Here is a 71,798-nt window from a genome sequence, read left to right on the forward strand (position 1 = left end):
TGCCAGCTCTTCATGGCTCCTTTCCTTTGTCCATGTGTCAGGGAGGTGAGCTTCCCCAGGGACTTTATATGGCTGCTGAAAGAGCTCAAAGTTTAAGACTCTCATCTGCTGTACAAAAAAAAAGAAAAAAGAAAGGACAGGAATGTGGTTGCCACAGATGACGTAAGAACAGCAAGCTAAAGTGGCTTTGATTATTTATTTATTTATCTATTTATTTATTTTAACTCTTCCCACTGCAAGGGACAGCAGTGTAGGAGTACCTGTGATAATGGTGGTTGACCAGAGGTTTGTGCAGCAGTGACCTGAGAAAATGTACAGACGTGAATCATATGTGTGTGGATATGTACTTATATAGATCTTATTTTTAGCTACCTGTGGCTCAGTTTCAGAGAGGCTCAGCTCTGGTTCCCATTACAGATTTACTCAAGTGCAAAAATTGTTGTAATGATAACAATAGAGGTCAACTGCTATTTTTAGTTATGAGTTTCCACCTATGTTTACTTTTAAGACACTGATAATTATTATTTTATTATTATTATTTTTATTTATTGGGATATCTTCAAATGAACAAGAAAGTGGGCATCTATCTGTCTGTATTTTGATGTGGAGGAGGCTGTGGATGCCCCATCCCTTCAGGCATTCAGGGCCAGGCTGGATGTGGCTCTGGGCAGCCTGTTCTGCTGATTGGCAACCCTGCACATAGCTCAGGGATGGGAACTAGATGATCTTTGAGGTCCTTTTCAGTCCAGGCCATTCTGTGATTCTTTGATCCCGGAACCAAATCTTGACTTCTGGGTGAAGCCAGAAGTGTCAGTAGCACAGTTCCTGCTTAGCTTGTTGCCTCTGACTGACAGCTTGGGTGCAGGGGGAATGGTGAAGTTGGGCCTGTATGTGTGCATAGAGCTGAGTGTACAGTGAGGGTGGTCTGTGCTTACCCTGTGTGTCAGGGTGAGTGTGCAATGAGAGGGGCTGAGTGTGCGTGTCAGTGACCCAGCAGTGTTTGTTCTGGAGCTGAGGATGAGGCAGTGCTGAGGTGTGTGTTCTCACATCCTTGCTAGCAGCAAACAATGTCACGCCTCCACCTGGGCTGTGACATGACACACGCTGTACAAGCAGCAGCACCAACAAGCTGTAGAGCCGTAGGAGAAGGCAAAGCTGCTCTTTTTGTTCATCTGTTAGGAAATCCTGCCAACTCCAGCAAAGCATGCTGGGATCCACACTGGCTTTTGGACTGGGACTCAGAGTGAGAGAGAAGCAGTAATTTGTTTGCCATTGCCCTCGAGCCAGGAAATCCAAACCCCAAGCATTTCCCAGACCGCAGCACATTTGAATCGAAGGAGAGTGTCAGCAGCTCGCTCACACAGACCGACAGCCACGCACACCCGCACTCAGGCACACACACGCGTGCACACACGGGGAGAACATTAGGGGAAGAGAATTGTTCCAGCACCACTGCGGTTAAGATGCTGAGACAATCTCGAGTTTTCAGGCCATAGCTGTCAGGATGCTTTGGTATATTCATCACCCCCTACTCCATGGTGATAAAAATTTACACAGCCAACGAAACGAAGATTAATTTCATGTGAAAAGCTGACAGAATGGCCCATGTCATTGCTTTATTTGTGCCAGCACTCAGTAACTCGGTGCAAGTTCCATTGAGGTGGCAGACATCCCGTCCCCTTGAGCCATCTCTTCTCCTCTCTAATGATGCCACTGTTGTGACAAAACCAAGCAATACAGCCGGTATGTGCGAATTTGGAATTAATTTTCTTCAGAAAGGTCAAGTATGTTAATGAGCTTTTGGCTGTCTGTGTTTTCTTTCTTGTGTTTTCCCCCATTAATAGGGGGAAGAGGTGGAAAAATAAAAGGGGGAGAAAAGGATTGCAGAAATAAACATGAAGAAAGGAGGAAAAGAGGGATGTTGTGAGCATCGCAAGAGGTAGGATTTCAATGCAGTTCTCCTTTTCCAGAACTGAGGCAGACTAATTGTATCAGTGCAAGTCTGTGCAGTTTGCTGGAAGCTGTTGAGCAAGGCCAGGGATGTCACAGACAGTAGAGTTGGTGTAACCTGGCACAGGGGAGGTGAATTGCACCTCCCTGGCACTCAGGAACTGATGGCAACTCTGTCTGCTGGCAGCTGCCTTTGTTTTCCATCCCCGGATGGACAAGCTTTGCTTGCCATTGGTCTGTGTGTGCACTGGGGTGCAGAGAGCACATGAAGGTGGAGGAGAGATGGGATTCAGGATTGAAGCTCTTGTGCCTGTTAGCAACAGGAAGCTGGGAAGAAAGCTCTGCTGTCCTTGGAGGATCACCAGGGCCCAGTAATTCATCTGTCTTAGAAACATGTCAAAGAGGCTTTTCAAAGAGAAAACTGTCCTCGCCTCATGCATGGGCTGTTTGAAATAACCAACCACTTCTCATCCCTGTGTTCCCCCAGCTCCTGCCTTTATTTCTGCAGGGTAGTCTTCACCACTTGCAGGATGACTGGCTTTCTCAGGGCACTGGGTTAAGATCAGCTTGAGAAAAAGCAGCAAAAACAGAATATAGTATGGCAGGGCCTGAGGAGGATGGGAACATCCTGGGGTCTCTTCCTGGCTTTGTCAATACGATCTCAATAGGACATCTAGGACAGGATGCATCTCAACTTGTTTTAGTCTTAAGCAGAGTATTTGGGTTGAATGTATATCCCACCTAATTCAAGATGAGAGAGGGTTTTTTTTATCCACTAAATGTAAAGTGAAATTAAATTGTTAGCTGGGATCGAATTCCTACCTTTTTGAGGCTTAACATTACCATGCGTGACTTTCCCCTCATTCTCTTCTCCCTGCTCCCATCCCAGCTCTCATTTCCATATTGTCTAATACAACAGGGAGAGGAAACTCACTGTTGCTCACAGAACTTATACAGATTGATGACCTTCACTCCAGCTTGCCCCAGCTGGCTCCATACTTACCCACTGCTGTGGCAATGCAGCTTTGGCAGTGATCTGGTTGTTTCTCCCTAGCTTTCCTGGTGTAAACCCAACATATGAATTCCTGGGCATTGCCCAAAAGATCTTTGTTGCCATTGGAGGGTGAGTGTTTTACCATCCTGACTATAATGCAAGAAAAATGGATATGGAATGTACCAGTGCCACTGTCACTTGTGATGTATGTAAGGGTGACCTTAATTGTTTGTTCTAAACCTTACACATCTGGCTCTGTTGTATGAACCATTCTGCATGCATGATCTTCACATGCTCCCCACATGAGTCACTCTGCAGCATGGTTGCCTCAGACTCATGTCTATGGCATGGATTGCAAAAGTACTCAAGTGACCAATCTTAATGATTTTCAGCTGACTGCTGGTATTGTCCTAAAGATGGAATTCCTACCCATAAACTACTGTACTGCCCACGCTCTCCTCCCTCTTTCCCAGGCTCTGCAGTGTGCATGGAGGCACGTTCCTCTCTGCTGATGCTGCTACAAGGTGGATTGCTCTGCAGACAGGTGGGTGGGTAGGTGGATCCACCAGAGAGCTCCTGGGCTCTCTTACATGTGTTTGCACACATTGTCTCAGAGCATTCACAGACACCATCAATGCTTGTATGTATTTTTCCAGTCTAGAGGTTGTTTTGTTGCTAAGCAGATAAATTATTCCTCCTTAGAGGTGACTGCATACCTATGATGAAATAAAATGATTTGCTAAATTCTTTTTATACATTTCATTACATGGGACTAAGGGGGAAAAATATATATATAAAATATTTCAGGGACAAATTATATTTTGAGTGCTCTGTTTCAGAAACAGAAAGAATATGTGAAATGTATACAGAGAGATTGTTGCATTTGTGGAGTAGGGCATCCCTGCTCTCTCTGTTTTGTTGTTGTCTGGAATGTCAGAAGAGGACAAGATTTATAGAACTTGAGTTCTTAGGGGAACTTCTCACCCAGTGGCTCCCTGGGGCTTTAGCGGAACTGTGGGATACTCAGTGTTTCCCAACTCTTGTGTCAAAGACTGTCTCCTCTCTTCCCACATGCAAGATGTGTCCATGCACCATTTCTGTTTTCTCCCCTCCCACGCTTTGGTTTCCACAGGAAGGAATCCTGGGCATGTGAGTCAGGGAGCTGCAGTGTGTGCTCTGGTCCTGTCACCAGGCTGAGTGATTCAAGGCTGAGGCTGTACAACACACCTACCCCATGATTTACATGTAGCCCTTGGGACACTGAAAGCCACATTTTCTCAACATGCCAAGTTCTTGAGAAAATCCACCCACTTGCTTTGGTGCATGAATATAAACTTAACTCTTCACAGAAATTAAATCTGTAAGGTGCACCCAGGAGGGAAATCTGCTGTCCCCCTTCCTAGTGTTCCCCCATACTTGCAGGTGACCAGAGCACAAAGTACCTTTCATCTGTGCACTGCGCTGCTTTCTTGCACCATGTTCTCTCAGCCTCTGTTCCTTTCTTTCCTTCTGTTATTTTTTTTCCTCTGTGTGAGAGCACTGGCGCCTATGATGGAAGGTCATCAGCGAGGTTAGTCAACTGGCTCCAAGCATTAAGACTTCCTGCCCTGCTATGCTGAGCTGCCAAGTCCCCCTCCCCACTGCTTACCACAAAACCCAGTGTCTGCTTGTCTCCCTCCCCACCCTTCTCATCCCTACCAATTCCTAATTCAGCAGCCTGTACAGCAGACAGAGTGGGAGGGGGAGGCACCCAAGCTACATTCAGATGTGTTTGTTTGAGCACTAGAAGCAGTTTGGCTGTAGGGTGAAGTTGTCAATGTTGTTGAGCAGTGTGCTGACAGATGTTGCCAGAAGGTGAGCTGCCCCCGAATGTGGGGTAAATACCCCCCAAGAGTCTGCAGCAGGTTTCCATGGGGTTCTGTCCCTGTAGCTGGGCTATTATTCCCATTGGAAAATGTCATTAAGTTTGTACTATCAACAAGCTGATCCTGGCAGGCTTAACTGGGAGTTTGTCTCAAGTAGCTACAGAGAGCATGATTTTTGGCAGTTGGCTGCACAAGGAACTGTAATGTCCTTAGAGAAATGCTCGGAGGTTACAGGTTGAAAAGAATTAGAAACCTCTGCCCTAGCCATGAACCGGGGGGAAAGCAAGAAACCTCCATCCCAAATGGAGCAAGATGTCCCCAGAAGGACAACAGGCGATGGGCAAACAGCTGCAGGGCAAGGGGAGCAAAGAAGCACCCAGGGAACTGCCCACAGTATGGGCACCTGGGCTGTGTGGAGGGAGCAAAAGCTAAGAGGAGCTTAAAATGAAAAAGATAGAACAGGATCCTGTGAGATAAATATGGTGGGAAGTAGGGGTGATGGGATGAGTTGTTGCTATTATGTGAAATCCAAGGGTGGGGGGATACTGCTCCAAAAAAGCACCACAGAGATCAACCACATCCCAGTGAAAACATAGCTTTCTTTCAGGATAATATGGAAGCCCTCCATACCAATCATTCAATAGGATGGGGAAGAACCCCACCCTGATGTGAGGTTTAAACCACAACTCCCAGGAGGGGGGCTGCCAGCGCTGTGCACACTGCTTAGGGTCCCCCAGAATGTGCTCCCGTGTATCCATTCATGTGGGGATGCTTGTGAGGATCCCACTCTCAAATCAAAACAGAAGCAGCTGCTTTATGATTTCAGTCCCCTTAACTCTGCTTGCTCACAGCTCCCCTTCTTAAAGATCACATTGGAGACCCTTCTACTCTTGTGCAGGGCTGGGGGGCATCAGCCCGAAGCCTGCTGTCTTATTCTGTGACCTTCAAGGTGAACAGACCTTGAGGAATTCTACCTGAACACCATATTGGAGTTCTTCCCATAGCTGCCAGTCTATGCTAAATTGTGGCCACAGAGACTTCATTTTATTACTGCGTTTGTGTAGGTGTAGAGGTATTAGAGGCATAAAGGTATAAACATGGATATTTATTCATCTAGATTTGCTTTGATTTTCTTTAAGATGAATTCATTACCAGTGAGAAAGCTAAAGCCTCACTATTAAAAGCCCAAGTGCATTTTGGTTTATTTTGTTTTCAAATTTATTTTTAAGGATACACAAATCTCAAATTAACTGCTTTGTAATTATGCTCTGGGAGTTGGGCCCTGAGGGTGCTGCAGTAGGACGGGGTGCCAGCAGTGGGACCTGCAGGGTCAGAGCAGCAGGGGCACCTGTTGCCTTAGCTCAGCGCTACATTATCTGCCCCTTCAGTGGTTGGGGCTCTCACTTTGCAGGCAAGTAATGCTCTGGTTAAGGGTTGAAGTGAGGCAAACAGGGCAGAAAGAGGCTGAAGATGTGAGCTACAGCGATGTCCTTGTTTTTACACTGCTGGAAAATCAGATGGACTGTATGTGCTCTTGCACTGTAGTACGAGCAACAGAGAGAGCAGGGGATTTATCTAGCTGCAGTCTAATATTCTGTTGGCTGCAGCAAAGGCTGCAGCACTTCCCGACTATCGGCTGGCGCTTTCACTCACACACATCTGTGATTGATGGGCAGAGAGTATAAACACCTCATTAGTGCTATAATTCACTGGTTAGGGCTCAGTCGGTGCTGTGGGAGGGAGGAAAAAAGAGTTGAGAAAGTTTAATAACTAAAGTAAAAAAATAAAAAGAGAGAGAAGAACGGATGTAAAGCCGCACAAATCATTCCAAGGAGTTATCTGACCTGCTTTGAAAACTTTAATTGCTGATAATGGACAACCTGTTGGGTGGTATTTTATTAACACTAATAGATTTTTACGGGATATTTCTCACATTGCTCTCCCAGAGCCTGAGGAATACATTAAATATTAAAAGTTAATGCTCTTGGTTGCTGTTTCAAGGATGCCCTGCTGATAACGAGCTTTCCCGCAAGTTAGAAACCAGAAGAAAGCATGAGCTGCTTTTGCCATTTACGGCCCCTGCAATAATAATGAGGGGAATACTTGAATCTTGCATGCACCTTGCAGCCAAGGTTCTCAAAAATTCATCTGAAGTGCTACGCAGTGAAAGTACTCAGCCCGGAGATGATAAGTGTATCTAATCTTCAACTGTAGATGTGCAAGAACTGTGTTCCTGAGTCCCACGCTGAAATTGAGTGCTTCTGAAGCCCCGTATGCTGCTTTACATTCCAGTTATTCAAAGCAGATGCCTCGACCAACAACTCATACCTGTTTCTTGAGAGAGTTTATGTATGAAATTGATGTGCTATCATATTTTCTTCCATATGTAGCAGTTTTAGGAAAGCATTGCTTTCACACTTTTTTTTGTAACGCAGATGACCCAGCTACCTGGAACAGAAACAACAGAGTCTCAGGAGAATGTGGGCAGCAAGGGGTTTTCTTGAAGATGCTCTCAGTCCTACACACAGCAGATAACCCTCCAAGCATGGCAAAAAAAAGCTAGTTCTGTACTGTAAAGCAATAGATTCGTGCAGCTGAAGAAGGAAAAGAAATGATTGCCAACATGCTTTCCCTCCAGCAAGCTGGAAAGTAAATTTGAAACTGAGTGTGAACAGTAAGCGGCTCGTGTGGTGAGTCAGAGTGAGGTCTTGCATTAGAATTGAAAAGTCATAATATATATACTTCTGCTCATGGGTGAAACCTGGACTTCCTTTTTAGTGCCTTCTTAGGACGTGCCAGCCCTGTCAGCAGTCATAGCCTGGCCTTAGAAATGAAACTTAATTTTGTTACGCCCTGCCTTGGGTCCCTGCCCATGGCGGCCTGTCTCTTTTGTGTCGTGCCATCTTCACTTGTGGGAGAAATGGGCTTGGTTTTGGATCTGATTCTAACCACTGTTTATGCAGCCACCTCCTTGTGCCAAACCAAGCTGGACTCTGTGGCCATGTCCGTACTCTCTGGAACAGCACTAGTGCAATCTTGATGAGTAACACTGCTTCCCAAGCCAGCTTGGCTGGTGAGCAGCTTCCCAGGCTTTTTTTTTGTGAAGGCAGCCAGTTAAGATGTTACCCAGAGCCTGCTGGACTATTCCAACTACCAGATCTTCGAGTAGGCAGTCTACAGGAAGGTGATTTCTGTGCTTTCTCTGTTCATAGACATCCTATAAATACATTGGTCTGGATTATTGTTTTTCAAGTCTTCTAAAGGCATTACTGTTCAAGTAGTAAAAGCTATCAAAGCTATTAAGCTATTGCTTAACTTTGTTGACCTCTCCCACCCCTTTGTACTCCAACAGGGCATTTTTCCCTCTGTGTCCCATGCCCTATTCCTCTAGACAATTGCCAGATAAAGCAAAGGGTTCTCTTCCTTTGGACTGCTGCAGACAGAAGAGCAGAGACTCCAGCTCAGTCTCCTAAGTTTGGCTTTAATGACCAGATCTCTTCTTGGCAACCTGAGCATATGCAGTTAATGCCATAGATTTCTAAGGAAATAAGGATCGACCCCAGATACCAGGATCAGAAATGCACGTTGTAGGTTTCAGGTTTGGCCAGGGAACATTTGACTCATCCCTTCTGTACCAGAGAGCACTCTCCTTCAAGGAGCAGACACAAGCTACATCAGTTGATGTTGGTGCCATGATTTTTTGCTACAGAGCAGTCCACAAAGAATATTACAGCCTAAATATGATTATATAGGTGCTTACTAAGTAAGAGCATTTGCTCTTAATATAAACAGTATCATTGTGGCTTCAAGATAGGTGCAAATAAAATTTTTCTGGAACGTCTGTTTATGGAAGTCCTTACTTTTCAAGTTGGAGAGGGTGATGAAGCCATGGTGCAGACCATGGGCAGGGCCTGTAATGTGCTCCTCATGCACAGGGACCTTAGGTTGCTTGAAATTAAGTCTGTCCAAGTAGCTTAGATATTTTCTGAATTGTCTTTCTGAAAGAAGCCTTTGAATGTGAGTCCTAACTGTGCTTGAGAAGAAGTTTCTTAGAGGATAACAGGGAATAAGGATTAGAGGAACTGGTAGAATATTTCTTTCCAAGAGATGCAGGTCCTTTGGCTCAGACGCTCCAGGACGTGCTTTATTGCTAGACTGCTGTTTAGCAATAAAACAGCCTTAGTTACTTAACAGAAATTGACTGCTTGGTCACTTCTCTCCCTGCCAGACCATCCGTTCTCCCCGTCTTCCCTCCCATGCAATAATGGCAGCTTTTCCTGATTGACCCCACAGGCTTACGAAAAACCTTTTTACTTAAACGTATATTGACCTCAGTCTTGCTGCCCAGTGAGTTATGTCACAGCTGGCAGTCTGAAAATCATAAATCAGGCTTCAAACCTCTGGAGCTGTCTCCTAATGATACAGATCTGAGCCATTATAGATGAAGGCTGTACTAGGTGCCCTTATGTTTCTGACAACTGGCAGGGGAATGCCCTTTTCATGTTTTTTTTCTAACATTATCCCATAGACCCCGTGATTGTTTCTTTCCTTTTTAAAATATATTTATTTCCCATCTTTGTCATTCTTTGCAATAAGTATAAAATTTCATTACTTGCCCTAACCTACACTTAAAAGTGGAAGAAAAAGAAGATGTCAGACTTGCCATCTTGAGTGCTCTTAGCTCTTGGGTAGTGTAAATTTTATCAGTTTTTCCTTCCTCTTTTTCTATTGATTTTGTGTAGATGTTTTTGTTTGTCTTTTTTCCCCCTGATGTGATTCTTATGATCTAGACAAATGCACCAGACAAATGAGAAATTTAATGACATTGGAAGCATTTCTCCCTTACTCTGTAATGCAGCATAATTCCAATAGATTCCTTTAACATTCATCATCTTTTCCCTTGTGACTTGGGATGTAGTTGCTCATTGTCACTTTTGTGGATGAGGGATGGAGAATCCACTATGAAATGTGAAGCACCACTGTAAACCAAATCAAGTCTAATGTCTCTATGAGTATTGACCCAGCAGGAAGGAGATAACTCCAAGGCCTTATCTGTAAAAAGAAGATTTGTGTTGTGCTTGTCTTAATCAGTAAAAATGCCACAAGTTTTCAAGATTCACTGTTCTTTTTAGGAAGAAGAGAGGCATAATTTGATCTTACAAGTCTCATTCAATCCCTATGAATTCTGGAGTTCAGGAACGTCTTTAGTTCAGGATATGTTACTATTTTCTCCCACCTAGATCAGCTCCATATCTTGCTTTACATAAGCAAATGCAGAAAGATATATTTGGTGATAGCTGCTGACAGTATTTGGGACACTGTGGCTAGACCTGGCAGAGCTGCCATCAGTGCAGGGTTGGTGGCTCCCAATGTAATCACTGAAGACTAAAAACCGTCTGCACCTCAGGGGTGTTCAGTGCTATGGACAGGGATCATGCCCTAAGATAACAGGGTGATGAAAACTACTAACGTATAGACAGAAGGATAAAAGATGTCATGAGAGTATGTGGAAATAAATCCCTCTCTTTCTGCTTTTGATCTTCTAAGTTCCTTATGTATACGTCATCAGCAAGCTTATATCCTGAATTTATAACAGCCTTATGAAGATTTTCTAAAACAGCTTCATGCATGTATTTTAAAGATACCAGGCTGGCATCATCTTTACTGGCATTAAAATATGCACTGCAATATTTGCAATACAATGTTCATAGAATTGGCATCTGCCGAGAATGAAGCTGGCTGGAAATTACCTCATCTGCTTTTGTTACTGTAGAGTAAATGCAAATGTCTTAAAAGTTGGACTGGTTGGAGAAAAATGAGTCGATTATGAATTTTATTCCCCTTTTACTAATGTAAAATGCAGGCACTGGTGCTGACATTGGTGATTTTAATACAAGATTTTCAAGTAGATTGTGTCCCTTCAAAGAAAATATGAGCTCATAAATACTGCGAGATTAGATGTAGTGAGGCCTGGATGTGGCAATGGCTCAGACTTTATGGCATTCCTCAAGGCATACGGTATAAGATGTTCTGTGACCTGGCTTTTATGAAGATCAAAAGGCTTAAAACCGTTGAGAATAAGATTTTCAAATTATCCATGGGTAGACACAAAGTTGTCAAATGGGAGGAGGCTCTTTGAAGTGTGGAGATAAGGACCTTTCTAGCCTTCAGTCATATATGAAAGCCATTCCCAGCCCAGCAAAGGAACGTGTCGTTGGGTTGGATTGGGTTTGCCCAGGTTATTCACAGGAATGGACAGGCTGAGTTAGTGTAGGTAAGTAGCTGTCAGTATCTCTCAGCCAAGTTATAAACAACCCAAACCAAACAAAGAGGATCGAAAGGACTGGGAAAACATGAGAATAAATATTTTGGAAGAGGTGGAAATTACATGTTTATGTGTTATTACCTCCCTGTACTGCAGCCCCACCAGCCTGACTGTAGCAGAGTATTTATGCCCAGGGAGCTGGAATAGCAAGTATATTGCTATCTATCTATACTATCTCAGCTTTCTGTCTGAACACAGAGAAGCAGGTGGGAATGCTTTAAAAGAGCTTCTGTGTGGAAAAAAAGTTAAGAGAGACAGAGGATGGTCTCTCACTTCTGCTCAGCCAAGAAGCTGAGCCAGAGTGAGGCCAGGAAGCAATTCACTGCTCTTGTATGCCAGGAATAACTTGCCACTGGTAGGAAATAACTGCGGAAGTAGTATTTTGTGGAGTAGCTCCTGCTAAGGCAGGGCAGCTGCACAGCACTGCTTTTCAAGCTGCCCCGGAGCTCACCATCTTGCACAAACACTTATGCATTTGTTCCTTCCCTTCTCAGATTCCTCTGTCTGGTTGGTATTGGCAGCTGGATTATCAAGATGTCTTGAGAAAGTACTTCTGCAAGTATTTTTCATATAATCAAAGCTGTTAGCACTAAAATATCTTCCCCAGAAAGGATTCTCCTGAGCTGGTAAGAATAATTTCTGGTCACTTTTATAGAAGTTTAGTTGGCATTTAGACAAGATAAATATCCATTATGTTTTGTGTTCTTTGTGCTGATGAACTAAGGATACACAATGTTTTTAGTCCATAAAGAGTGAACGTTTACTTTCAGTCTAATGACTTTTTAAGAGAAAACAGCTAAAGAAGACAGAATGGGAACAAAGCTTTCATGGCAGCTATTTGATATACATATTTCCTCTCTAATAAGCTACATCTCTTGGCTGACAGTAAAATAGAAGCTGTACTCAGACAGTATCTTGAAAACTGAAGGTGAAAGCAATGGTAGGAATCTCACCGCCTCATATTATCCATGTGCAACTACTGAATTTCCTCACAGCCATGTAGTTTTTTGTAAATCTTGTCCTAATTATCACAGCTTGCAGAGATGCTCTCTAGGAACTTTGTACATAGAATTAGTAACATTTTGCCAGTGTGGTTTTCCGTTGGAAAATGACATACTGACAAAAAGAAAATGGTTGAGGAAATCACATTGATTTGACTCTTTGTTTATGTGTTTTGCTTTTCTGTTTTGTCTTCAGAGGAACAGTAAAATATGAGCCTGACTGGGTTGAAGCCATTGTTTTTATTTAGTTGTTATTTTTCTTTCCAACTGACGTTCTGCTTTTCGCTTCTTTTTTCTGGTAGTATTCTGGTAGTATAAGACATTTGCAGTATATTTCAGCAGACCCAAAACAAAGTTATGGAGGGCATAATGAGATTGTTTGAGTTTTTTTCCAAAGCAAAACAGAAGTGATAAATGAAAGCACAAAATTCTTTATCAAATGGAACTTCATTCTTTTTCTCAAGCTAGCAGCAGTTGTACACACAGCCTAACCATGCTTCCTTTACAAATATCCTCAAAATACTGCAGGAGGAGTTCCATGTTAGTTTCAGCAAAGCATTTCTTTTAATTTTCTTCCACTGACTATCCAGGTTTCTTTCTTCATCCTTCATAAAGCACCAGTTTGCCAAATAGAGAACATAGAGAACTATGCTGTCAACTACCCACTTACCAGTGGGAATGTAGGATCCTGCACTAGCGGGCCCACAGGTTTGATTCAGTGAGGAAATTACCATGTCCTTGTATCCTTTTAATTGTAGGTTTGAAAACTGTAGTGTGGAGATGCACATAAATTATTACTTTGTCGTTGAATCTGGAGTCAGTCCAGTGTGAACCCGGAATGCCTGGAGCTGCTCCAGCCGAGTGGCAGGAACAAGGCTGAGAGCCCCAGTAAACACCGCATGATTTCTGGTATTTGCAGGGCATCTGTTTCGCCTGCCCTTGCAGTACCTTTGTCTGGTCTGGAGAAGATCCTGGGTGACTGGTGATTTTATTATGGCCTGGCACATTTGAGGGTAAGCCACTCGGCTTGTCAGCATGCTTCCAGAAGAAAAGCTTCAGTGAAAAAACCTTGCTCCGGGCTTGAAAATCTGAACTGCAGCCAATTCCAGCCGAGGGATGTGACAATTGCCTTTTGCTGTGAAGTTGCCATCTGAACAATGACACTGTTGTGTTTTGAAAAGACAACAAGCAATGAAAAGAATGCGTGTGTGTAATGTATGTGTCTGGGTAGGTACCAGTTGGAAAGCAGTGCAGGCCCTCCAGCTTTCCTTCATTGGTGCACCTCAAAATCTACATTTAGAGCTGTTTCAAGTGGACATGCTCATCCCAAGTTTTCTGCTCATGGAGAATTTGTTTTTTACAAGCTCTGCTTTGCTAGATCATCTGGTCGTGCTTCTGCTTCTATGAAATCTACACCTTGATAAATGGTCCTGGGAACTCAAGAAGTAAAATCTCAGGAGAGGAGAAGGGATGGGGATTTCCAAGAGATAATGGTTTAAGGAGATCAGAACCAGTGAGATTCTGCTGCTAATATTCTCTCCAAAAGTCTCAGGGTTGTGCTTGGAAAACAAGAATCCAGCTGCTTCATGCGTATACTGCACACCAATCCTAAAGTCAAATGGCCCATGGCACAGAAGTGGGTGTAATTCTTTGTCCAAATTACAGTGTCTCATCTTTTGTCCTGTGTTTGTTGGGACCAACGCTTCCTCTCTTAGAATTTATTTTTTCCCCTCCTGTAAGGCTGAAGCCATTGCACCTAGACCTCACCATCTCTTTTTGTGCAATGCTTGGGTAGACAAGAGAGTGAAGGGTGAGGAAGAGAGTTAGTAAGATGTTGTGTTCCATCTGCAGACACAACAGTTTTCCCCCATCTAAAAAAAGAGGTGGTGGCAGAATCAAGACAGCAACTCAGCTCTTCTCTACTCAAGACAGAAATGCCCCCTTTAGCCATTATTTTCTGTAGTAGATGAAATACCTAGCCTGAATTTTAGATATCAATAGTGTTCATAAAAGGAATCCTGCTATCTTTGGTTTTGTATCTGCAAAGTCTATATTGGGAGTTGAGAGCTTCTGTTTTCTTCTTACCTAGGGACTTCAGTGCACCTCAGACATGAGATTAGTACCTGTGAGTTGTTTGTCTGCACTTTTGATAGGGGTCCAGTACAGGCACTGCTGAGAAATCTCAGGAAAGTATCTGAAATGGTGAAATCCCATGAAAACAAAACTGAGGGCAGGTAACTTGCAGTTACAGATCTAGGATAACCCTGGCTATTGGGCATTTCAGCTGAGATACAAAAGGATTACATGGATAGTTTCATTTGTGTTTTAACAAGGAACAGAAATCCTATAAAGGGGACAGAAAAGATTAATGAGTGAAAAGAGCTGAGTTACTTCAGAGCCAGATTGTCAAAACTAAGGGGTAGCTTATGCCTCCTAACAGAAGGAGATTTTGGATGAAGCACCAGTCAGCACCTTGATTAAGGTGACAGCTTGGTGTAGTCCACTGGTGACCAGAAGACAGAAATAGAGCAAAAAAAGTTTATGTTTTCCTGAAATAATAAACATATGTGGATATATACTGTGTAATCCTAGACACCAGCTTCTCTCCACTCTTCTGTCCATTTGTTGTGTAGATGTGGAGAAGATCTTTTACTAAACTTTTCTGTGATGGGCAACAGATATTTTCATCTGTCCAACAGTGCAGTGTTGAAAGAAGTAATGCAAATGTTATTTGCTATTTACTACTTAAAGGTGCAGTGGAAAAGGTAGTGCTGCAAGATGGAGCATCCCTGTCAGTGCTACACTTCATTCGAAGAGGCTGTCCATACCCATTTCCTATGGGCTAGGAGTATGCTATTGCAATTCCTCATGAGATCTTTCTAACACAAGCTACAAAACTTGTAACATCTTTCATTCCCTTTGTCCAGACTAAGAGCAGATGTTGGGAGAGGTTCCAGGCCTGTGTTTTGCGCTTAGAAGAGGCCACATGTATATATCCCCTTTCTTTCTGCAGCTGTGATATACAGTCTACTCACCTTATTATCAGAGAGATCCAGAGTACAGAGTGTAGGGTATTCAGCATAATGCAGGGTCTTGGGAAATGAACTACTATAAGAAAATCTGGAGGGAATAGGGAAGTGAGAGGTTTCAAGGCTACAGCAGTTGGTGTCATATGCAAGGATAGGAGAGCCTTGATTCAGGGTAGAGATGAGACAGCAAGCAAGGCATTTGCTTCAGACAGAGAGTCCTTCATAGATCTATCATACTGCTATAGCTAAAAAACATGTCAATAAGGTTTAAAAGGTGCTTTAGAGGAGCTGGGAAGCAAAGACAAATAAGGTGGGTGGCTGAGGGAGGAATGGAAAGTCCAGTGGTTACTGAGTGGGGCTTGAGTGTGATGAAAATCCTGGCTGTGCTCCAGTTCAAGTTTTCCTATCACATTAATTATATTACTGCAGGCTCCAGGGCTTTCTATGATACAGACTTTGTATATCAAAAAAGTTACACAGATATCAGGGGGTAATAAGATAAGCTCATTGTGTCGTTTCCAAGCCTTCCACTAGGATGCCTTAAAAGATGAAGCCTGAGACTCCTTGGTACTGCTCCCTTTGTGCATGTGGGCAGAAAGTGAATACTGTGAGGGGAAGAAGGAATAATCTGGTCTGGGGAATGTCGTGTTTCTCTCAAGATTTAAATCAATCCACTGTCTTTCCTTTAAAATCTTTGAGGGGCATTTTTGTGTCCCAAAAAGGCCTTATTTCAAAAACGTTTTCTGCTTTGAAAATACGGTTACATACTGTGTATTCTGGGAAAGGGACTGGAGTGAAGACTGTCTTCCTCCCCTGTAACAGAGAAGTGTTCCAGCTGCATGCACTGGGTGACAAGTGCCACCAAGCAGGAAATAAATGTGGTCTAGCAAATACAATTAGCAGCAGACCTAGTGCCATTCTGAACTGAAGTGAAACAAAAACAAAACTTGTCTTTCCAAGTCCTGTTGATAGAAAGGGAAAGGTAAGAGACAGGAGGTGCCCAGCGCAGCCCTGTAGCATGAAAAGAGATCTGGATGTTCTGTTTTTCAGTCCTTTCTGTGACACAGCTGCTTTATGACACCTGGATAAAAGGCCTAAATCTTGTTTCCCCTTTGCAAAACAAGGCCTGAGAACTTCACAGCTACAGGAACAGCACAGTCTAATTCACCTCCGTGGTAGATGCAGTGGGATATCTCTGTATAAGGCCCACGTAACAGGGAAAGATCTGACTGTAACAGCTGTCCTACTTTGGAGAAGGGTTTCATGCAGTTTAAAAGCCAAGGCTGCCTGCTACAAGACCTGATTCTTACTAAAACAATTGAAGTAGGAAGGACGTTGGGTTTAAGCCTCCTTTATCACCAGTGTGTGGAGGCGTAAGTCGAAGAGGAGAGAAGACCAGTGGAGCTATTCATTGCCACCATGTCAATATCCACCTCCTTTGTGCTGATACCAAAGTTTCCTGCTAGCCAAGGATGCCCATAAAGAAGGAAATAATCCTTGGAGGCCAATTCTAGCTCCTTTGGGAACAAAGTGAATAAAACGGCTAAGAATGGAGTTTGCTCTGGAGCATCCCCTTCTAGTAGCTCAGTGGCTGTAAGGATATGGTACATCCTCTCCTTCTGCTTCCTCCAGTATGGCCAAAGCAGAGTTAAGCCTCTTTCTCTTTTCTTCCCCCCACTAAAAATGCATGATGGGATTCTCTTTTCTGCTTCTCCCTCCTCTCTCCAGAGCTGTGTGTTTGAAATGATATCTATTTCTCTTTGTGACAGCACACCGTGACTGCTGCCTTGACATTCTCCCAAGCTGACATCCCGACCGGTATGACACTGATGCCTTTGGGCAGAAATCAGAGCCGGTTTGCTACATGCCTCTGTGTAGCCAGGATGCCTGTAGTGCCTCTGAGAGCCCCCAGTGCCCTGGTGGGGAAATGGAGCGAGCACGTGAGCCCCAGATGAACTCCAGGGAAAGAGCAGGAATTATCTGTGGTGATCCTGCTGCCCATTTCCAGTTGTAAGTGTTCACATTAACATTGTTTTTTCCTGACGTTTTTTTTCTTCTTTCTTTTCTTGCTCTTCTTCACTTGCCTGTGAGAGGGTTGGTTTCCTGTTTCTCCCACGGTGGCAGAGTCCTTGGGGAGCTGGGCTTTTGTTAGCTGGAAAAGGAGTGCACAAGCATCTGATCAGCCCTTATTAGTGTTGAGAAGGATCTAATAGCTCCTGGCTTCTGGGACCATTACCTGTCATTTAGTTTTATTAAGTCAGTGATGAGAAAGTTTAAAATTAAAGGCTTTGTAAATTGGATTCCAGTTTGAAAAGGAGGCAACTACCAGGAAGTTAGCACTGGAGCTTGCAGATGGGCCACTGGGAACACCACCAGAGGAGCATTTCTCTTTAGATGCTTTGACAAAGATCTCATGCCAAGGAATGGAGGAGGTTGGCTTTTGGCAAAGCCTCAGGATGTCCAGAAATCTTCAGCTATGTGAACAACATATCCTCTCCTTTGCCAGGCTACTAGCATTTTGACCTCCAGCTACTGTTCAAGAGGAAAGGTGGTCCTCTGTCTGAGTCATTACCCAGGGCTGTGAGTTCTGATGCAGCTAGAGTGATATTAGGCAAGTCATTTCATGGCTCTTTTCTCTGTTTATAAAAAGCAGGAAATATTGTTAATGCTGATACTTTTTTCCTTACTTGGTATCTGTTCTAGATAGTCAGCTTTTTAGGACAGGTACTCTTGCTTACAACAAGAACAGGTTTGAGTCTTCAAAGCAAAAATAAAAGCCTTAAGTCCATAATAGAAAGTAGGCAAATTGGATGAGTCACCTAATTAAGAGAAACATTTCAGTCTTCTTTTGAGATTTATCTTGGAAATAGCCATCCAAATGCACTTGTGAATGGAATACCCCAACTGAAGTAACACCATCCAGCTAACTAACAATGGTGTGACAAGGGAAGCTTAGGGGCCAATCACAATGAAGGGTTGCTGTCATTTTCTGGTTTCTCTGTTGAATAAAGGTCTTACGGTGACATTACTTTGATGAGAAGCAACATGAATTAGTGGTTGCAAGTACAGTCTGGAAATCAGCATTCTTGGTTATTGTGTCTCAATTTGTCTCTGACTTTCTGACATCAGAGAAGTCACCTGAGGTCAGAATTTTAAGATGATTCCCACCCATCTTTCCATTGTTAACTATACAAATTGTACTTACGTGGCCTTACTTGAAGATTGAAGGTTCATGCTTTGTGGCTGAAAGGCAAACTACAGTACCCACTAAAGCACAGGGCTTATCCTGAAAATAATAGATTGCGAAAGTGTTTTTTCTCCTGAAGGCATAATACACAAGTATGAAATAGAGATTTCCTTTAAAGTAATTAGTTTGTTGGAAAAGTTTACCTCAGGTTTTCCCTGCATAGCTTGGCATTGCTCATCTCCCTGTTTTCTCTGCCATTTTTGTGCAGGTTGAAATGGCTGGAAGAGAAGCCCTCTGACCATCTGCTTTATATTCAGACTTCAGATTTGAGTCTTCACCTAAAGGTAGGACTGAGAGCAAAGTCTCATGTGTCGCAAACTCACAGTGAAAGATAGGTCTTTTACCACCTTCCCCACAGAGCTTCCAAACCACAGATGGGAGATGGGACAACATATCCAGAGGAAACTGAGACACAGAGGGGTAGATAAAGATGAGCAGTATTAGTGCAGAGAATCAGCACTGCAAGCAACCTGGGGCCACAAATTCTTGCAAAGTGAGAAGCACAGGTAACTCCAGGCCATTCCTCCTGTCTCTCCGTAGGCACAGCTGCTTCTTGACTTCAGCTAATCACCACATTCCCTTGAAGGAGTGATACCTCTCCCAAGCTTCTGTGCTAGCATCATGAGAGAACTGATCTATGGGCTACTCAGTGGTTACTTACATCATTCTTGTGCTTCCAACCATGTGAGTTGACCGCAGACTTTCAAAAGGTAATCTGGGGAGATTTTATCAAATGTAAAAATGTTCCTAGACATTACTGGAGCCATGATGTAATGAACCAAGGTTTTGTTCTTTAAATTCCTCTTTGCTGAAAACCACAGGCCCCAAAAAATAATTCCAGAGAAGCTGTGGAGTTTTAAGAGGGAGGCTGAGGTCCTGTGCTGGGGTGAGCTGTTCTGTGCTTCAGTGCTAGGGAGAAAGGGTTCCCAGCTGAGTGCTGTGTTACTGGCTGTGAAGTCTGGACTGGATCTCTGATTTGGACAATAACTCTTCACAGGGAGTACTCTGCTGTTCCTCTGCTGGGCTGGGAGATGCTGCCATAGGAAAAAGGAGTGTGACCAGGCTTGCAGTGCTCCTGGCTGCTCCTGGCATGTTGCTTGTTGAGGGCTTTGTATTGGTTGTAGCTGTAGCTGTTTCCATTGTTGTGAGGACAATTCCAATACACAGTGTTACCTCAAAACACCAAAAGATGACACTCCTTTTTAGTGTCATCAGTGTTGGAGGTGAGAACCTGGTTTGCAGTATCTCATAGCTTTGACACACCTTTACACTCCCTTTTAGAGACTGAATGATCCCTGTGCCACGTGTCTGTGAAAGTCTTCCTGACACATTTTTGTCCACCCAGGCTGCAATAAAGCAGTGTCTAAGCTTTGAATCTTTGGATTTTAGTACCTACTGAAATCCCCTGAACAAATGGCTGTGGGACATGGCTTTGATGAATGATGCTTAAGGGGCAACATTTCATTTTGTCTAAGGAGAGGTAAGTGGGACGGGGAGCTTCTGAGTGCTCAGTGAGGTAGGAGAGGTCCTGAGTGTTGCCTAATCAAGGGGAAGTTTCTTCTTCTCTGTAAACTGCTGCAAAGTCAATGTCAAGTCAGTGTGACATCTGCATTATGTCACCTTATGGTGGGGATACCTCTTCATACATGGTATTTTTTCAGACTGAAACCAATTCAATGCTTTACCTAAAAAGCTTGTAAAATGATTCTAAGGGTTATAACTCAGTCCTAACAGGCTTCAGTTTTATTCTGGGACAAGAGGACTTGGTTAGTAGGAATGCTGGGTAATAAGTTTGTCAGATAGCAGCTGAAGTGATTGGTGGAAAACAAGGCTGCTCAAAAGGAACAAGAAAAGAAGGAAAGCCAGGAGAAGGCAGTACCATTGAAACTAAGGATTTTGAAAGTATTCACTGTTGTTAAAACATCCAGCATGACAAGGAACTAGTTAGAGTGCATGATGTTAAGCTGCAACCACAAGGAGTCTTATAAAAGATAGAAGGTGGGATTTCTTTTACAGAGTTTAAGTGTTTGCATTGCAGATATTTGTATGCTTTATTTACCCAATTTCCAGTTTAGTGAATCACTTCAGGGTAGTATGAAAGGAAACTTCTGATACACAGTTGAAGCACATTTAACTAGGAAGTTCAAGGTAGAAAAACAGAACAGGAAATGCCCACAGAACAGAGCTGGGAAAGTGAAAGTATTTTCATATCTATTCTATTTCAGGATAGACCTGTGGTCATTCAAAATAAGAAAAATAAGTTAAATTGCTCTAGAACAAGCCAGTCCTTATGGCACGTGGCTGTGAGATAGATCAAAGCTCAACTCTTCTCTACATTGTTTGTACCATAGACTAGAATGAGAGTCTTCCATACTGCAATATAATTGTTCGGATTTGCATACCTGATAAAATAACTGTGAGTAGCATGTAATTAACCTTGGGTACCCTACATTACACGTGGTAATCCTGAAAATAAAGGTATAGAATGGAGAGACAAAAGAAAGTCCATCAAAGAACTGAGAATATTCTCTTTTTTAAACTCCTTACTTTCTTTTTGTGAGAAATTTCAGTTAAACTTAATTGACCTTTGCCAATGAAACTGTACTGGAAAATTTCCTGAGCAGCTCTCATAAGGAGGTTTTGGAATCAAGAGGACCAGAAGAACCCTTCAGGTAATAAGTTTAAAACAAATAGAAGGAAATAATTTGTGACATTAGTGGCTAAATAAATTGCAGAAGTCATTGCAAAGTAAATATGATGGCCAAAGGAACTTGTATGTTAAGAGAACATTTGGATGTGTAAATAGAGGGTAGCACTGCCAGCCGCTTGATGTAGGGGGGGTCTTTAAGCAGACTTAAGCAGCTAGGTATGGGAAAGGGAAGTCCTGTGAGCACTTATCTTTTGTTTTCTCCTGTGAGTGTGTCACCTGCCTTCTAGTGGCGATCAGGTACTGAGCTAGGTTGATTTTTGGTCTGACCCAGCATGACATTTCTTATTCTTGTTTTAAGTAATTCTTGCATCTTCTTTCACTTGTGACTTTGCTGGAAGGTCTCACCAGTTTTCCAATCAATCTAGTCTGCATGTCTGCTTTTGTGTCCAGCCTATCTATATATATTGACATGTAGGATGTGACTACAATGGGACAGGTGTGAGTAGTCAGACACCATTTCTACACACAAGATTAGAAAGATGTTACCCTTATAGCTTGTGGTTTTGTTTTATTTTCACAGTTAGTGCTTCTCAGACTAAAAGAATAGTTTCCTTCCAAAAATTAGGCATAAAAGTCCAGAAATGTCTTTTCCAAATAGCCCACAGTGTTGAGAATTAACAACAAGCCCTCTTCCAGCTCATTCTGTCATTTCAGCATGTTCATGCCATGTGTCAGGACAAACCATTGAGACATCTGCATGGGTTCATGCGAGTCCGTGGGCTTTGAATCATTTTGTGTGGGAAATCCCACAGTACTGTGCTCATTTCACTGACAAACAGCTCATGTCTCCTCATGACAAAATAGACCCTTTGCAAAGCATAATAGAGGAAGATGCTCTGATTGTGATCCAAAACTGTTCTCACAGTAATATCATCTGACTCATTTAGCCCTCCAGATGGGACAGGCCCTTGCATCTTGCACAAGGAAACATCTAAATGCTTTCTCCCCAAACCCCCCCCTCTCTTTGTAGTTCTCTGCAAAACCCACTCCCAATCTCCCTCGTCTTACATGTTTAATTCCAGTGATCTTGTTTCTGTGTGGTTTAACATCATTGCACAGGAAGGAGTCTCCCCAGACACCTTCCACTAAGAATCGTGACTTGCATCACTACATACCTGCAGTATCAGACTGAGAGCATTTAAATGCTTTCTGAGCTGAAACAAGGCCTGGGAGGAGACAGAACTTGTCAGTGAGGGGGGTACATGAAGTGAGTGCCCCATGAGAAACATTTAAAAGGTAAGGCATAAATTTGGAGCGAGCGTTCACTCCATTTTAACATGGTTATAGGGCTGCTGTCTGACCTCCTCACCTAATTTGCAAATAATCTTGTCAGGACAAATTGGTCCATGCTGAGCCTGTTCTGTTGAGACTAGATGGTTATCAGGACCTGCACTAGCTGATGTTAAGGTAGTTCTGGTATCTCTGCAGTACAGTGGAGTCACGGTGGCAGTGACTGCCATGCAGGGCTATGCTTTTCAATTAAACATAATGGTTGCACAAAAAACCTCATCTACAGAAACCCAGAATTAATGGTCTTCCTACCTGGATTCTTTCAGGCCGTTTCTGTTTCAGGTCAGAGTGCTGAAAATAAAGATTTTAGCTACGTTTGAAATTGCATTTCTGAACACTGTAAAGTGCTTAATTCATCTTAATAGAGATGTTCACTCTGAACCCAAAAAGCTCCTTGCTGAGATTTAGCCTGTGGTTTGATCTTGCAGATTGCTTGGTGGTAACATTGGTTTAAGATGTTGCTGTCTCCTGGCCCCTCATTTGCTCTGCTTTGCTGGCACAAGGACTCATGTGGTTGGGAACCAGATGGGAGGAGTGAGCCAACCTGACCAGAAACAGAAAAAAAGAAAAAAAAAAAAAAATCTGGTATGTTTGTTTAAAGCAGGAAAAGTTGCTCAGTCTGGTTCAGTGCCTGGTCATGCAGACAGTTTTATTGGCACCAGTGAGTGGAAAGAGCTCTTTGGCATGGAGTGGAAATGAACAACAGAGGGTGAAAGGTGAGTGGTAATGACTGATTCTTGTAGTGCCACCATGTACTGTATATAAAATCAGACCATGATCTGGCACTGATTGCAACATGTGAAAAATGTTCAAATGCCTTTAAAATTGTTAGTCTTAAATCTCACTGTTAGGTGCTTTGGCAGGCACTTCCAATTTGTGTCCTTATCTCAGTTTCCAGCCATCTTCTGAGAGTTTTCCAGTTTCTTGTGTTCTGCAGGTTCAAAACCCCACAAGACAATGGTAACGAAAACAGGGGTATTAACAATGCAATTGGAGTTGAATGACAGTGTTAGAACCAGCTGTCACTGCAAGAAATGTATTCTTGAGGTCTCATTTCAATATGAGCAAAAGCAGAATTCCATGGTGACTTTCCCAGATCTGGAAGAACTTGTCATTTAAATCCATACATAAGCATCATCTGCTATATGCCACATCAAGCTATCTAGATCCATAGGTAACCTGAAGAAAAGGGTGAGGTGCCTGAAAATAATAATAATAATAATAATAATAATAATAATAATAATAATAATAATAATAATAATAAAATTTCAAGTTTCCCATCAAGAAGATGGGAAACTAAGTTCCTTGAATGCTCCCACTGTTTGTCTGGTACATAAATAAAAACCCTGCAGATGAAATGAAAAGCAAAACAAACAGAAGGGAAAAAAAACCACAACAACAAAAACAGTGGAATAGACAAATGATTTTGTGAAAGAAACTTCTGCTTTGTTTAATAAATCCTGAGGGCTCTGCTGAAATTTCTCTTTGCAGATTTGAGTTGAACTTGATAGGAAAAAATTTGTACCTCCAAAGCCTGTGGAAATAATGCCTTTCCTGCCTCCATCCATCCATCTCTCCATTCACAGAACAGAATTCAAAGAGTTTCCCAGCAGCATCTGACATATGTGCTGAAAGTGAAACTTAAAATGTCTCCAGATATATGTAACTGTATATCCAAATATCGCTGTGCTCTAAACAGCTCGAGATCTCAAATCTGCCCACTGATTAACACATCTGATTAATGAAAGTGGAGTTTGCCCCTGCATTCAGCAGGAAGCTTTTTCCCTTTCTGACCTGTTTGCTGTGACAAGCTGGGAGCCCTTCTCCCTCTCCATCACTTTGCTGCACTGCCCTATGAGAGGGCAAAAAGAGAGGGAGAGAGGAATTGCTGTTTTCATTTTTTGCAGTGATGTGCAGACAGAAGCAGCTCAAGGGAATCCTGCACAGCAGAGGTTAATGTGACCCACATATAATTGTGTGAAAAGATGCCACTCTGTGCCTTTGTCAAAGAGGCTTCTTGTTACAGCCCAAGCTATCTAGTCCATAGCCCCTTCAGCAAAGTGCAGTTTTCTTACATTAAATCACCACTGCCCTCTTGCCAGCCACTTAGAGTTTGCACATTATACAGAGGAGATGTACAATATATATTTATATATTTTTAAAATGTGACAGATTGTCTTGTAACATATGTGGTATTGCCTTGAAATGAACTACATGCATGTGATGGCCAAGCCAGCAGACCCAGTGTGTGTGTGTGTGTGTGTGTGTGTGTGTGTGCGTGCGCATGCCTGGCTGCATGTGGTTTGTATTTTTTTCCTTCTGTTGGAAATGTGAGATGCTGGGACACTCGAGCTTTTCATGTTGCTTCTCTCTGAAATATTCATGATGAGTTGACGACCTTGATTCTTTGATACCTGCCATTTATTTATGTGCCACTGACGATAACTGCTGCTAAGTACATATGTCAGTGACATGGTTGAGTGAGTTAAATGATAAGGAGAGGGAGGGCGTCTGAGGGATGTGTGCACTGGAATAAGATTACTTTAAGGGCATTTTAGGAGCCTGCCGTGCCATCTTATTCACCTATTTTGTTTTTCTGACTAAAACATATATGCTTTGCTCATTCTCCAGCTTTTTCTCTGACTTGGAAGTCTGCTCATTCGTGGCTGCATGGTCGCTGGCTCATTAATCAAGTGAACTGCTAATGAATTATTTGATTACTCTACATTAAAAATAAATAAGTAATATAAAGTGAGAAAGAGAGAGATGTGGGTCCGGGGAGACTCAAGGAATTTCTCTCAAGGGAGAAACAGATCCTCAATGAAACACATTCTGTGTAGCTGGTCAGGAGCATTTTGGTAGTTTGAAAAGGCAAGGATGGCTGAGTGTAGGGAAAAGTAAAATGAATTGTAGGTGAGCATGTAAGAAGCAATACCACATTTAACCATGTAAAAGTAAAATGTAAGCAGGCAAACTTCATTGCTTTTGAGCGTCTTCCACTTATGAAAAGGATTACAACCTGGAAGGCACTGAGCATAAAGTTTTGAGGGTAAATGGAAAAGGAGTTTGATGGGTAGATATATTGACAAGCTTCCTCTTGCCCAAACCATGAAGTGAGAGAAGCTAGAGGAGGGAGATGGTGGGTCAGAACCTATCTCACAGATTCTCTTCTCACTGTATTTCATACAGAAATATGTATTTTTTCTGGGGCTTTCATTTCTTTTTTGCTTTCCAAGTAACAAGAAGCACACGTGTATATTGCAGTTTACATTCTCCTGAAGATAATTTACTTCTTTGTAAGAAAAAAACTGGAAGAAAGAGGACACTAGGGAACAATTGAAATTAAAAAGGCATCAGAGGCTTCTGTACATGCTTCTTGAACTGCAGCCATTCTGGAGAGGCAGGAGATAAGGTGGCTTAGGGAATGCAGCTAAGTCTAGAGAGGCATTTATTTAAGATTGATATCAAACCTTGGAATTGTGAGTGGGAGGGTAAGGAACAGGATGTTGCCAGGAGGGAGGGAGGCTGACGAGGGTGATTTACTCAAGGAGGTCAGCAGCAGGAAGTGACTGGAAATATGCAATGGTCTAAAAAACAGGCCAAGAAACCCGGGTGAGGACACCCTTTTGAGCTCTGAGATTCTGGCTCCTCAAAATGGGGCCAATGAAGTGACTGGGTGGTCTAGTTTAGGGTCATCCTTGGTGGTCCTGCATACATGTGTCCTGATCAGTTTCCTTGTCTTCATGTCTCTGTGCAAAACATCTCATCCTGCTCCTGGGTCTGTTTCACAGGCTTGTACCATTAAAAAAAAAAAATACAACGAAAACCACTGCACTTGGAAGAGATATTTCAGGCCCTTTTTAGGGCAGGAAGTCATTTTGTGTCTATACAGATACTTTGCAAGTGGCAACTACTGAAAGCACAAAATAGTCGTGTTTAGAATAGGCTCCCTTCTATCATGATAGGAAAATTACCTGTGAAAGGAGAAATGAAAAGACTGGCAAGAGAAGAGGAGTCACTGCCAGGAGTGATCCTTCCAGGCCAATAACCAGAATTTGATAGTTGGGATGAATGTAAAGCTTTAACTAATTGTTAGTCTGAAATCTGCAGTTCCATGTCTGTGTAATGGCCCATTCAGCTCTAGCAGAACCACTGCAGAAATCTGTGCTTTTCTATACTCATGACTATGAATGAATTATTGAATGTGAGGCACAGCCTCCTTCTATCTAGGCTCTCCCTGAGACTCACTACTATGTCTTTTGCTGTCCTCTCATCAGACCTAGTCAAATCTGGATTCCTCTTATGTCAGGAGCAGTTGTCCTGCCTGGGAATCCTCAATTCAAACATACAGGAGCATAGAAGAGATTTCTTCCTCTCTGGGAAATGAAGCATGAAAGCAGCCAGTGAGCAGGGTTTGGAGTGAACGGAAGGATGTCCTTTGACTTTGGAGGACCTTAAATGACTTATCAAAGGTCACAAACAGAAGTTGGTACAGGACTAAATTTGTGTGCTTTTTATAGGGGCGAATATCTTGCCAATTTTCCAGTATCCGTGATGTTCAGTTTCCAGTTATTGCAAAATCAGTACTTTTACTGGTTTTCTGGTGCATTCAAACACTGCTGCTGTACTTTTTTCGTTTTGTTTTGTTTTGTTTTGTTTTATTCTGTCTGTGCCTGTTGATAGTAGCTTCAATTAGATCTACACAAAGGGTAGCATCTGAGCATGAAGCGCTGTCCTTTTCTCTCCTGTTCTCCAGATCTTGGTCCTGTTGTCCCTGCACAGGCTGGTATGTGGTGATGTTCACTCTCCTGCTTACACTCAGTGAATGATTTATCATGTGTTATCAGTAGGACTCTGTACAGTGTCCAGGGACAATGTTTTCTTCCATCTGGTTCCAAGCTGGTGGAACACCCTTCCATATGGTTTTCACATGTGGTTCTCCTAGAACCTCCCTATTTTCCCCCTGTGGACTCATCATTGTGCAGTTTATATAACAAGTACATTTTGTTTCATTTTATATATATATCACGTACATGAATTAAGACTTCAACAAGTATTATTTTTAAAATGACAGAGGAAACCTTCATAACTGGGTGAATCTATTTCATGGAAGAAACATCCAGTCCCATACCATACTGGAAATTAACTACTGCAGTATTCCACACCACTCTTCAGGAAGGAATTACGCTATGGCTTGCTATGGAATCATTATCCTATAATGTGTGGGGAAGTCTTCTGCTTTGTATTATGTAGGTGCTTGTTGCAGCATATTTTCATGTAAATCATGAAACACAAACAGTGGTTCACAATAACCTGAGATTGGGTGGTCCAAGAGATAAATTGCTTTGTATTGCCAGTCATCTGAGTGATCCAACCTGTTAAAGGGGTCCTGCTAGAGTCAGTTGCTACTGGGTTTGCTGGTCTTTGCAGATAACGTTTCTCTGTGGTCCTTTGTTGATTATATGTTGTTAGACTCGGTAACGTGCTTTTATCTTATCTGGCTTTTTCCCTTCTTTGCTCCCCGTGTTGTTTGCTATTCCAGAATAAATATGCAGACAACCTGCCCCTGGCGGCCAGTGCACTGTGTTCCTCCCAGGGAGCAGCAAATATTTGCACCACATTGGGCTGAGAGCCATGAGACGTGAGCAGCCACACGAGAAGGTGTTGGGTGGGAAGCCACAGGGTGCGAAACCAGCACATGGCAGCTGGAGCAGTTGGTTTGGAGCACTTCAAAGGGGAGTGCTTGGTCTTCAGAGCAACACTGGGGCAACGAGGACAAGAGGATATTAGGGGTGTATGTGTGGTACACCAAGCCAAGTGCTGCTTTCTGGCATTATCCTTATTCTGGGGCATCTGCTTTTCAAAATAGTGCGTACACTTCTGTGTTTCTGTGGGTTGAAAATATGAGTGGGCATGTTGGTGTACAGAGGGGTGTGTACTGCTTGTGTGATATGTACTGAGTTGAGTGGGGCACTCTGTCTTTCTATCTACCGTTGTACTCTGAATCTATTGAAGATACAGGCTTTACCCCTTCACAGCAGGCCAAGCCCTGATGGAACCAGAAAAATGCTTAAGATGAACAGTGGCTTCAGGCCTTTCTATATCATTTCATTTCTCATTGGAAGTAGTCTTTCCTCCAGTTTGCAAGAGGGTCCTCCTTTCCCCAGTGCCTGTTCTATGGTCACGTGTTTCAGATGAGCACCTGGAAATCCAGCTTAGGGCTACTTCTCTTTGCAGAATCATTTGGATTATCAGCCCTGCTCTACATCCCATCCCTAAGTAGAGTATCTTAAATGAATGTAAGGATAATGACTGTCTGGAGAAAAATAAGTCACTGCTAGAGACAGTGCAGCCCTCACACCCTGGAAGCACATGGTAAGCAGGAATTTCATGAATTCTTGCTTCCTCCTTCCTTGGTAGAACAGGTGAGAAAGCTCAGTTGTGCAGTCCCAAAGAATCTCCAGTAAGAATTATGGTTGGTTTTATGGGTGGCTCATGGCCAACCTGTTGTCCACCAGGGCACCCAGGTATTCACTATGAGATGAATGAGGGTGAGGAGGTGGGAGGGCATATTTGTGCAACCGTAGTATTGGTTTGTAGTGCTATCACCCCTCCCTGCCTGTGAGATCAGGAAGAGAAGCATAGGGGCAGTAGGAATGAGCCACAATTTGTGCTGTATCCCTACTGCCTTGCTTGACTCCCGGTATGTCCTCCTGTCTATCTCACCTCACAGGGCTGCATTAATTTGGAGCCACTGTTGGGTTGGCTGAGAGAGTTGCTTTTTGTTGGTTTGGAGGTTCTGTTCTTTGCTCACTGTTACCTTTTTCCAGTTTGAAGTTTTCCGCCTTCTGGCCTCTGGGCCAGTGACCCTGGTGCCAGCTGTCGGGCCTGCATTGCACACGATGTTATCACCAGGAGGCTACTTCTTTTCCAGCTGGGACTTTGGGTCTGGATTGGATCTACAATGCCAGAAGCTCTGATAGATGGCCTTATTGACAATCAGGTTGACCCTTGTTCGGCAGCCTGACATGCTCCATATTTCACAGGTCGGCATTTGATGTGTATCAAAGAGGTGGTCAGGTCATCAGAACAACCAATTAAAACTATAAAGAGGGAGGAGTGGAAGATGAGGTTTTAACTCTTTCCAACCCACACTGTCTTTGCAGCATGAAGGTATAGTTTTCTCTCAAAAACGAGGGCAGGGAGGGAGGCAAAAACAAACGTCCACTTACATAAAAAGTAACTATGGGAACTCTTTAAAAACTAAGTTTTCAGGGATCATGAAGCAATTAGCTGTCTGTGTAGTTGTCAGTTATTTAGCATCTGGGGTAAGACTGGATCAACCTGTGAACCTTCCCTTCAATTCACTGTTATTTTATTTATTTATTTATTTCCTGAACACAGTATTGTAAAGGTGACCATGAAATTTAACATAGGTTTGGGAATATTTAGTAACCTGCCTCAAATTTGAACACTTATCAGAAAACAGGGATTATGTACTGTTGCTGTTTTTACCTGAGAGGGAGAAAGTCTCCCATTACAGACGCTGGTAGATGACAGTTGGCTGAAGATCATAAATTTAGGAGTTATTTAGCATCAGGTTCTGAAGAATGGTACCAGAAGGACATACTCTACTCATGAGGAGCCTAACGAGGGAGAAGTGATAAAGCCAGTGATAAAGGTAATAAAAGCCCCATAATCTGTCAGTGGCTGGTGTTCATGCCAGTTCAGGGTCAGTTGCTTCTGTGTTAGTTTTGAGGCTGTATTTTAAGATAAAGCAATATTCCCAAGATGCCAGCAAACATACAATAGATCCCAAACTTATTGACCTCCTGAGTTTTAATCCACGTTTACCTTCAAGGTTCCATGTATCAGTTCTAATGGAAATGCTAACAAAACGGAGCTTGCGTCAGTTATTGTAAAAAGGTTATGGTGTTGAACAACTTCACCATATCCTGATTCAATTTCTGGTTCAGATGTAGAATTTCAGGATGGCATCATCAGCACTGTACTTGAGTTTTTGGTTTATAAAAGAAGGAGCAGCTTTCTCATTCACCCAAGAAAGCTGAAATCTATGAAACACTATATATTATGTGCTAAAACTGTGGTTTATATATGATTAATATAATAATTGGCCCTCCTGTCCCCTGCAAAAGAAATTATGCTGTGCATGTTTTTCTGCACACAGTCCTCAAAGATCTTCTATCACCTGCTCATACTTATTCAGTTCCTGCTTTAATATCAGAATCTAATGTGAAGGCATTGAATCCATTTTCTGACTGTTGGGTAAATGATGGTTAAGTGCCATGAGATTTATTTAATTGGCTTGCTATTAAAAAAAAAAGAAAAAGAAAAAGAATAAAGGTAGGTCTGCTGAGTGAAAGCTTTTATGCTTTTAAATGAGGTATTGTTGTGATTGGAGTTTAAACAGCAATGATTTCCTCAAAAATGCATTGGCAATAATCTCTGGCTTGTTTGATTGTCCACATAACTCTACCACCCTCACTGCCAAGAAACTCATCTGAACCATCTATGATAATAATAGCTATTTTTTTCCATTAAGTGTGCAGCAGATCTAATATTCAGGGGCAGGAACATCTTCATTAGGCCATACGGAAAGTGAACATGTTGTTCACAAATCAGCCTCAAGAATAATGGACTGGAGTGACTGTAGAGGTGAGGGATGGAGGCTGTGGGTGTGGGAAAGGGGCTCAGAGCTTCATGAACCACATACACAGAGGGTTTTAATGGGATACAGGCAATTGATTCCCTTAAGTGTCTTTGAATAGTCTGGTATAGAAGTAGAAAAACTCCAGATGACTCATTTTAATATCGGATAGTCTGGTCACAGTGTCTCAGTGGCCATTTTGCTCTTCTGTATTTTTTAATATAAATAAATAAGCCAAAGTTACAAAGCTAATTCACCTGGCTTAATAAAAAATGACAGCACAATGTTAACAGGTTTCTGAAGTGAGCTGGTGAACTGCAGGTGAGAAACCTGCTGCCTGTGCCCAAGTGTCTCGGTGCTGAACATCCTAAACATCTGCAAAATGCAAAGAAGTCAAATTAATATTTTTTTAAATTATTTTTATTTTTTCCCCATGGGAAATGCATTTCTCAAATGAATTTTACTTTCCTGCCAGCCCCTGTCCCAGAAATCTGCCCTGTGCAAGGAGCACAGCTCAGAGCTGGCCCTTGCCAGAGCACTTGCTGTGGAGAGGACTGGGAGCCTGGCCTTCACTAAGCACAGGTGTTCTGGCAGTCCTTCTTTCTTGACATCCTTCCTCTCTTAATTTCACATTAACTACAACATTTTCACTCTAAAAGCCACAGGTGTTCTTGTAAGATTAAGGATGACACTTGCCCTAAGACTCAAGCAGCAATATCAGTTTCCTTGTTTCTGTTTGCCACCTCCTGCCTGTGAAATCACTGGCAGGGCCAGCAAGGAGATCCAGTTTGTCTTTCTGTCGGCACACTACACCAGCAAGAGAGAGGCTGCAATGCTCCTTTCTCTTTGTCGTTGCCCTCATCAGTCCAAAGTTCCATTTAGCAGTGTTAGCTGACTGCTCCTCTCAGTTGGACACTGATTACTCCCTGTTGGAGAGCTGTCAGTGTGGGGAAAGCCATACATCGCAGTGGGAAGTGATCTCACCCAGCAGGGGGGCACCTCTCCCAGCCAAAACAACACGACTCTGACAGGCTTGATGTATTTATTATCTTCTTGATGCGGGAATGCTGCCACAGCAGGCAGCAGGACTGGGGGGAGGATGCTACTTGGAAGAGAGGGCTTGGAAGAGAAAGCGGGAAGTATGAAGTGCCAAGGAGCAATCTGGGGGCAGCTGATGGCAGGGTGAGGAGAGCATGAAGGAAGGGAAAAGGCTATCCTAAAATTAAAAGCTAAAAAAATTCCTAGAAGCTGTGCTTAATTCATCTCTGAACTCTGCAGAGCCAAAGAGGGGAGAGAAGCAGCAAAAGCATACAGCAAGTGAAAGAAAGAGGCAGGTTACAGCCAGCCTGGAGGCAGGGTGATATCCCAGTAAGCTATGCCATCTGAGTGTGCCTTTGGAGAGCTGTCATCTTGGTGAGAAACCTAAATTATGGCTTTTTGTGCTCCTTGTTCTCCTGGGCTTGTCTCTCTTTGGGTTTTGTGCTTTGCCCTGGTCGGGTTTCACATAAGGGTCTCTTCTCATGCTGTTTCACCAGCTCTGTTTGGGTCTGCTCTGTCTTGCAGTGTTAAGGTCAAAAGCCCAAAGGATGCTTTGACTCTCAGGAGAAACAGCTGGGATATTTCAGGAGCAGAAGTATGTTGTGTCCTAAGGACCTATGCTAGCTCATAAGCATCATCACATTTAAAAACAGCCCGGCTGCCTGGTTGGAACTCCTGGGTAGTAGTTAGGCTTTGTGTTTTTGAAAGACACCTAGATTGGATTTGAAGTCCACTTGTTTCACTTTGGTCTTCTGGCCATTCCCATTCAGAAATCTGGAACCTTCTTTAGGTAGAAGTTCCAATAACATATTCCCATCTTCTACGAGTAGCTTTCTTGGGAACTAAATCCCAAAACTCTAGTATGGCTTTGTGTGATAGCAGTTGTGGTGAAGTCAAACACCATCGATCATCAAAGATCTTTTATTTGGTCACATTTTACTGATGGTTTTCCATTAAAAAGGGGGGGAAAAGTTCATTTTTATAATGAAACAATAGCTTAAAAAAGATTATTTTCTTCCTTATAACAGGATTTTTTTCCGTTCTAAATTCACTCAAAATATATCAGCACTAAATTACTTAGAAATCCACAAAAATGGAAAAAGTGTTTAGAAGAGATGGAAAAAAATAACTGAAACACCGAGTAGATGGAAAGTTTCATGCAGAGAATGAAAGCAATTTAGTGGAATTCAACAAAATCTCCAAAATAGAAATAAAAATTGCTGATGTCCAGATAGCAAATATTTTTGGACAAACAGCCAAATTTCACTCTTAAAAGTCTAACAGTTGCTGTCTGGTTCTTGAGAACCTCTTGTTCCTTGTGGATGTATCTGATACGGAGCTGTCTGGTCGCCAGTTACCAGACTCTATTTTGTGAAGCTGTTTCTGCCACGTGGCCCTTTCTCATCTACCCCTCCTGACATGAGACATCAGAAGCAGGAACAGAAGCTATTCAATCACAGTGACAGAGACCTTTTTTTGGATGGTGAAATGTTCCATTGATTTTGTATGTCTAATCTTGTGTTTGTCCCTGTGCTTGTATACAGTGGCTTTGATGAAATAGAGCACGAAAGGTTGTTCTGTGAGATTCCTGCCCCATTCTGCAGGGCTTTAAGAAAAGGATCCAAAACCTTCTGGCTAGTGAGCAAAGAAGGAGTATGCAGCATGTTGGGACACAGTAGGTGTTGCCCTAAATTCTAGTCTTGCATGTTATCATAAGGAAAGCTATACAGGCCATCAGAAACATGGTGGTATATTCATCAGGTAGATGATTAAGACATCTAAGTGCAATCTCTACAATGGCATTTATTGGCTCTCCGTTGTGTATAACTTCCCAGCTGCACTGTGAGTTAGTGCTTTGGGTGGTGGCATCGAGGACCTGGAGGCTGCTTCCATGGGCTTGATTCCCAGAGGCACTGGCTTGCAAAGTGGCCTGAGCCAAGTCACTTTGCGGCTTTGGGCCTCATTCCACAACTGCAAATGGGGCTGATAACCAGCCTGGCTGATGACAAGTGTGAAAGGAGAAATAAGTGTTCTCATCTGACATTTGTCAGGATGCAGGATGCTGACCTAGATCTGCACAATCAAACTGCATATAGGCTGTGTTCTCTAGTTTCATGGGACAGCATCTACAATGAATTAGACTGCCTGGCAATTCACTGCCATCTGCAAAGGCTGTGAGCATTAATATAAGACAAACACCATCTGATAGTCCCCACTGAAAAGGGAAGATGCATGTTTTTTAAGGCTGCAAGTTCCCTGGGGGAATAAAAGGAACTTTACAAGGCCCAAATCTATTGGTGGTGTACATGGCTTCATTTACGTTTGTTGTAGCAATGTAATTGATTCCTTTCTTGATTTGGTCCCATTTAAATGTTTTGCATCATATTAGCTAAGGATCATAGCAGTAGAGAGTTGAAATATTGATATGCATGAAAAGTTAAATGTACTTGTAGGTCTTGTGTCCTTGAAATCCTCTAAGACCCCATTGTCCCATGGAGCAGCTTGATTTGTGTCCTGGTTCAGTTTGGAACAAGGTGCTTGTATCTGATTGGAAGGATTTCAGAATTCCTACTCCCTTGTCTTCCTCCTTGTGCTTTTCACATTCTCCTTTCATCCCAGGATAAGAGTAGCCCTCTCCGACTCCTTCAAAGGATCAGCGGATATCCTAAGAGGTTTTCATGAGGACTCATCCACTCCAGGGGCACTGGCAGTAGCAGCGTTGCTGTTGTGCCTGCACTGCATGGGTCAGCCTTCTGGCTGCTGGCAGCCATCTCCTCCAGAGGAGGATGAAATCCAAGTGGCAGGGCAGGCACCTCTGAGGAGATAGTTCCTAACTGTTCCCACAGAGCTTGAAAAAGGAGATTTGACGGATTTACAGAGGAAAATGGCTGAGAAGGGATTGATAAACACACAGAGAGATCTAACTAGTGTGTCCCATCACTCTGAATAGCTGATCATAGAGAAAGTGCTTCAGGGCAGTGTCGGGAAGAATTTGTTGATGTGAACTCGTGTCTCCCTGAGAGAATCATGCTGTTTCAGGGAATGGACCATCCAGAAAGGGTTGTCGTGAAGAAGAATGCAACAGTGGGGTGGGCATCTGTCAGGAGGAGTTGGCGAGATGATCACCAGTGCTTTCTGAAGGCAGAGTTGTGAGGATGCCAGCTTGGACTTGATAGCTAAGCTTCCTCACAGCCACAATGTCAATACGAGCATACTTCCCCTTGGTGCCAGTGTTTGCAACAATAAGCTCTCAATGCCAGCTTGGATCCCAGGCATCAGAAATTCCTTAGTGCAGCTGGGAATGTCCTGCATCTCCCATGCTTAGGACTATGCAAGCATGACCATCCACAGAGCAGTCAGCTATGTGTTAGGGCTCAGCTGATGGTGTCTGGACTGTTGTGAACTACCTGTTATGGTCCCCTCCATGCCAGTAACAGCTCAAGAAAGGAGAGTGCGCGTGCCTTCTTCTGTGACCTCTGCAGAGGTCTATCTGGCTTGGGCTGTTTTTACTTGAAGAGCTTATGGTAAGATTAATTACTATTACTAATAGTTTGAGAAGAAGCAGTTATCACAGAACTCCTCTAAGTCTGGGAGTCAGTCTGAAGTAAAAGTATGAGCATCTGAATGGGAGGTGGTATACCCTCCCTTATGTGAACAAGCATAATTAATTGCATTAAATAAAGACTGCTTTGACTGACTTTGAATCACTTTAAGTACTGTATGCACCACTGGGGGAGCTTTTTGCTAGAACTGATTCAGGAGGAGAACTTTAACCATAGTTGACTGTGCATGTAGTTGTTCCTTTACATGGAAAATGTCAGTGCTGAGGGAGATGAATCATTTTTTAATGTATAGTTCAGTTTTACCTTGACATTTGCTTGGGTATATAGTGAGTTGAAAATATATGTATTGGTGCTGTAAAGTCATGTTTTCAAGAAGGGGATAATGTTTAAAGGAATGTTTCAAGCAGATTTTATTAGTAGATATCTCGTACTTTCTGATTTTCTGGCATTCAAGCTTTGTGTTTAACTGTTCTCCGTGATAGTAATGATCAAATTTAATGTTTTCTGTTTGCAAGCAAGTGAAAAGATCTAAAGCTGCAGTTCATGCAGACTAACATTTCTATCATGCTTTGAAGCTGAGAGCCAGAAAATTATCTGTAAATGCAAGAAAAAATAAGTCATAAACCCAGATTTCCCTTTCTGAATCTTTGAGAATATTTGCTTTCCATTCTGTTTAGGAGAGAGGTCTGTAGCTCCTTGAAAAGTTTTACCTTAAACTCATCCGAATTGAGCAGAATGTGGGGTATTTGTGTGCACTGAAGACCTACACTAGCTGTTTAGCAGTCACCACAGGTAAAGTGGTCAGGGTGTCCTTCGGCTTGGAAAGGCCTCAGCCTTTCCTGAGTCAATCTTTTGGAACACTGTTTATAAAAGCTTTGATAAACAAGCTGTGTTTGTGCATGTTTCTTACACTTTAAGTAAGACTAACAAATTGAGATGAGCTGCAGCAGCTCTGTGAAGACTGGGCACGCATACACAAGGGCCTGAGTTGATTTATCTTGATGTTTGGTTGAATTCTTTGCATTTTGGGTCCCTTCTGTAACCTTTTCACCTCGTTCTTTTTTAAGGTGGCTGCCTGGCTGTTACAATTTATCATGAACGCATCTCACTTCACTTTTGGCTCCTCTGACGGAAGGAACAGCCGGTCTCTGGGAGGTCAAAGACATTATTTTCCCTTCGTCTTTCTCAGTTTCCAGCGCATATTTGTCACTTTGAAAAAGCATGAATTCTGGATTTGATGCACTTTAATTGATTTCACCCTCAACAAGTCCAACTGTCCATCAACCTTCCCTTTTTCTTTCCTTCCCTCTCCTCCCCCTTTTTCATTTCTTTCCTCTGTCCCTTTACTTTGTGAGTGATGTTTTCAACCGCCTGCATGTTGAAGCTGTTGCAAAGCCCATGACCCCATCAAGGCTTACTGTCACTAGCCATTTCTCTCATTTTCCTCATCCTCCAAGTTGAACTTTGGATGCTGAATGAGAATGAAACCTTATAGGAGTCTTGTAGATTCTTAGTAATGTGTTCTTTGTCCGAGTGGCTGCTGGCAGCAAGTTAAATTTGGTTGATAGTCCACTTACAGTCTGCTGTGCAAATTTGTAAGTGAGATAATTAATAATTGGTTCTTGGTAAAACAATACTGATATTGTACTAAGGCAGAGATAACACACCTTTCCTTCTTTCCTTATGGAAGGGTATATGCATCCAGTTTGGCACAGTTTTAAATACAGTTGTATAAAAATAGTTGATACACAAATGAGGCACCATCACACTGTTTCTTGCCTGTTTTGTAAATTCACAAGGTACGAATGGAGATGCAGAGAAAACAGAGTATGTGGTTGTGTAACAACTTGGCTTTGCACAGGAGTTGTCTGAGTGTCTTGGAAGCTGGGGGCTATGTAACTGTGGATGCTGAGAGAGGCTCATAGGTGTTCCACTAAATGCAGTCATTACATCCTACTTATCAGAACAGGCTTTTGTTTGCAAAGCAGTAGATAGACTGATCAAGGTGTTCCACTGAGACTTTCTTCTCAGCAGTGGCAAACATAGAACCATAGAATAGACTGGGTTGGAAGGGATCTTAAAGTTCATCTAGTTCAACCCTCCCCCACTGTGGGCTGCCTGCCACCCCCCTCCCCCCTCTCCCCCCGCACCAGCTCAGGCTTCCCTGGGTCCTATCCAATATAACGTTGGGCACTAACCAGGGGTGGGGTACCCACACTTCTCTGGGCAGCAGTGCCAGAGCCTCACAGACCTCTGAGTAGAGAATTTCTCCCTAACATCTAACTTCAGTCTCCCTTCTTTTAGTTTAAAATGCATCCTCCTGATCCTATTGCTAGACATCCCTTGGACTAACGTGTGCTCTCTGGAGAGCTGCAGCACCTCGGGATGAACAGAATTGGTTCCAGATATTCCAGATATTCCAGAATTCATCACCTAACCGAGCGTAATTAATTGAAAATGGCTGGAAGCTGCCAGGTGTCTAGGCTCCCTGACCGGGCGGCCGAGCTCCGTGCCACGCCACGGGACTGCTGTCCATGGTCCTGCGTGGCTGCGCGACGCGGGCCGGTGCAAACGGGCGGCTTCGTGGGCAAAGGAACGCGAATCGCTCCTGCAGATGTCAGAATGGAAACGAGTGCTCTGCAAGGAGCTGCAAAGGGCAGCTTACATCAGCTGAAATTCTTCCCATGTTGAGGTGATGGTGACTTTATTTTTTCTTTCACTGAGATGTGAATATTTTCTTTCTCAGAAAACTACAGGAATTTTCTGGCGTCCAGAGCTATGGTCTCTGATTCCAGCTCAGAGTTCTAAGAGATTCTGATATTACTTAAGATTTCACAAGTATTAGAGAGCTTTAGAATTTGTCTGGAAGTTTCTCTTCAGAAAACAAAAACAAACACTCTTGCTTTATGTCTTTTCAGGACTTGCTCTAGAAGCTGTCCTGCTGAAGAACAAATTGGAGTCACTTCTTACTGATAAAATAACTTTTATTGTGTCTAGAGAAATTATAGAGGGAAACAAAGATCTTCTCAAGTTAATGGCCTGCAGCATTCTCTTCTCTGTTCTAGAAGAACTGTAAAGGAGATCTGGTAGTGATGTTGTAGCATAAGGTGGAAAAATATACCAAGTGGTATACAGGATCAATCAGATTCCCTTCCTGGCTTTTTTTGCACTTATAACCAGCCAGGCAGTGGTATGTGTTCGCTCATTAGATTGGTCAAACCCTGCATCTGTGCACTGCTTGAGAACTAAGGAAAATTTCATGCCCAAGTAAGATCCATCACATGTGGACACACATGATATTGGCTGTCTTCAGAGCTTGGCTCTGGAGATGGGGAGAGCTGTCACCATGGCAGGTTTTTCACACATTGCTTGTAGCAACATCAAAAAGATTTTAACAGGGTATTTTTTTGTTCATTTGTTTGTTTTGTGGCAGACTAAAGACAGGTTCTCTTGTTAGAAGTGGAAGGGCTATTGTTTACTGGTAACAAGAATTTAGTTATGTGGAGTCACAGTAGTGACCAAGATATCTGTTTGGTTTTACAAGCTAATATTATCATATAACTTAGCCAAATTATTCAGTATCATGTAGGTCTTCAGATTCATTTAGCAGCCCTGTTGTTGAGTCTCTTAGTGTCTTGAGTAAAGCATGTTTTATTCACAAGCACCTAGAACTAATTGCTGTCTTACTACACTGTGAATGTTACCTGTCTTAACATTTTAAAGAGAGGCACTCAGAGATGAAGTGTCTTCAAAATCATCTAGCAGGACAGTTTCAGATTCAGGATTGGAAGTCCAATCTTGTACTGTAATACCGAGTTTGCATGCCTGCCTTAGCCATTGCAGAAGCTGGTGTAGATGCTTGCCCAAAGACAATGACATGTGGGTGCCTAGGCAGTTTGTCAAATTAACTGAGAGCTGGTTGCGTTCATAAGCATCATGATGTGGTCCTCTGGTGAGCTGGAAACCTTGTAAGAGCACTTTAGCTGGTCAGGGACTGTGGATGGCTGTCTGGATCTGGACTGCAACAGAAAAAAAGGGATTGTGTCTGTAATCTGCCTACTTAGAAGGGCTTCTACACAGCTTCAGGGGAGGGCATTGCATCCTGAAATAGGTGTTGATGAGATCTAGGACCTTCTGAAATAGGAAACACCTGGGAGTGGATATTCTGGGTGTTTGAACAAAGTCATGGTTTAGGTACTTGATCAGGTGATCTGAATCCTGCTTCAAGTCTCCCAGATCCCAGGCCAAGGCTTCCTTCAGTAGCCTAGCCTGCCCAGTAAGTTTTATTTTACAGACAGTATGTTGAGCTATTATCTTATGTAAAGCAAAAAATTGCACAGCCTACATCTTTTCAGAGTATTTGATCACTTAACAGGGCCCTGCTAAACTAGTTGGAAGCTTTCCAAACCATGAGCAAAGTCAGTCTCTTGTCTTTTCTGTCAGGGAGGGAACAATCCAGGGAAAGTATTGTGCTAAATTCAGGTTGGTTTGCCCTGCAATGCTGGAATTGGTAATACCAAAAATACAGGTTTTTTGGTCTCTGGATGTTCATAAGCAAAGTGTCCAAGATTAGCACTCCATAGGGGCTGTTTAAAGAGACTTTTGAATAATTGCAACTGTTCAGCCACCAGAAGATTTATTTTTAAATACAAGCCCAGATTTGATGCTTAGATTGAGATTTAAACTAAGATTTAATCTTATTTAAAATTCAGTCCAGTTCAAGTCTAGTGCTCAGAGCATCTTTAAGGATTGCTTAAGGTGCTGGTAGGCTTTGAGTTTTCAGCCATATTCTGTGAGTGCCAACCGTTGTGTAAGAGGCATGAAGTATCTCTTGTTGCATATCTCTTGAACAGATACCTTCCTTTTCCCTAGCCAAATCCAGAAGACATAAGGGTGTTGTGAATTTACCCAAGTGACTTCAAAAGAGGATAAAACCACCCATGGTTTGGCAAAGATGTGGAAGCATTCATACTGCCTATTTTAATAGATAGTCAGATGGAGGAAAAGAAGTCTTGAAAAGGAGAAGCAGAGCAGTTACATTAGGCACTTGATGATAATTTCAGTCTGACAAACTCCAAATTCCCCTCTGAAATCTTTTTCTCTTGGGAGTCTTAGTTCTAAAGTTAAATGGATAATTAGTGTGTGTTCACACCACAAATCAGCCCAGCCAGACAAACTCAGAAGAGCTAATGCTGCACACTTGCTCTCAATGGAAGCTGGGGATCTCAGGATCTTGCAGAGGCATTTGACTCCCCTGGATGTCTGGGGATAAGGGGGCTGTTATTAGAACACTGGAGAATTTACAGTGAAGAGGAAGGAAAACAGCACTGAAAAATCCTCCTTCACTAACTGGGTACTGTGTCAGCATCTCTCTAAAGAAAATTTATTTCTCTTGTTCTTTTCCTATTCCAGTTAACACTTTTCTTGGTGGGTGGGGAGAGCTGGAATTGATTCAAGGTGCCCCAAGCTGAGAGATGTTCAGCACCCAGCTGATCCCTGATCTCCCTTGCAGGTGACAAGTTGGACAACATGTAGGCTGAACACACCAGATGAGGAAGAGAAGGGTATGGCCTCGAGGGAGTTAGAGTTACGAAGCCACCAACTGCTGGTGAAGGTGTTGGCTGAAGTGCTCTACTGTAGCCCCTGCAGGCTTCAGTCAGGCCCAGGGGAATGGCCTTGGAACATCAGAGGGCATTTCTGGGGGGCTATAGGAGTAAGTGCAAATACACAGTTCTTGTGGAAAATGAGTCTTACAGAGAAATGAAATCCATCTGTGAGTTTGGTAGGGATTTTTTGACAATTTTCTGTTCTTATTTCAGGGCTTGCACTGGAATTAGTCACCTCTGAATAATAGAAGGGAGTGTCTAGAAGTCCCTCCTCTGATAATTTTTGGTGTCCCATTCATATCCTATTCTATTTGTCTGAAACTTTACTCTTCTTGCTATTCAGCATCATGAGGCACCACAAACACTGCAAACAGCAGTCACCAGTCCTCTGGAGACATATTGTTGGGCCCCAGCTTCCATGGAGGAGCTAAAAAGCTTGAGCAATGGCATCTCTTCTGCATTCAGCTGTGAGCATTTGCCCCAAATGCCTTCTGTCATCTCAGCAGACCCCATCCTTTTTGCTTTAATTGATTCTGTCTGGCTTTAATTTGATGTGAGAATAGACCTCCCACTGTGAGCTCTCAAGAGTGATTTGTTCAAGGGAACTTGCAGGCTGGGTGTAGCTGTGATCAGGGACAGGATTATTTTATTGGAATAGGTAGACATGGGCATTTTGGCAAGGCCTACTGAATTCTTTAAGTCCTTTACCAATTAAAACAAGGCTTTTTACTTCCTTAGTGGACTGTGGGAAGTACTTGTACAACAACCTGAAGGCAAACCACTATAATAATAATTTATCGTTAAAGCCACATGTGGGATTTCCCAAAGAAGTTTAGAGTCCTGTTGCATTGGCTCCCTGTAAGCAAGCAGTGGGGGATGATCCGTAAGAACTGGGCCTCTGAAGGTTCAAGGAAGGGATTTAGAGGTAAGAGAAGGGAACATATTTGGCTGCCATCGACAAACAGAATGATGGCAGGGATGAGGGTAAACAGGGGAAGCTGAAAAGGAAACATCCATTGTGAGTCTGGCCAGCTGAAGTCTAAACAGCTGTTGAATTTGTCTTATCAAATCAAAATATTTTGGTTCAGTAGTGTGTTGCCTTAAGTCAGTGTTTGTCTATGCTGATATAGTGTTGTAGAAACACCCAACTTGTAGGGTGCTGCATCCCCTGCCACTAGGGTTGGGATCTCTGCTGTCTCTACTAAGGCCTAGGAGAGGGACACGTAGCTTTTTGCAGCAGGGAAAGGCTGCACGAGTGCAATCTTATTTCCCATGTCTTGGATTCAGATTTGAAGGTGCAACATGGTGATCTTCCAAAATTGTCTTTCACAAAGACATTGAGGGTAGGGAGAGGTGCTAAGCACAAAACAAGTGGAAAATGTACACGTTAGCCTAGAGTAGGACTCTATAGCTCCCAGACAGTTCCTAGTGGTAGCTGAGACCTTACTGGGTTTTTGGTTGTTTTTTGCAAACAGTTTTGTTCCTATCTGCTAATTTTGTTGATCACTTCAGGAAATTGTATACAAGAATACCATGTAGTTGCTTTCAATAGAAACACTTCCTTCTTTATTTCCTTTCCTGTGTCAGAAACCCTATATTTTTTAACTTATTCTTTAGCCATTCCACCTGATCACTCGGTATTTCCATGTTTCAAGGAGATTTATCTGAATGGCATGTTTCCATGGCTGATATGCAGCAATAATGCAGGGTTAATACCTAATTAGTTCTCAGGGACATTGAGCTTTTCATGGATATTCAGTAACAAAAGAAACAACAAACAAGCTGAATTCCTAGGTCTTAATTCATTGGGGAGAATGAAATAGGAGCCTAAAAATGCAGAAATTATTCAGTGCAGTATGAAAGCTTAGTCCATTCTCTCATGGAGCTCAGAAGATGCTATAGCAGCTGACAGGGAAAATATAACCTCCCTCCCTCCCTTCAGGGACTGTGTATGTGTCTGTGTTTGCAGCCCTGACATCTCCAAAGAGGAACAATCCCAGTTCTGCCATACGCTTTAAATAGCTCCTTGCCCATTCCCCTGCCCGCCGCAGCCCCCAGCCAACCTGACCCCATTTTCTGACATTCAGCCATACCTGATCAATTGTATCCTGAGCAGCTGGAGATGATCGGAGCTGGCCTTCCACCTCGCAGGATGGCAAGCATATGGGCCTGCAGGCTCTAGCCATTATGATTCTGAGCACTGAGCTTGTCTGCCTGTAGCTACAGAGGGTTTTTTCCCCCTCTCAAGCAATCGCAAATAAACCTTTCTGATAACTAAGAGGAAAACAAACAGACCCTTTGGCTCTGTAGGCAGTGAGAAGGAGGGGAAAACAAAAAACAACAACAAAATATTTGCTGTGTTTAGGCAGTGTGCAGCTTCAGAGTGCCCTCAGGAAGGAGGAATTGTCTGCCCTCAGCCAGAGATGGGGCTTTTCTCTGAGCAGAAAGGGCTCATTTCAGGAGGCTTAGCCCTTGGTGCTGTACAACCAAAAGTGGAATGGGAGCTGCAGAGGGGGGAAAGTTTGGCTTGGAGGGGGTCCTTGCCATCACCTAGGTGAAAAAATGGAGTCTTTGGGCAATCTGCTACAGGCAGTCCAGAGTTAGACTTAAGTCTTAGGGGTCTGAAGGCTGAAATCAGCCTTGTGAGGATAATTAGCCCTTGTAATCTGTAGAATCACAGAATATCCTGAGTTGGAAGGATCATCAAGTCCAACTCCTGGCTCCACACTGGACCACCCAAAAATCAGACTGTATGTCTGAAAGCATTGTCCAGACACTTCTTGAACTCTGGCAAGCTTGGTGATGTGACCATTTCCCTAGGGAGCCTGTGCCAGTGCACATCTACCCTGTGGTTAAGAATTTCTTCCTGATATCCAGCCTGACCTTCTCCTGGCACATATCCATGCTGTTCCCTCAGGTCTTATCACTGGTCACCAGGGGGAGGAGATCAGCATTTGCCCCTCTGCTTCCTCCCTCCCCCACAAGGAAGCTGTAGGCCACCATGAGGTCTCCCCTCAGTCTCCTCTTCTCTAGGCTGAACAAACCGAAGGACTTCAGTCACTCCTTCAGACCCTTCACCATCTTTGTAGCCCTCCTTTGCACATTCTCCCAGAGTTTGATGTCCTTTATGTTCTGTGGTGCATGGAACTGTACACATGTCTCCAGATTCAAATGTCTCGGCCACCAGTCTGTATGTATAGCCAGAGTTTGTCCTTCCCAGGTGCAGAATCCATCACTTGCTCTTGTTAAATTTGATGTGGCTGGTGATTGCCCAGCTCTGTAATTTGTCTAGCCCCTGCAGGCTGGGGGACATCTGCCAACAGCACAGAGGCATGCTACCATGCCAAGTGGACTGAAAAGCTAATGCAACACCTCTTAGGACAAGAGTCTGTATACTGGGTAGATTTACAGTTTCTCAGGGTTACTCATCTGAAGTGCATTCCCAGCTGGCAACAAAGCTCTTTCCCTAAGTCAATAAATGATGGGCTTTTTCAACTTGAAGTCAGACTCATGAGGAGCCTTTAAAACCTTTGCCTCAGCAGTTATGGCCAAGGTTGTCATCTTGGCACGTCTTCGGTGAACTTGGACGCTATCTTAAATTCTGCCAGAGTCTGCAATGCACTTGTGCTAAAACCACATGAAGGGACCCCTGGCCCTGTCATCTCACTCTCCTTCTGTCAGCAAAGGGCCAGAGCACTAAAGTCACCACGAAGGTACAACAGCTGGTATCAGGTATGAATTGTGCTGCTGCCAAGGCATCTTCTCTGAGGTCTTCAGTGGGAATCACTCCTATAGAGTGAAGTAGTTCTGTTCTCTAAACCTTTGAACTGTAGAAATGAATAGGAAATATACTGAGGGAAAATGAGAGCATAAGCCATGGGATCAGCACCCACTGTGCCAAATAGTTGCTTCCCAAGAAACTCCATTGAAGCAACAATATCAATTGCCAATTTCTGCCAGCATTTCCAAGAGTCACTCTTGGGACACAGCCAGTTCTGGTGGAGGATTAATCTTGCTGTAAAACTCCTTCTTGTCCATTGCTCAGTCTCTGACACACTCACACATGCAGAAAAACAAATGTTGGTGACCCTCCGACAACCCAGTTAGCTTGCAGGGAATTAAGGGACATGAAACTCTAGCTTCCCCTTCGGAACAGCCCTGCATCTGCCACAGCCAGTAGGCAGGACTAGCCACCTGCTAGTTGTTTTGCTCAGAGAGAAAAATGTCTATTGGGCACATAGGAAACAACTAATCCAGTCCCATAGGAGGGACTAGTGATTTGTCATTCCCACTGTCTCCAGCACTGGTACTCAGCACCTTTTAGGAATATGGTGCTGTGGGGTTTTTTTTCCAGTTATTTTTCCACCTGGCAGTAGTTCTGTATTTTGTTTTTGTCTAATGTAGCATTTCTCAGCTATTGACATTTGACCATCCAATTCCAAACAATGAAGAATACATTGTGCCCCATTCCCTCACAGACACCCCTTCATCTTGGCTTAAAAATGAATTAATAGAGAAAAACATGCATTGTGTAAGCTGGAAAGCACAGTCGTTGTTTGTGCAATGTCCAACTTCTGAGAAATAAGGATCTTCTCTATTTACTGCTTTGGAATCTCTGTGTTTCAATGACAGGTCAGTGCCTCTTCATCCCACCACTTCCCTAGTGCCATTGCACTCCGTATGCCACTGCAGTGTGATCTGACCCACATTTTTGCACTAGGAGTTTCAATAGAGGCTTCCCTGGAGTTCATCTCGGTATCAGAAGGGATGGTTTAATGGCCTCGAGAAGCAGGTTAGGAATTTTCCTTGGGAACAGCAGGCTCAGCTCTACAGCTTTCTCAGCCTTTTCCCCTTCTGAGGACAATAAATTGAATAACATGTAGATTACTGCATACCCATAAGAGAAGTTGTGGGGGGGAACTCAAGGCCAGCCACTCAGCGGGTGCAAATCAGTATGCCTTTGCTAGCTTACACCAGCTGTAGAGTTGGCCCCAAAGTTTTTGTGTTCATATTATCCTGGGGCTCATATTGCAAGAATGCACAGCTGGCCAGATGTGCTGGCTTCAGTGCTCCCTTTCCTCCATGACTGACAGGGTACCAGCTGCCACTCCCTGCCCTTGAAGCAACCAGGTTGGTGCTGCAGGTATGCAGTCTGGATGTTGCTTTGGGATCTTTCGGAATGGCTACAGCACATAAATGCTATTATAGGATGTATCAACAGAGTAGCAGAGGAAGTTTTCCCCTTGGAAGTGGTGTTCATCTCCTCCCCCACCCCAGCATATGGAATTCTGGATCACATTTCTTTCTCTTGCCAATAAATATTGCAGATTTATTGCTCTATACCTGGTGGGTAGTAAATTGCATTCCACCTCTGTTATAAGGCTCTTTGCTATGACATAGCCTTGCAGCTCCATTAAACCTTAATTACAGCAACACTTCATTGGGTTGCTGTGATGGTCTGAGTGCCATTGCAGCAGAGAGGATGTATTGCCAAAACAGGCTGATGCAGAGAGGCTTTGTTTTGTTTTGTTTCCTCCCTTTTTAAGGATTATGGAGAGCTGAGCCCAGCAAGGGGAATAGATGTAGAGCCCCTCACGCTCTGCTCATTTTCCACAGCAGCTGGCTTCACCTGCCACAACCCCTGCAGCTCTTCACTCCCTGACTGAGTGCTCAGCAGTGTTCAAAGCTGCCTCAAGTGACTTATTCATGTTTGTACTACGGATCTGCATCCTAAGTTCAGCATTATCTATGATGTTTGATAACATAAGGAGTGCAGGGCTTGGATTTCTAGCATGTAGCAAGACAAATTTATGAGCAATATCACTGGTATACAGTGTCTGAAATGCCATTATTTCTGGTGCCATACTTGTCCATGTGCCAATATTCATCCTTGCAGACTGGCTTTGGACATTACACTGACTCTTTGTGAACCCCCAGCCTATCACAGACCTGTGCTCAGTGCTAGCATGCATTGCACAGACAGCCGCCCTTGGACCAACGTTCATGTCTTCCTGCTCTGTGATGAGCTAACCAGACCACTAATCTCTGCACCAGCTCCTTGGATCCACTGCACCACCTCACAGATGGGTGCTGTCATCTGAACCATCCAAGAGGAAGACAGCTTGGTTCCTATTGGAAATGATTTGCTGCCTCAGTCATACTGTGTTGTCAAGTGGTACAGTTGGTATTGATATGACCATAACTGAAGCTGCTCTATATTAAAATTGGGATTATCTTCTGTTAGCATAATGCTCTCACTTTTGAAATGAGTTTGACTGTTGTGGTCATGATAATGCTCCATAAGCCTTGCAAGTCCACATGTATGAGTGAGAATGTTTCTATTAATGTGTTTTACCACATCTATGACTTTACCTACCCAAGTATCCATATACCATTTATATACAGGTACCCACAGATGTTTGTAGGTAGGCAGCATGGAGATCTTCTACCCCACTGCCATAGCAAAAAACAACTACCAAAAAACAGCTAAAATCTTTCTACAGATTCAGTTGCTGTGCTCTTGGAAGAGTAACTAATACGTGAAGAGTACTTTTCTGTGGAGAGTCTATTACAGAGCCTTGTTTGTCCTCATTCTCCCCTCCTTCAGCAACCTTGAGATGTCATACATAGGAAATGTGGCCACAGCTGTTTATGCACTTAGGAGGTTTTGTTTTCTTTTTTTTCCAAGGCCACATCCTTCTATGCTGTAGATTACTTGAAAAGATGCTGCAGGGACTCCAGAAAGCCAAGGTCCATGTGCCATGTGTACATCTTGCCAGGAGATTAACATTCTGAACATTTGAAAACTATCTGCGAACTAATTTGGTGCTAGACTTTTTCCTCTCCTCCCTCCTTCCTACTTAAAGTGTATGTTAGAAGACTTCTCTGAATCCTGGCCTGGGGTAAACTGACATTCACCAAAGCCCCACCCAGCCCTTGACTGATCTTCCTCTGTAGGGTACAAGGTGGAATGATACAAAGATGATAACAGATATTCAAAAGATTATTTATAAGGAAAAATTCACCAGTATGGATGCCTTCACTGGGAAATGCTGAGGCAATCTCCTCCGGAGAGCAATCTCTAAGAGATGCTGCCTTAGTGGTGGTCAGCCCTGAAATGAGGTCTAGAGGAGGTGGAGTCAAGCTCCAACCCTTCCGGGAGAACAGCTGAATTACCTTCACCTGTGCTCCCCCAGCTGACCCAACACTTGTCTCAGCTGATTAATCAGAGGTTCAAGCTGTGATTACCAGTTTCCCATACAGTAGGGTAATTAAGTCTTGCCCATTGTAATTGATTAGGAAAATGCCACTGCATCAGTGTCTTCTATAATAACTCATCACCTTGATGGAAAACTGATTATTTTTTTTCTATGTGCAAATGGTTACAATTTCAGGTGCTCTTGTTTTAAATAATGTGGACAGGAAAAAAAAGTGAGAAGTCCCACCTCAGTAGTTCCAAATTAAGGGAGTTAATTCTTTCTCTTTGAGGAGGAGGAGGAATTTTAATTTCCAAAATGTAGTTTATGTTACGTTTGAACAAATTAAGGATGTGTAAAATTAAATTGGAATGTTTTGATGGGATTGAAAATATATATTTTGATTAGTCCAAATGAATTTAAATATAAATCATGGGAGAAGTGAAATGTTGGTGGGGTTTTTCTGGTTCTCATTTGGAAGAAAAATAATTTGCAATCTTGACACTTCTCATGGAATGAAAAGTCCATTTGCTGATTAAGGCCCAGCTTCATCCTAGCTAATTTCAGGCGCTATTGAACTGCTTAGTGCCAAAGGGCACTTCAATCCACCTGAGATTTAAATTGCCCTTTGGAGGCAAAAAAATTTCTTTTACTGATAAAACAGGGGCAATGTGACTTCAAATACATGTGTCTGAAGTTGGGTGACGTGCTCTCCCTTTCATCATTCACACAGTCCATGTGTACTTTCCTTCCCCCGTCCAAAAGTTGGGGGTGTTCTCTTTTTTTGAATTGGGAGGAGATTTCCACTAAAACATAAGATTTTATCTACTTGTTCCCTGGCTGTAGAAAATATTCTGGAGGACTGACAGGTTCATATCCCACGAGAAGAAAAGAGACAAGGCTTGGAGTGATACTGGAGGGGTCTTTGGTCAGGTTGTTTGTTCTTTGTTAATCCCATGTGCCACAGCTTCCATCTCTCACATCTGGTTGGCAGAAGGCAGGTCCTTCAACAGCTCCTCCACAATATGCTGAACACTGCTGTATCCTCAGCACTCCTTGACCCAGAACAAAAGTGAAAATATTTGGCATGCCAGAAAAGGTTAAAAAATAAAGTGATGCACAGCCTTCTCCTCCCCATGACATCAGTTCAGTGGGAGGAGAATGATCTCCCCTGCATCCCACCTGGCGGTCTGGTGATAGCAGAGGGACATATCTGCTACAAGTCACTTCCCATGCCTTGGTCCCACAGTGCTGCCCTGTCCGCAATTTCGGGTGGAGAATGTAGTGTCCGGAGGTCAGGCCTGGCCTGTTTCATACAACAGCCCCAACCAGTGACATCCTGACATCTTTGGGAGTGCTTTGGTCACCTGTCCAGCCAACCAGATGGATCTGCTTTAGGTAGCTGGACATTTGGGAAGTATTATTTCTTCTGAATATGTAGCCTGTGCCACTCTTATTTGGAGCTCATAAAACATAACCAGATATGGGTCAGTGTTTAAGTCCTGTGGAAAATTACATCCTGGAAGACTTTGTGGAGCCAAAGGCTTAGCTGGTATTAGCTCCAATTATACTCCATTGAACTCTGCAGCAGCAACTGCAGCCTTTGACTAAAGCTGTGTGTGTTGTTCTCCTTTCTAGAGAGCTCACCATTGCCATTACATCTGAATGTTGGGATGCTCTTGATGAGCCACACGCAAGCACTGTGCCTCCCCTCCCTGGTTCTACTGGGAACAGAGCATCTGAGCACGTTTTGCACCTTGCTCATCCACAATAGGGCACTTTGTTCACTTTTCAGGTTTCCAGCAACTGTTTTGAAGTCCTTGCAACTACTTGGCAGAACACGTAGGATGCGTCTGAGCACTTCACTAGGGAGAGCTGTCGAATATCACAAGTGGGCTTTTGAAAGCGAGCAGTCAGAATAGGAGAGTGGGGGAAGGAGATTAAAATACAGTTGTTGTTGGCTGATAAAAATAAATAAATAAATAAATAAATAAATCTTACACAAACCACAAATTACCAAAAAAAAAGAAGAAAAAAAAAAAAAACTCTTGTGAGAAAGAAAGAAAGTAACAAGTCTGTGGAGGATGAATGTTTGGAACTGTTCAGCCTAATGCATGCCAGATTTCTCCACTCTCCTCTCCCCCCGCCCCCTCCCGCCCCTCGCTGCCTTCCCTTTACCAAATGCTGTCTGCTAAACTTCTGAAACACCCTTTGCCTTTTTGACCCTTCAACTCATCTTGAACTTAGGAAAAATTGGGGGGGCGGGAAGGAGCGGCCAGCCATGGAGTGTGCATGTGGCTGCACAGTGTGGGGGTGTGCGCCGGGGGTCTGTGATCAGGAGGGGACTGACACGGGTCTGTGTGGTTGATGCTCCCCTGAAAACAATTTGTATCCTGTTAATAGAATTAGTAAATATTTGTAGCTCACTTTGAAGCTTGTGTCCCCAGGGGATGTATGGGGGGGGGGCATGCAGAGAAATTAAAGAGACAAGTTACTCATTCAGTCATCTCATCCCCTTCCCCCAGCCTTTCTTTCATTTTTTACCTCCTATATGAAGACACTAAACAGACAGATTGGAGGGTTGAAGCCAGGCTTGTGCTGCTGCTTGCAGGAAGTGACAGGGGTGGTACATGGAGTGTTGGGGGGAGCAGGAGGTGGAGGAACAGGCCTGATATCTGGTAATGCAAAAGCCATTCACATGTAATGAAATGGCTGGTGAGCCAAGTTCCTGAGCTGGGGAGCTGAGGACTTAGCTGCAGGGCTGACTCCAGTACCGGGCTGTGTTATGTGTGATGGCTTTCAGCACTCTGAAACACCATGAAGGAAGACTGGAATGTACTGCTTCATTTCTGCTCATCACTTCTTTCTCTTCCTGACAAAGCCTTGCAAAGTGGCAGAGGAGGAAAGTGAGCTCAGACTGGAAAATTGAGACATGTCAGATTGAGACTTCTCATTTCCCTGTAATTTCTGATTAACTTCACAGATGCACTAGCTGAGGTTAGATCACCTGCAAAATTTTAGGCAGTGGACACACTCAAAATCTTTGCTTCCAACAGCTGGCAGCTGAAATACATCAATGACAAGGGCAGCCCAAAAGGAGGGTCAAGCCTGATACAGGAAATTCGAAGGGGATCTGTTAGCATCTCCAGGCATGGCATTGTGACTTGGAAATAATTTTGATAGGCACTGGGGAGGAATCTTATGGGAGTTATGTTACTTTCTAGTAAGGAACCTACACTGTGCCTGTTGATATTTAGAAATGTGCTATCATTGACTTGTCAGGTTTGCCAAGCCCTGTGCAAAAAGTAATTATGCAAAGCTCTTAGCTAAACAGCTGAGCTCTTACAGGTGAAATGGTTTTAAAAACGTACATCTGAGATGCACTTTTACATACATAAATGCTATGGTCTGAAGGCAGGGAGGAACTAGGGATGATGCACAATGTTTCCTGTAAACCATTGGGACCAAGTAAGAGCAGCTGAGCTCCTACACTTGGAGTAGTGTTTCAGATGTAATAGAATCTGTTTACCTGCATCTTCTTGATGTTTTTCCAAATAAAACCGGTTGGACTTGAATGCTCATATTTTGCAGGTTCACTGCTGGTAATATTAATGATTTCAAAGAAGCCGTGTTAATCCTGGCTGAATGTGAAAGCACCCAGAGAAGGTGCAATTCTGCTGCTGTAGCAGTCAGCCCATGCTGGGGAGGAGAGACAGAGAGGAGAGAATACGAGCTGGTTATTAAAAATAAAATGAAAATGAAAATGAACCAGCCATTACTCAGCCTCATTGCATATGCTAGAGGCTTGATTTCTTCCTTGGAAACAGACAACAAGCAATCCTAAACAGTGGTGTGGCTGCCCGCTGGCTGGCTCTAGGCTGGGTGAGACCAGGCCACGATGTAATCTCATGATGTGGCTGATAACTGGGGAGATAAGGGAGTGACTCCCAAAGTCTGGGTTATGAGGTTGGAAATTTGCCTTCTGATTGTTTTGGGGTTGTGGAGAGCAGTGAGGAAACCTCATGTGTCTAATTTCTGTCTCGAAGAAAGAAACACCAAGGCAAGCTCTTTAATCATTGAATATTGGGTTGTCTGAGTGCCAGAAACATTTAACGGGACTGACAGGCTTGGCTTCTCTGGTAGTAGGCAGTTATGTGTCACCCAGTTAGCGGCAGCTCCCACATGCGCCCCTGAAGAGAAGCAGGTGGCTTGGGGGGCAGTTGCCCTTCGTGTCCCTCAAGGCATCAATTTCTCTCCATGAGCTGCCAAGCCAGTCAGGGTCACTGGCTGCAGTGCTTGATCTAAGGTTGGGTAGCTGCATCTGTTTCTCAGAGGAGGGTTTGTTGTGTTGGAAGGCTGCAACCCAGATAAAGCAAATGGTTTCATGCAATTGTATGTGGATAGACATTGGTGTCAGGAGTTTGTTCACTAAGGAGTGAAAATCTTTAAAAGGCTCTGACCTTTGCTTGAAACAAAAGTCTGCACAAGAAAGTAAACCATGAGTTGTTCAAAGTTTTTGAGTTTTTTCAAGTAAAAGTCCAGAAAGAGAAGTGCAAAAATTATCTTAAGAGTTGTTGGCAGTTCTTTTTTTTCTTTGTGTGTGCAAAGGAAACATTCAAAAGCTTTTACAAAAGAAAACTTGAAGGAACATAGTTGCAAAACACATGTAGTATGTTTCAACCAGCTGGATTTTCTGGCAGCTCCTGAGAAATCCAAACAAGGAAAATTATTGTCCTTGTTTTGTTTTGCAATATTTTTTATCCATGCGGGACAGTACAAAGCACATCCTCTGTGGGAAGGTGTCACAGACAGCAGATGAGAGAGTTCCCTGTAAATTATAACGGAGTGTTTTCCAATCGAAAGTCAGCCCATGTGGAGGTCCGATCCTCTTAATGCACTCATACAGGGAAAAGAGAGGAAGTTGAGTCCATTAAGGAGAATAGTAAAACCAGGAGTCAAGCAATGAATGAGCAACTGATCCGGTAAAGTCATGCGAGCACCTCTAACTCCCACTCATTGCAGGAGGTATTCGACAGTTTTGCAGGTCTGAGCCCCAGTTCATGCGAGCAAGGGCCTCTTTTGCAATTCTATATGTCTGCTTTACCTTTTCCAGACATGCATCTCTAGTTTTATTAAGCACACAGCTTGCTGTGGTCCTTAAGTTCCCAGCACCTCTTTCTACCCCAGGTCCCACCCAGAGCTAAGAGACCTATTACCAGGTAATGATGTGTCAAGCAATAGGCAAGGTACAGGAAAATCACCTAAGGAAAATGCTGATGTAGCGTTAGAAGCATCTATATTTTTATTCTTTTTCATGACCTGATTTCCTATAGCCAAAGCCTTTAACTTGCTGGTGCTTCTCTTTAGATGAATGGGTGGATTTGGAGACTGTCAGATTGGCAGCAAGACTTGTCTAAAAAGTGTCATAATATTTCTCCTGTTGCCTTATGGCAAATTACATTTTCAGATCCCCAGACTTGCAAAAGTTGCTTGAAAATATTAAGTTTTAATGTTGCTTAGATCTGTATTATGACAGAAATGGTTGAATTGCATGTAGTTTTGAGTTCATCTGGAAACTGTGGTGAAAACTTGATGTGTTTCTTCTAGGTTTTCCAGGTCACACAATTTCTTCCAAATTTGTATACACTTAATTTCAATATTCACCTTAAGTTGTTCATATTGACTGCGCCAGGGCCCAAGCCAGCAGTAGATATTGACTTGAGTACTAACAGCCTGACCAGGGACAAGAAGCAGCCAAAGCATCTTAAATAGTGGTGATGGAGGAAGCTCTGCAGAACCTACATACCTGCAGATGGGTGGTATGTCTGGGGAGCATTGTATGTTTGCAGCCACTGTTGGATCCATTGCATGTTGTGATAGTCCTGAGCTCAACATGAACCAAGAGGAAAGGTTGTGTAGACTTCATCATAAAGCATTTTAATTGTTTCCCATATGTTAAATGTTTTCTCAGCAAGTGAGGAGTCCAATGCTTCTAGTGAATTCAGTATATAATAGCACCATTTTGAAATGATTTCTGGATAACAGAGTCTACAAGTGTTCAGAAAGTACTTTTTTCCTTTACTTTCCTTAGTTATGTTCTGAGATTCCTTGTAAAGACCCCGATCTACATTGTGGAATATACCTTGAAATTTAGTTTCAATCTGCTTCAACATGAAAGAAATGAAAATGTGTAACTCCATGGGGAGAAAAGGTCCTGGTAGTTAAAGCTGGTAACAGATTTAATCACAAATACTTTAAAAGCTGTAACATCAGATTGTTTCTAGCTCACAAGGTTTGAAATGTTCTCAAATCTTGATCCTTTCTCAAATTGTTTTAATGAACTTTTAGTAATTGGGTTCTGTATCTTTGATTATAGTGAACTTCACTTTCCAAAATCAGCAGCTGTGGCAAGGAGTTAAAAGTACACTCATGTTATGATAACAGATTTAAGAAGTTCAATAGAGATATTGATAAATTATACCAAAAGAATCCGGGAGACTTTGGAAAATGTTGACAGCGAAAAGAAATTTTGGCTAAAAATTTTGTTTTTTTAAAATGGGAAAGGACTGGTTTCAACATAAAACACTTCTCATGCCAAGAATTTAAGCCAGCTGTCATTGTCTTTTGTATCCATAAACAAATTCTTTGGTCTCCCTAACAAATCTCAAATGAGTAAAATCAGAATGAGAGAAGCAAGGACTGCTTGTCTGCAGTGCATATGCCATCCAGCAGACAGTCTGATGCAGATTTGGGGCTGTTTCTGTGAAATTCTTAGCACATACTGAAAGCTGCCAGAGCCTTTCCATTCCCGCACCTCTGGTGAGAGTGCCTGGGAGCAGAAGTCAAACCTCATGAATCAAATCCAGGAGAAGAGGAGATGCAGCTTTGTGTCCAGTGCTTAAGACCTGAAGAGCACAAGGCAGGCTGGCAGGTGTGTTACCATGTTACCATACCCAACAGTCCATTAACATCTCAATCTCTGTGCTACAGCATCAGCTGAGATGGAGACCGGGCAGCGCAATGTGTGAGCAGAGCTTTTGACGTCTTGTTGGAACTTCTCAACAGCTGCAAACCAGGAGAAGCTCCTGCAGCTCTTTCGTCCCAGCTTTTTTTTCCTCCCCTTTCTTTTTTTCTTGTTTTAATTTCTCTTTGTCCTACAATCTTAACACAGATAGATGATGGTATCCCTGGGATATGGGGGACTGTAGCTTCCCCAGATCCTCTTCTTCTTCCTTACAATGCTGAGACCAAAGCAGGAAAGGTTAATGAGGATTTTGAGTCACATCTCCTCTGAGCTCTGTTACTGTCAGATTACTCTTTATTATATCTCATAAATGATTAGTGGATCTCCTGCAAGCTGGTTGTCACTTGTGCTGTGTTTCACAGGTGGAAGAGGGTGGTTTTTATTTCAGTGATCATGAGCAGGAGTTTAATCTGAAGTCATGCAGTTTGCTTGCACTTCATGTGATGACTGAAGTTCTGCAGAATGCAAGCTTCTGTGTGAGATTTCTCAGAAGATTTTCTTCCCCTTACTGCTAGGATTTAAAAGGCAATATTCATCTTTGTGATAATTTTGGTTTCTCTATATCTAAGTTATAGCTTAGACTTGCAGAAAAAGGCAGAGCCCTTTAAAAGGAATTGTTCAATGAGCAAAGTAACAAAGTCTGAATTGCTGTGAATTTCTCTCTCGTAGGATTCTCTGGTGGCTGCTAAGGGTTTCATTTTCCCCTCTTCTGAACCACTATGGGAGCTCTTTTCCACCTGGCTTCCTGTATGTTCAATACTTGTCAGAACTACATAACTCTGACTTCTCTACCCTACTGAAAAACTGAGTATTACAACTAAATAAAGATCTGTGGGCTCAGAAATGATGAGGTAACTGTGGGCGGACAAACTCTGATCGCATTGGTCTTGTCTCCATAGGAATCAGAGGAAAAAAAAAGAAGAAAAGACTTACATCATTGCTGAGTTTTGTCTCTGCTTAGCTTCAAGCTGTTGGTGAAGGTTAAGCAGAGATGTTCACCACATGGTTCATCTTCCCAGCTCTCTCCTTTCATAAGGGTATTTCTGGTTGTTTTTTTTTTTGCTCCCTCTTCCATGCTCAGCTTTTGAACGTTTTATCAACAGGAACTGTTTTCTTTCTCTCTTTTACTCTCAATATATCTCTCTGGCTCATGAGTCAGGGAATCATTGAACATACCTGCTGTAGTGACATCTGATGTGTAGACAGAGTTCATTTCTGACTATGGAGTGTCAGCTGTGTACAAATACATATGTTAAATTCTAATGTAAACAGTACACTCTTTTCTTTGGAGCCAAGCTGAAGGTCAGGAGAACATAAGGTGCTCAGCTGTGCTTTGTTCACAACATGGCAGATCTGCAAAAGGCGTTCTCTCCAAGTCAGTTAGGATGCACTCAAGTTTGGTTAGGCTCTGCTACAAATGGACTGTCCTGCTCAGCCTTTGGCACAGAAGCCCTGCAGAGCTCTCTCCTGCTATGTCTGAGAGCTGACAACACATTTGCCTTTGTGCCAAGAGGATGCCACAGTAACACACAACAGTGTTGCTGAGTTAAAGATCGAAGCTGGGCAGAGCAAAAAAACCTCCTGGTGTAATTAATCCAGTCGTATTACTCCAGCTTTCGGCTTTGTTTTTTTATGAAAGCTGGCCTGGCCTGCAAAACCCAGGTCTCAATTAATACTATTATCCTGGGGATGACATTTCCTCAGTCTGTCGTCGGTTATTTTTTAATTCTCTAATTTGTTCTAATATGCGCATTGCCTGCACATCAAGTCAGCCATGAAGACGCTGCATTTCCAGGTTCCTTCCTCTCCATCCTCCCAAAGAAATTAAAGCAAGGAGGCTGCGGGACCACAAGTGCAGGAAATAGAATTAGGGAACATATTAATTGGGGCATCAAGTAGGATTTTGTTCCAGGCGGTTTCCTTCCGTGAGCCACTTTGATGCTTCCCCTTCGCAGCTCTGTTTCTCATTAAAAGTATCCCTTAATGGCAAATGTTGTTTATGCATGTTGCAATTATGTCATGCTGTAACCCCTGCGCTGGCAGGCTTTGCTGATTGGTGGGGAGGGCAAGAGGAGGAGGTCAGTGGTGGGGAAGAATTGGGAAGAAAGGCGGGGGGGACATGGGGTGGGGAGGTAAACAACAGGCAAATAGTTTCAGCTTCTCGGTTGAATGTGATGGCTGCTCTGAGCCACTCCGTGTGTACAGACTAACTGGACGCCTGCTTGAGATCCAAGGTCTTGTAGCTCATTTTTACAGTCAGTTCTTGTTCTTTTTGCTATTTGCTGGCTTTTGGATTTGCATCGCTTCCAGAAAAATGGCCGGGTGATTTTAAAGCTTTGCTTTTCCAAGTGAAATCTGGGCTTTCTTTTGCTGTTTTAGCTACTGTTTGGTTGAAGAGAAGTGGGATTTAGTGTTGGCTTACAGGTTTGTAAATTTGTAGAAAACATGTGTGTTTTTTCTTCGTCATCATGCTTTCCCCTCTCCTCCACATCTCTCGTGCATCTTGAATCATGCAAGCCTTCAGCAGAGATCTTCACTGCCCCAAGATCCACTCTGATCATTTCAGACCCATTGCTCTCACTGAGGGAGCTCCTAGGTGGCTTTTGCCAGAACTAATCCAAACCTGTGAGTAGCTCATTTGTGGGAAGGGATTTGTTTTTCCATCCAGGCAGCCAAAACCTCCAGCTTCCTATTTCCCTCATGTGCCAACATGGAGTGTAGAGGGTTCATCCTGCCCTTGATCTCCAAGCCTGTGTGATCAGCTAATGACAAACCCAGGGCAGGGGGGAGCTGAGCTTTTTTCTCCTGATTTCAATTGTTCCTACATGGATTTGCCCCATACCTGGATCTTGAAAGCAAACAGTAAAAGCTGTATTGAAAGAAAGCAGCTCATGTGCATGGGGAGAGCAAGCCAAGCCATGTCCATGCCCAAGTAAGTTCAGCAGCCAATACAAATATCACCACTGTGTTTTGGAAACTCTGCTGGCCTCTCTGGATTGTGGGAGCCAACACGGTGACTGAAGCCGATTGCAAAAGCAGTGAGGTAAAACCTCAAAGCTGTGAAAACCGGAATGTAAATCTAAACTAACAGCTTAAGTAAATAATTAATTAATTAAACCGCCCTGCTTCCTTCCCAACTAATATCCACCCTGGAGTGAGTGAAGCCTAAGCAGGCAAACAGGCCCAGGAAACCACTGGAGCTGGGGATGACAGGAACAGAGCTGGTGAATGAGGGGAAGCAGACAAGTGCAGGAGTCACCAAGAAGAAGTCACTCGGTGCCTAGAGCCAGAGCGGCTGTGAAATGACTCATTTTCACTTTGCATGTATGATATTTGCATGCAAAACACATTCTGCGAGCAGTCACATGGGTATTCTGCTCATGGGTTTTGATCCGGGATGAAATTTCACCCTTTCCTCCAGCAAAGTCGTTCATCTTTCTTTCAGGGAGGAGGGAGGAAGTGGGAGGGAACTGCGGGGAGAGAGAAAGGAATTGTCCTTCAGGCATAAAAATCAGGGATTTATCCCTCAAAAGGGTCACCCAGTTGTTCCATAGTATGAGGTTTGATCCTGCTGTTTTTTTTGCTTAGAGAAGGGAGAGCACAGGACCGGGCAGGAACAGGCCATACAGCCTCCAGCCTTCTGCTAGGCTGAACCAGGCAGCCCTGGGAAGGGCCCTGCAGCCTTTGTGGTGCTCTGAGTAAAAGCTCCTCTGCAATGAGGTAATAACTCCACAACCAGACCAACAGTGTGTCTCTGGGAGACTTGAGAACTCCAGAAGTGCCCTCCCTTCATGCCAACAGTCAAGACAGAAGACCTATGTTGTTTTTCATCTGTACTCTAAGAAAGGTTAGCAGCATTTTCCCTGACACTGTTGGGTATTTCTGGTATTCTACCTTGCTCATGAGAACAGCTTGTCAGGCATTGTGAAATGGCATCCACAAGGATGCCATGCAGAAGGTTATCACACCTATTCTGCACCAAGTCTTGGACCTGTTCATGTGATTGCTTCAGAGCTTGGGCAGACACTGGTGACCCTGGAGGACCATGTCTGCAGCAGTCACTGTTGCTTCCGCTACCTCTGTGATGGTGGGGCCGAGTTTCCCAATAAAAGGATTGGTGCAGTCTATTAGCAGTCTATTAGTCTGTCACTTTTTCTCTGTCATTGCTTGTTTCCAAAGCCTTATAGAGCAATAAATGACCTCATAGGAAATATTTGTGGCACGGCTGTGGGATGCTAGCTAGCCAGATCTGGGAGCTGTTTGCCCTTGTAGAGATTCTTAAGCAAAAAAAAAAAAAAAAATCCAGAAGGCCAAGCCTACTGTTTCTCATGGCAGGAAATATACCATTTTCACCAGGCATCTGACTTGAGGACTGATGTTTAGCTGTACTTGGATCTTATACATGCTAAGGAGTATCTTTGACACAGCTCCACTGTGGTCCTCTGCACTTCTGTGAGAGAACCTACTGGTTTTGGCAGGGTAGATGGAGAGGCATGGGATGAATGCAGGCAGCCTGCCATAGTCAGTTCGGATTTCTCTGCTTGTGCTGCTGGGAGCCTTTTCCTTTCAGCCAACAGCACTGAGGGCTCAGATTTAAGAGCTGCAATGGGAGGATAGAATGTCAAAGCCACAACAGGGGTTGCACCTTGCTCAGGTGGGTACAGTTGGGTGAAGAGGTCCATGACGGGGCCACTGATGGTATCAAGAGGTGATTTTTGGAGCTTGAAACCCTTTGGCTTTTAATGCTATCTTAGTAGAGATTCAGATGGAAGGCTCACACAAGTGAGCCCGTTCCTGTGTATCAGGGGTTGGGCATATAAAGAATCTGTTACGGAGAGTAAGGATCTGCCCTGCAGGTTCTGACCACATTCAGAACATTTACTTGCAACAAATAACATCTCTGAGAGTGCACTGCGGAGTTAAATCTGTACAGTCACTCTGAGGATATACCTGATCTCTGCTCAGACAAAGCTGGCTGTGCATGCTCTGAGCACAACTTGCCCCCAGAATATGGGCATGTGATGAGTTTGGGGTACTCCAGCAAAGGGGAAAACCTTGAGACCAACCTTTCCCTTTGTGTGAGCTCAACCACAAGGGCAGCAAAGCAGGCTGTGCCCAGGCTGGGTGTCAGCAGTATGGTTGCTGGTAGTTATCTTAGTAGTTACATATATCTTACAATATAAAAGAGCGTGGGTGCACTGGAGTATACCCAATCACCTGAAAATATGTGGCATCAAATCAGTACAGTAGTCAAAAAGGCTTTGAAAGGACTTATTTTAGTGCCAAGGTAGAGGAAGGACATCCCAGAACAAGTGCATCTCAAAGAGAGGTTGAACAGCTGCCTCAGGCACCTTTCTTTGAGCCTGTGATTTTCACAAGGACTCCTAACGTTCCCTTGTTGTTAATGGGCGTTGAATCCTGAGCTGAGTTGTTGCACTGCTGAGGGAGGGAAGTTGCAGTGCATAAGTGCATTTCTCCTCCTGTTCAAATGCAGTTTTCTAAGAAGTCCGTGCAAGGAAGGAGGAAGAGTCACCTGGCAAATAAACTTAAATGAAGGCTATTTTGCTAGAAATGTTTATATGTTGTTGCTGCAAAATACACAAAGAGTATTGATAGCACAGCACAGAGTTCAGCTTGTGCAATCAGGAGTGTGTGTCTGCAAGTGTCAGTGTGTGTTTGTTTGCAAGATAACGTCTTTCCCTGAAAGTAAATTTTGGAAAACAGCTGCTGGCAGGTGAATTCCCTTGTTAGAATCTCCCTAAATATCCTGATCCATCAGCACTGAGTCACTGAGAACAGCAGTGATGAACCCCAGTGCCTGCAAATTTCTGCCTTGGTTTCCTGGATGGAATCATATAGGCAGATGTGTCAGAGTATAATAAATCCAACTAAGACCTGCTGGCTGCAGACATGGTCTGACAGTGCAGCGCATGTGTTTTGGATCTGGCAGTCTGGCATGTGCCAAAGGCTGGATCTGTTCCATGGTCATTGTGGTGTTTCCAGATTTCTGGGTGCTTAGTTAGAGCTGCTGCACAAACCAATATCCTGATACCCCTGTCTTTGCTGAGATTGATTTTTGTCTCTGGGAGAGAAAAAAAAAGGACATGTGCAAGGACATCTGTGGCATGGTGACCTTAATTAAACTCCTGATCCAGAGCTGGAGGAGTATCAGAAAGACCAGGGCAAAGTCCCCCATTTGGTAGCAGAATTTTAATCAGATCATCCCAGGAACCTGTGATGAGAGATTGTGCTTTTCTTTTTCACTGTACCATAACACCAGTGAGAAATTCTAAATATGCTGCTGGTAAATGGTGCCCTGGTGAACATCTGCAGGATGCTCACGAAGAAGTAATGCAGAGGCAGCTCCATTCCTCTGCCTCTGTGCCAATTCATTGGTCTTTGATGTAAAACCAACACAGTTCAAGGACTCAGAAAAGTGAATTGGTCTGAAATCAACACAGTTGTGATCTCACTATTCCCAGTAGGTCAAGCAATTTCTCTGCTTTTTTACTTGCTCTGTGTTGCTTTTCTCCCCTTAATCTCCATTGCCTCCTATTTACATATATGGAATAACATACTTCTTATTTTATAGGCCCTCAAAATCACATGTGAGCCCATATTCTGTCAATAAACAGCAAACTTCGCTGTTCCTGCGGTACTGGAAATCTCTTCAAATGAAAGATTTTCATATGAAATTCCTCTGTAATTTAGCATGCTCATGAAAAAAAAAAAAAAAAAAAGGAAACACCTAAAGTCAACAGAACAGCTAACAACTTGGGTGGCCAAAGGGGTAGCAGGTGGGGGTGCCATGGTAAAACAAACCCCAACTTAATTACAGAAGCCTCTGTCAAAGAGGTTTTCTTCTTTCTCATGCACGTATGTACATGCGCGTACTTATCTCCGGCAAATGGGCTTTTCTTAAGAAGCAGGCTGAGCTGCAACACACAAGTTATTCTTGTTGCTGCAAACTCTTTTGCTGACTCAGTCCTAGGGATCCTTGCACAAGCAGTGCCAGACTACACTCTGTTGTTGCTCTTGATCTGGTTGCTGTTTGATACAGAAATACCTGTTATGGCACTTTTCTAGCAGGGAGCTGAGAAGATGAGCTCCACCTTTGCATCTGCTGTATTTGCTTTATTAAGCAGTCGGTGCACCTGCTACCTTAGGGAAGGCACCTTGGTGAACGCTCCCTGTGTGAGCCTCCTCTGATGAGCAGGAGAAATGCAACTGAGTCAACAGCATCATCTGAATTCCAAAGTGTGGGTGGAAGAAAAGAATCATTCTTTGTTGCCGAACCTAAAATCCCAAAGCTTTCTTCACTGTGCAGTCTGTTGGTGTCAGCAGATTCTGAGTGTTTTACTGCCAGCAGTCAGCTGAACTTCCTTCGAGTTGCAACATCGGGAGGGTTAATTATGTACAAACTGTTGGCCAGGGCTGAGGTCTGGCATGTGCGGATCCAGCTGTGCTGAAGACACAATCCAGAGGTGATTGTCACGGCCAAGGCCCCACGTTCCCGGGGACTCAGGGCCGGCTGTGTTCCTGGTATCAGCTCAGGGAAGGCAAAGAGAGCAGGTTATGGAGGCAGCTTTTCTTCCTGCAAGAGGTCCTGGTTTAAAGGAAATGAGATCGTATGTAGAGAGTTAGTGTTCCAGGAAAGGAGCTGGAACCATTGTGAGTTTAATTTGGTTCTTTTTCAGCCTTCTGCAAGGGTTGAAAATACCATTTTCAGATATAGAAATGTTCTTTGAGAATTAAAAAATGAAAGTCCTGGGGGGGAAAAAAGCCAGGTCCTCCAAAGAGAGAAAAGTCTTTCCTGCTCCTTTCCACCAACCTGCAGTGTTGCCAAGTTTTCCATCCTCCCCCTCCCAACAGCACTTAAAACACACTTTGTGGATTTCCCAATATTTGTAACCCCATCAGTTGGAGCTTATCTCCCTGATAAATAAAAGGACACAAAACGCACACGTGGCTTATCTGAGAACTAACAGAGCGCTCTCCTTGCCTTGCTGAAGGTGAAGATGTGGGAAGCATTCAGTCAACAATTGAAACAGTGCAATTAAAATACATATCAATTTGCTTTTCACTTGCCCTGGTTCCATGTTGACCTGCTGATGAAGCTATTTTTGACACTTGGCTCTTCCACGACAAATGTATCTGGCCTAAAGATGCAGATTTGCTTTTACTCCAGCTGTCTGGCATCCAGCCTGACCAGAGGTACCACCACCCAGCTGCTGCACAGCCCCTCACTGCGAGATCTCCTCCTCACAGAGCTCAGTGTAATGTCTTTTGTCTGAATAGCAAAATATTGTTCTCCCAGACATGATGAAGGGCACTGCAGTGCCCCTGCTTCATTTTGATTTTTTTTTATCTATTTTTCTCTTCATTATGACTTAATTACGTCACAACAACAGCAAACTGCTGTTCTTTATCACAGGACTGGTGTCAGAGTGGACAAATGGCAATGTTGCCAAAGAGGGAAGGGAAACTGAATGCACTTTTTTCCCATTTTTTGTCCATTTTCCTGTATGCTACTTCATCAAGTTCACCATTTTCCCTGATAGAAATACCTGACAAGGGAAAGCACAGTTTTGGTGCTTCCAGTGGGTGATTTTAAGCAACAGTAGTGGTCTGATTTCCTGCCTTATATATGTGCAGTGCTCCCACCTTGTGTCTACCACTCTGTAGTAAATGGCTATTTAATCTCTATCTCATAGAAAAAAAAAAAAGAAGTCAGAACATGCTCGTCCCCCAAGATGGGCTTTTTGATTGCTCTAGCTTGACACTCCAACTTAGTGTCCTCATGGCCACTGATTGATTTCAATTAACATTCTCATGCTCCAGGCACTATAAATAACCCTTGTCTGGCCAGCTGCTTCTCCACTGCCAGCCCAACCTTTCTCCTTTAGCTGCTGCTGCTGCTCATCTTGCTTCTTGGCTTGGCCTCGGGCTCAGTCTATAATTCTTTCCAAACTTCCCTGTATAAAATAATCATGTACATGAAGTAAAACAGGAGTCTCATATACACACTTAATAACTCTTGTGTACTGTATGAGTGGGAATTCCACTTTATAACCCCCAGAGCTTTCAAATGGTTCTCATTTTCAGCAGCATTCCTCCTGTGAGATCTAAAACTTCCCATTTTATCCCAAGCCGTTTCTTTTCCCTTTCAACCTCTCTGGATTTCGGGGGGCAGGCGGCTGTGGTTTGGGCAGGGACGCAGCAGGGAGCTGATAGCTCTGCTGCTCGGCTCTTCAGCCACATGTCGGGGTTCCCTACACAGCACCACATTTTCCACATTAAAGATTTTGGCAGCAAAAGGTCTGCAAGTCGAGGTTTAAACGAAGCTGATAAGATAAGCTTTACAGGACCTATAGCTAATATTCTACATGTGTTGGTCTGTCTGCCTACCTGTTATCTCTTTCCTGGTGAAAAAGAGAAGAAAGAGAATATCGTGTGTATTTAGACACATAGTATATGTGACAGAGAGATAACATCTGTATGTATCTATGTGCAGGAGTAAGTCTGATAGGCAGATAAGTAAAAGGTAGCAATCTGCAGATTCGTAAGGCTAGAAGGGATAGTCACTTCAAAGACATGCAGAACTGGAGGTTTTGAATTGGAGGGACTTTTGATGACGTTTTGAAGGCCAAGAGAAAATAGACACCTTTTTGATAAAATGCACATGTGCTTCTCTCCTTTTCTGCCAGCTGGGATGTGGTTGAAGTTGCCCAACCTTCAATTAAAATTAAAAGTCCACAATCTGTCCTTATTGTGTCTGGTTGTTGTTGTTTATTCCCCACCCAGCAACACGCTGTCTGATGGAAGATCTCAGAGGCCCCAATTCAGTGGTGTTTAAATTAGGAGGATCTGTGTTGGCTTGGCATTAGTCCACACGTATGACAGAAGGAAAGGGAATGATAATCATTGCCCTCAGCAACCAAGAACGCTTTGATTCAAAATCTCCCAGTTTCCTTCAGGAAGGGGAAAGACAGAGAGATTCCAGTGGAATCCACCCCATGACTTGGCATGGCTGGCAGCCGCACGTGCAGCCACGTATGCGCCCATCTCCTGGTGCAGACAGCAAGCCTCATAGGAGCAGCATGAGGTTCGTGTCCTGTGGAGCCATGGTTATACTCATGGCCATGCCGCTTGCTGACTTGCATCTCTCCTCGTGCCATGCTCTCAGCTGCGTGCGAAGCCCATATGCTCGGTGCATGTCACGCAGTTGCTGGTTACCAGTGCTAATTGAAACATCATTTTCAATCGTACATTCATTGTTTCCTGTTTTGTTGTTGTTGTTGTTCCTCCCTGTTCCTGCTCCCCACATTTGGAGCCTGGCCTCTGTCCCTCTGATGTGTCACTACTGTCATTTGCTGGGCTTTGTGTCAGTGCTGCATTGGGCAGCACTTGGCCAAATGAAAGGATAGTGAAATCGCAGAGATATTGTTGGGCTGGAGCCTTCTGTGGTCAGGCAAACCTATAGCTGGGGGCTGCAGGTCAGATAGGGTCCCACCAGAACTCAGTAGAGATAGATAATAGTGTTCTTTGATTTGCTGGCCATTTTTTTTTGGATAAATAGTTTGCCTTGGCTGTGCTGAGGGCATGCTGCTGGCTATGTCTCCTGCTCAGCTTGGCTGATCTAGGGCTGCAGGCTGCTCTGGTGCTTGGGGTGGTTGCAGAGTGCTAGTCTGTACCTTGCACAAGTATAGATGTGCTGAAGCAACAAACTGGGTCTCAGAGCTTCCAGCTCTTGTGTTGCTTTGGTTCTGGGGGGACTGGTGCTTATAACAGTGCAAGAAGTGTCCAAATAGAAGGATGCTGCCCTGTGTTCCTCATGAGTTTTCATTGTTCTGCCCATTCTTAGACAAATTCAGTGTGCAGCACCAGTGCACTCAGCCCCTGTTCTGTGAGTGGGTAGCACCAAACACAGAATGAAACCCTGAAACAAAATATATTATTTAAAACAAACAAACAAACAAACAAAACATGATTAATGTATAATGAGAGCTTAAAAAGTCCAAAGAGAGTGACCTTATGTTTTTCTTGTACGGTGGCAATTGTGTTAATGTTGCAATACTACTTAAAGCAATGAAAAAATATATATACATGGAGGAGCCTTTTCAAATTGAAATGATTTCTGGAAGTGTTGAAACTTTAATTTGTTGTCTTAAGCACTGGAAGTAAATAAAAATATCAAACCAGCCATATCAAGAGGTATTTGTGATTCCATAGTCCTGGAAAACTTCTCTTTTCCACATAAATAGTACTAAGAAATTCACATAGGTCTAATCACACATTCTCCCAGAGCTATTAGTGGACATGCTTGTAGATAAACAAGAAACAAAACATCCTGAGACCAGTGGGAGAAATAAATAGATTCTGTGGAAGGGAGATGGAGTGTGAGAGTGAGGGGAGGAACGGGGCAGATGTGTGCAAGTTTGAAAACTGTTTTTTGCATTACAGGATGTCATTTATTTTGTTTGAAAAACATGTTTTTATGGCATTCTGTGCCTTTCAGAGTTCTCATGTGCTGGAAGCCAGCTCTGACTTCTGTGTCAATGGGCACTCAGGGACTCAAAGCCCTGAGTTATTTGACTGTCAAGTGCTGTTACTAAGTCAATGGAAATCACTTTAAAAAAAAAGAAAAAAAAGAAAACGAAATTAATTTGTTTTACTTTAAGATGCCCAGAGCAATCATTTATATTGTGAAGCTGCAAGTGGCAGGAGGACATCTAAAAACAGCGCATTCCAAAAGCTCAGATAAAGATGCTGGAAAAGAGATTTTTTCCCCTTGTTCTACTCTGCATCATTACTTATCCTTAGAAAAAAAGATGGAGAAAAAGTTGTGTCCCAAGTAGGTGGTACACAGCTGTGCAGGCTAGGATCTTGTTATTTGTGTCTGGCTTTAATCATATGAAAAAGGTCGCTGGGCCAGATCCTGCCATGTCCCGGATAGCATTGTGCTGGGAATTACTGTGAAGGCTGAAGTCAGGCAAAATGCCATTAAATAGGGACATTAGCATTTTATCTGTGAAAATCTTCTAGTTTCTTACATGCTGTGCTGGGGGCATATCATCTGAGGGTGCACAAATCTCTGTGCTGAGGAATCTGAGCCTAAGCTGGTCACTTTCGGCTCCCCTTATATGCACGTGGGGAGCGGGGTCTATTTGGAGTGATGTAGCTACAGACTTCTGCAGGTGTCAAGGGAAATCGAGTGGATTATTCTGCTCTGCCACTCTTTTCTCAAAAGGAGAAACATCAGAGGGCCTTTGAGGGATTCACTTCTGAGGGTTCATAATCCCAGCTTTCCTGGTGGAATTTTGAGATAGAACAAGCACGGACTTTAACCTGAGGTTTGATCTAAAACCTCTGATTTTGCCCATTTTGCACGCTTACCCCTCATTACTGGGATCTCTTCCTAAGATGTTGGGGCACATGGTTCAACTAGACTGCCAAGTCCAGCCTATAAGTATGTAGAGATGCATCTAAATCCTGACATACCTACCTCATTTTTCCCCCCTCAAGTGACTTACACTTATGAAGTATAAACACATCATCAGCTATTTTAGCCTCTAACCACATGAGAATCTCATTTAGGAGAAGAAATTTACCCTCTTATTTGTAGTTCTGGACTCTCAGCACCCTAAGTTCTTGGCTGAGCTGCATCATGTAGCATCAAGTAGCATCAAGAAGCTGGCAAGGCATTGTCCACTTCATGTCGTGCTGCCTTGATAAGCTTGGATTATAGTTTTGTTAACCTCTGTCTGTAGAACAAGCTAGCCAAAGACTTGCTCAACACACCATCAGCAAGGGCTAGTCATTCTTCTGACAGTTGTGTCTTTGCCTTCTTAAGGAGTTTCCCCAGCTGACTGTGTCACTCATTTCTCCTCCAGAATCACATAGGCTGAAATCAAGGAGCATATCTCCATTTAGACTGATGTGTCCCTAATTTCCTAGTCTAGTTGCTGTCATTCATGGCCAAGTACTCTGGTGAAATCCAGACAATCGCATTAAATGTTTTGCTGTCATATCCCATGTGTTTTTCCAGTTCTATAGGCTAATGCTTTCCAATGTCTTAGAGCTTCGCTTAAATTTTGTTGTAGGATTGGATGGTTTCTCAGCTAGTCAATTGGGATCAGTTACTGGGAACAGTTTGTGCTGGGATGTGCTGTGGGTTTGGCTGACTGTGGCTCAATGTGCTTATGTAATTGGTGGAGCTGCTTGCAGGCGGTAGCCATCATCTCTGCTTGTGATGTGTGACAATGGGTTTGTTCTTGTGCTTGTCAAGTCTTTGGCTGCTTGTTTGTTGTGGTCATCACGTTCCCATGTTCTGATTTCTTGGTTATCATGTAACCATGCAGACCACCACAGCTCTTTCCCTCCTGTTGTTGTGGCTTCCTGTTAACCACTGTTTGTTGTGGGAGATGTGTGGTGGTTTTTAGGAGCTTGTTCCTTTGCTCTGGCTGCATGATGCTTGCATTGTAGCTGTAGGTTTCCGTGGTAAACCCTTTGAGCTCAGAAAAAAAAAAAAAGAACAAATCAGCTTTCCCTTCCTTGTCATTTGGGAAATGCAAACATGATCTTGTTCAGCATGACCACGAAAACTTGGAGATCAAACTGGGTTAATTGAAAGTGTCTCACAACACAGAAATTCACTACTTCTGCTTCTCCATTCTTGTCTTTCCACAACCAGATTCCAGCTGCCAGATCCAAGCAGCAGAGAGGTTTGCTTGTTATCCCACTGAGTGGGACAGGACAGTAGTTATAGAGCATCACCTGAGTAAGACTGCATCTCCAGTAGTAAAAGAGTTTATTCTCTGAAACATACATTTCTGCTGTTGTTTGCCATATTACTGCATAAATCTGGCATGTTAATTGTGGAGAAGTAACAACTGTGTCAGGGAGCTCCATTCCTCTCCCTCAGCTTCCTCTCCAACTGCCGAATGTTTCCCTTTACCTGTACAGATCAGCATGGAGTGGTGTGAGGTTTTATGAACACCGCATTACTCCCTAAAGATAACCCTCCTGGATAATCAGGGGGAGAAAAGAGAGATGCAGGGTATTTGAAGGGGACATTTGAAAGCTGTTTGTGAAAACCTTTTTCCAAGCCTTTTAACAATCTGAAAGCCTCCTTATATTCCACCCCCCCACTCCCCCCCGCCGAATGATCCACAGCACTGAAATTCAGACAGTTGTAATCAGCTCTAATAGGAGCAGAAAAGCCAAGTGCCATGCGTTATTATGCCTCAGCCCCTGTAGTGCCGGTATCCGGAACCTCGCTTGTGCTGGGATAACAGTAAACAGATGTGAGGGGCAATACTGAGTTACCCTTTAAAAATCCAGCTTTCCTCCATGGATTTTTACAGTTCTTGTTAAAGCTCCTTCTTACTGAACACTTTCTTTTTCTCTTTTTCTCCTTTTGCAAATTTACTGTTTGGTATTTTTTCCCTTGGCTGATTCACCATGTGGTTTCATGAGCACTTAGATTGGCACAGTTGAGGGGTGATCAGGATTTGGGAGCGATTTGGAGTGGAGGAAGGAGTGGGAGTGTGATGGGATAAGTTGGGCTTACCCAAGTGAGCAGTGTCATTGAGCCTCAGCTTTTCTGCGAGGAGCCACAAGACTCTCCAAGTTTGGGAACAGAGTCTCCAGTTGAACAGTGCTGCTCTAAGCAACTTTGGTATAAAAGCAGAGAACACTGCTTTGGTAGTGAGTTAGGTCAAAGGTTGTTATAATAAATATCTGTCTAAAATGTTACGGAATTGGGACTTTACTCCAAGATTGTTGATTTTAAAGAGAAACAGCCTTTCTGGTGGTGGTGGATCCATCCTTGGGTGGATTCTGTTGTGTGTTCATGCCATGGAAGAATGGGGTTAATGAGAAGAGCAAGGCATAGAAGGACAGATTTCAGACAGTTTTGGCTAACTGTGAGATGACACACCAAGGATTTTGTTTCCTATTGCATTCAACCCATAGTGCCCGTAGGCAGCCACCCTGCCCTTGCCCTTGCACCCACTGCCTCCTTTGTTCTGTTCCTGGTGCCACAAGGTGAGCTGCATCAGTCAGCTCATCCAGAGGAAATCACATCCCAACTATGGAAGAGACGAGTTCCTTTGGAGTCAGGTCACTGACCTGGTTTGTTCTGTAGCTTCCTCTTTGCCAGGTCTGGCTCCAGACAGGGCAAAGAAAACTATTTGGAGTAGCAGGAAGGTGGGCAGGGAGCTTTTCCCAGAGGTGGGTCAGGCTGCATGTGTGTGCTAGTGATCAGCCTGGCAGCTTCTGTTCAGTACTGTCATCAGCTCTGCCCACTTACATGCAAGCAACTCAAAACACTATAATCTGTAAGTATTCCTAACCATGACACCAGTGTCTCTGGCCACAACATCGCCCAATAATAAGTTTAAAGAGAGAGATGTGGAGGAAAAGAAAGGAGTTATTTTGGCTGGTGTGCACTCTCAAGGGGTTCCTTCCTAGAAATTCCCCGCTCTGGTCTGGTTCTGCAGTTCAGCAGCTACAGGTCCGCAGGGAGGAGCTGAAGGACTAGGATGTGTCTGTGGGCAATGACACACTGCTGGGGCATGTACAGAATTCTCCCAAGTGACCACAGAGCTTTGCTGAACAACTGTCAGCAAACCTCTCACCCTTCCTCAAGGGAGGACACCATGCTGCCAAAAGCGTCCCAGTGGATAGGGTGGTACTCATCCAGTTCTGGTACAACTGCTCCCCTTCCTGTGGCTCTTTTGCTCTTCATTATCTCCCTGGGAAGAGGTTGTTCTCTTGAGCAACAATATCCTGAACTAGCTTGGTTTCTGCAATGTCCATATTTAGTGAGGCTGTTTCTTATTTAGAAGCAGCCTTTGCATGGGTGTGAAGATGCTCTGCAGCATGTGAGCAATGTAAATGGGCTTTGCCCCCTGGTCTGTAGCTGGAGAAAATGTGTGAGAGATTTCCCTGCTGCTAATAAGCATTGTGTGTTTGCCTTCCTCTTCGGGGGTGGCTCAGATCTGAGGAAAGGATAAAAAAGGCCTTCCAGTGGGACATGAACGTTTCTGTATGTTCCTACATTGTTCCCAGCCTTCTGCTAGGGTCCAGCTGCATGGCACAGACCTCCAAAATGTCAACAAGATTCCCAAACACCAAATGCATGCAGTTGGGACTGGGTGCTTGCTTGGCAGAGGTGACCACCATCATAGACATAGCAATATTCTGTGGGAGAGGATGCTGAGGGCAGCAAGAGCCCAACCCTGTGCTTCTGCAGGTGGAGGATCTGGATCTGTCCGTGCCCCCTGTGC

At 43.4% G+C, this 71,798-nt stretch overlaps 3 long non-coding RNA genes across 4 annotated transcripts in view; 2 read left to right on the top strand and 1 right to left on the bottom strand.

The window, feature by feature from the left end:
• LOC107321517 overlaps positions 1–134 on the top strand; it is a 13,051-nt gene extending 12,917 nt beyond the window's left edge. For both annotated transcript variants that reach the window (XR_004309075.1, XR_004309076.1), the window contains exon 4: positions 1–134. This exon is cut by the window's left edge and continues 42 nt beyond it. This is a non-coding gene — a long non-coding RNA (uncharacterized LOC107321517).
• An 11,139-nt stretch (positions 135–11,273) lies between these two features.
• On the top strand, positions 11,274–22,639 carry LOC107321204. The gene is made up of 4 exons (XR_001558491.2): positions 11,274–11,760; positions 16,934–17,174; positions 18,620–18,695; positions 18,952–22,639. It is a non-coding gene; the product is annotated as an uncharacterized LOC107321204 (long non-coding RNA).
• A 15,728-nt stretch (positions 22,640–38,367) lies between these two features.
• On the bottom strand, positions 38,368–43,547 carry LOC116654114. The gene is made up of 2 exons (XR_004309038.1): positions 43,380–43,547; positions 38,368–39,699 (listed from the first exon to the last, which is right to left on the bottom strand). It is a non-coding gene; the product is annotated as an uncharacterized LOC116654114 (long non-coding RNA).
• Between the last annotated feature and the right edge of the window lie 28,251 nt (positions 43,548–71,798).

The sequence above is a fragment of the Coturnix japonica genome, chromosome 15 (genome assembly GCF_001577835.2).
Source record: "Coturnix japonica isolate 7356 chromosome 15, Coturnix japonica 2.1, whole genome shotgun sequence".
NCBI lineage: Eukaryota > Metazoa > Chordata > Aves > Galliformes > Phasianidae > Coturnix > Coturnix japonica.